Here is a 61,462-nt window from a genome sequence, read left to right on the forward strand (position 1 = left end):
GACTCGGGTGTGTGTGTGTGTGTGTGTGTGTGTGTGTGTGTGTGTGTGTGTGTTGGGGGGAATAATGACTGGACTGAGGGACTACCTCAGTTTACCTGAAAATGGTACCCATCGCCTGAATATTGTAAGGATTAGATGAGTTAATACATGGAAAACATTTAGAACAGTGCCTGACACATCAGTAATAGTTAATTATTACCATGGTTCCCCGAAAATAAGATTGGGTCTTATATTAAGTTTTGCTCCAAAAGGTGCATTAGGGCTTATGTTCAGGGGTGTCATCCTGAAAAATCATGCTAGGGCTTATTTTCCGGTTAGGTCTTATTTTCGGTATTATTATTACTCAAGGAGGCTATACCAGCAGAAAAAGGGGGAGGGAGCATTTTCCTAGCAGAGGGCCCTACAGCACCCTGTGCAGGGCACAGCCTGAAGAGTATATCCACCTGGCTTGGTAGAGAAGGGTCACTTGCTTTGGGGAGGTGTAACCTGGCACTTATCCAGGTGGCCAGGCTGCTGGGTGGGGTCCAGGATCTCAGACCACCCTGTTTGCTCACAAGGTATAAGGCAGGTAGGCCTCTGACAAAAAATCAGAGAGGGGAGAGGGGGGCTCCTACTCCTCTGAAGAGGGACAACTCCCTCTTACTCTCTGTGCTCTTTCCCCAAACCCGGAAAATACCACCATCCACTCTGTCTTCGCTCTGTAATTTTCCAGTTGACCTGGAACTCCCCCTGACTCCAGCCCTCTTTTCTGGGGCAGTGGGGAACATATGCTCAGGGACCCAGGACTCCACCCTAGTCTCTCTGTTCGCCACAAATGAGTATGCCAAAGGCTTTGGGAAGCCCCTGGGGCCCTAGAGGGTCACCTGCTGAAGGGGTATGTGCTCCCAGTTTTCAAGTTAAACTTGTTTAGTAACTCAGAAGGTAGATTCTTGATTTTTCTCTTCTCTGCTCTCTCCTGAACCCACTCTGTCTTCCCCAGGCCACCAGGGCTCCATTGTTGCCTTTCTTCTCTATTTCCCTTTCTTCTCTGTCTCCCAGCTGGAGGTGTCCTTAGAGATTATCCGGCCAATCCTTTTTACAGAGGCTCAGAATAGGGAAGGGACTTGTTCCACATCACACTTGGTGAGTGGCAGGGCCAGCATTGAAACCCAGTGCCCCAATGCGAGTCTAGGGCCACAGCCAATTAAGTCTTCCGTTCAAAGGTAACTTCTTGTGATTTTGTGGTAGTCAAGTGAACAATCCACAGCAAATGCAATTTCTTTCTACCCTAATAAAACTCCATGGAAGAAAAAAGACACAACTGGGTCCCCCACCCCAAGGCCAGCCTCCACCTCCTGTTCTCTGTCTCCTACCTGTAATGTTCCATTCTTGTCACAGGCATTCTGGAAACAGGTATCTATTGGGATCTTGTTCAACAGCTGACAAAGGGAACATCTTACTGGCAAGTATCACCCCTTCCTACCCATACACATCTTAAGGAGAAAAATAAATGGAATTTGGCTTTTAATTTCAGGAAAAGGGATTGAGTTCGCTATAAGGAAGCTCTTTCTGCCTCAGAGAATAGCAAACAGTAGGAAGAGTAACGGGGATGAATGTGACATCTTCTTTCAAGGGCTGGTCCTGGATGGGTGGGGTGCTGTTCTGCCCGGGGACAGGGGTATGACCAGAAGAGCACATACGGGTCATGGTCACAGACTGGCTCACAGACTGGGAGGTGCCCCGCGTTGCCGGGTCGCTTTTACCTAAATGTTTGGGTGGCGAGCGGCGAAGCGGCGGTGCACTGCCCTAGGTAATGACAGGGCACTCTGGGAGCCACGGGGGGGGGCTGCCCGTCGCGGTCGGGGCTACAAAGACAGCTTGGAGACTTGGCGCGTTCTTCTCTTGGGGACCAGCCCCACCCCTCCGGACCCCCTCCTGGCACCCCCCACCTCCGGCCTGTCTCGCCCCGCCCCCTCCTGGCAGCCCCAGCGCGCATGCTCTCTCCCCCCGCAGAGTAACCTGGAGATTTAAAAGCAGCCGGCTGGCGCGCGTGGGGGCAAGAGGGGGCCGAGCTCGCCCGCGCCGGCCCCAGTGACAGACGCTCGCCTGGGCCAGGTAGGAGCGCACCCCCTCTTCTCCCAGGGGACAGGGTCCCGGCGCGGGGAGGGGAGGGGCGCTGCGTGGCCGGGCCCCGTGGTGTCGCGTGCTTTGCGCCCCGCCGGCTGGGACCGCGCGGTGGCCGTCCGGGCGCCGCGCCCCCGCAAGTCCCAGAGGAGGTGACTCGGCAGCCGGGCTGCGAAGTGCGGGGCGCCAGCTCGGGTCCCCGTGGGGCTGTGCTTTCTTCTCGGAGGGCGGGCTGGGCTGTAGGCGCCCGGGCCCCGCTGTCCCAGGCAGAGCGGCGGGTGGGCAGCGGCGGGCGGACGGGCGCTGGCTCCTGTTGCACCTCCCGCGTCAGAGTTTTCTTTGGAAAGTTGCATGTATTTTCTTCCCTTGTCTCGGCTTCACCGGAAAGGGGCAGGATGAGTCACCGCGGTGCGCACAGCCCCGGACTTGGGAGCTGGGAAGGGGCCCGGCTGACAGGACGCCGCGGGAAAGGTGACTGAGCTTTTGGGATATTAGTCTTGGGGCCAGGCTCTGAGCAGGGAGTTGAGGCTGGAGTGCGTGCGTGTGTGCGTATGCGCGTGCGTGTGTGTTCCTCTGCCCCCTTCTCAGGGGAGGAGGGAAAAGAGGCCGCGCGTTCTCCTCACCTGCCTGTCAGGACTCAGGATGGTGAGGATTCTGAGATCAGCAACCAGATGTGATGAGGTGACACCTGGGCCCCCGCTAGAGCCCCTCAGGGCTCTAGGTTTAGGCAGAGTATGGACCTGCTGGAGAAGCCCCCAGGGACCTGCGGTTTCTCCAGGGGGAGAGTCATAGTCTCCCGTCCCCTATAGTCTCCCGTCCCCCTCAAGTGCCGGAGCCCAGTGAGCTGCTCTTGCCCTTGACCTCTGAATCAGCTTCCATCTTCCCAAGGAACACTTTTGACCTGCTCAGCTTTTCCCTCTCCCCAGGGCCACTCCCCTGTACTTCCTCTTTTCTCCAGGGGACAGAGTTGGGGGTAGGGAGGGGTTTGGCATGGTGGGTACCTGGGGAGGACTTGCCCTTTAGCTGTTACACAGACCTGATCCCAGTGGAGCGGAGACTAAGAATAGCCCAGTTGCTGTCTTGCTGCCCTGGAGTCTGCAGCTGGGCATAGCCTGTGGACCATGGCCCAGAGTGACTCTTGCTGGGCGCCTGGAAGCATTGCTCAGAGGTGGAAGTGCGGCCCTGGGGACTTTTGACTGCTTCTTCTGATGCACTTAGCAGATCTCCTTGCAGAGCCAGATAGCCTTGGTGTGGACTCACCTGCCTCAGGCCTGGGGAACAAACTGGCTTTTGGGGGTGGGGAAGGCAGGGCCCAGGAAGTGCAGACTGGATGGGAAGCCTGAGGAAACCCATAGAGCAACTTCTAGGGAGTGAGTGGGACAATATATGAGGTCACAGCCCTTTAGTTGGATGGGTCCCATCCCCTCATTCCTTTCTTATCTCCTCCCCCCAGGCCTGTCATGGAGCCAGGACTCTGTTGTTCTAAAAGTGCTCAGAAAAATGGAGCTTGAGTCAGCAGGATGAGTCTGAAGATAAAAATACAGCTGTGGATGAATGTGCAGCTGTGGACATACAGGCCCCAATTTAGTGGGAGGTAGGGTGGGGGGAAGTTTTCCTATGTACTCGTGGAGTGTGTGGTGCACTCGCCTGCCTCTCCTGGCTCTCTGAGTTACCCTGAAAGAGGGGGATGAGGGGAAGGAGCTGGGCAAGGATCTTTGGTGGTCCACTGAGGTCCTTCCAGGCCACTGAATTGTGGAGGGATGGTGTGAATTCCCCTTTCTCAGCCTGTCCAGGCCTCTGGGGAGAAAAGGCAGAAACGCGGGGGTGGTTGAGGACTCCAAAAGTGAAATTAAGCACTGTTATCCAGACCATTATTGTCTGATAGCGCAGCATTATGGATAAAAACCCAGACTGTCAGAAAGACAGGGTTTATATCTCGGCAGCTCTTGTAGCTGTAGAATGTTGGGCAAGTTACTTAACCTCTTCTCAGCCTTAGTATCCTGGCTGCAAAATGAGGATGAGGATGAGGCTGATGATGATGATACCTACTCTATAGCTTTATTTACTAAATGATAAGTATAACACATAAATATTTATAAATATATAATTATATGTAACATATAAAACATAAACAGTTAGAGCTTTATTAAATCATGCATATAGAGCACTGGACTGTGAGCTTGATAGGAAGTAAGTGCTGAATAAATTAGCTAGTATTAACCATATCCACTCTATTGCCTGCGACTGAATGGGCAGTAGTACCCAGCCTGGGACTCCATTCTTGGGTTCTGCTGCAGACCCTGTCTCTTTGGGAACAAGGTCTCCTGGACTTTGGGGTGTCAGTAGGACTAGGTAACTAGGTAAGTAAGTCAGTAGGTAAGAGGCTGAGCTCTAGCACCCAGCTGCCTGCGTTTGAACTCCATTTTCTCTTGTGGAAGTTTCTTCATCTCTTTGTGCTTCCACTTCCTCCTCTGTAAAATGAGGGTATTGGTAACTACCTGACAGTATTGCGAGGATTAAGCAAACTAATGTAGGTAAAGCTCTAAGTACAGTAGCTGCAGGTAAAAAGAGCTTGATAAATGTCAGCTGCTGTTATTTGGTGACAATGGAGGCAGTCACTGTGGCTTACACTTAGAGACCGGACTTTCTTAGCAAGGGAATTAGACCATATGTAGCTACTACATGTAAGCTGTGAACGACACATATGCAGTTGAATCTGTGGTCCAGTGCAAAGAACAGACCAGAACTGGATGTCCTGGTCTCTCCCTGTCAATATTGTGTATAACTTTTAAAAAATCTGTCCAGTAACCCCGGCCCACTTACCTCCTCAAGTTAATAGTGATGGAGGTGAATCATGAGGTGATGGAGATGAATGTCTATCCTGAAAGGTTAAGAGCCTTCTATGCAGAACATTTATTCATAGTGATTTTTAGGGAAACTGTATGATAGGGAGAGGATGCTCTGAATTTGGGTTCTACTCTGTCCTCCCTCCCTAACCCTTGGGATCCTTTGCACTGCTTTCCAGTGTCCAGAAGAAAAACCCAGCCTGGCTTTTCTTTGAACAGTCAGTGGTCCTGTTTGCTGGACAGTGAGGGTAGAGGCTGGACCAGTTGGTACCAGGCCCAGTGTCTCAAATGCTGATGCTACTTGACTCCCAGCATTAGAGCTGGAGTGTGGAGCTTTGTGCAGTGTATTAAGTGTCCCTGCTTGGGGGCAGGGGCTGGTGACGTAGCCATCACGGGATGGTCCTGATATCTAGCCAGAACTTCCTGTTTAATCCCTTTTTCTACTACATGGTCTGTTTCCTCCTCCACAAGAAGTGGCACTGACCTTGAATGACTTGTGGGGCCTCTTGTTTCTGATGCTGGAGATGGGCCTATCTCACCTGTTGGCCTTGGTTTCTGTGTCTGTAAAACAGAGATGATAATATTCACCCTGCAAGGCTACCGTGAGGATTACATGAGATAGGCATATTTAGCAAAATGCCTGCACAGACCAAGTGCACAATACATGTTTGTTCCCTTTCCCTTCCTTGTTACTTCTGCAGATCAGTCTCTCTGGGAAGCTGGGATGAGCCAGCAAGAAGGGGGTTGGAGACCAGCCCCTGGTCCAATAGTCCCACCGTCCCTCAGTCACAGAATTCAGGCCAGACCAAATGCTTCGCCAGATTGGCTGCTCCTGAGGGCATCCTGCCTGAGATAGCAGTCCCTGTATCCCCAGTGCCTTCTGGCGTGCCCCCTGCCTCTCTAATTTCAAGTGTACTTTGAGCAGACAAATACTGTCCAAACTGGCAGCACCTGGCCCATCCCTAGGGATGTGGCCATCTAGCTTTCCACTTCTGGCTCCGGTCGCTAGAGATTGCTGAGCACCCAGAAGCCTTGAATGTGGCCCTGCCATGAATCCCAGGCACACCGGTGAAATCACATCAGACAGGAATCCTGCTTCAGCCTCACCCGGGAGACCTTCTGTTGAGCAGCCCCCCGTCTCAGGGTCTGGGCAGGGCCTGTGCTTTCTGCTTTCCAGGAACTGAAGGGCTAGTGGGGTATGGGCAGGAAAGGACTGCAAGCCAGATCAGGAAAACCATGAGCTACGGATATTCAACCTTGAAGGCTGCTGGGTGAGTGCAGGTGACACTAGGGAGAAAAGGAGGAGCCTTGACAGCTTGGGTTCCAGGCAGCCCTGGAGGAGGCGTGGAACAAGAGCCGGACGGGGCTCAGGAGATGGAGAGGTAGTCCGGGGGAGGTGACTGGAGCACAGTGACTACTTTGGAAGCAAAAACGGGCCCAGTGCTGATGAATATCCCCATGTTAGAACGAGATCTGAGATCAAAACCCAGTGCCACGATTTTGGGTCTGGTAGCCTTTCCACCACAGCTCACTAGGGCGGGCCAAAGGAGAGGTGGGTGGGTGTGGAAGTCCCAGGTCTCCGTGGCTGTGTTTTGCAGACATCTCTCCTTTTCTGCATAGTTCCAAATCGCTCATCTTTCAAGGCTCAGCAACACAGCTACTTCCTTTAGGAAGCCCTAGAAGAACTGAACATGCCCCACTTGGGGAACTTGTGTCTTTGCACCTGTACCACTTCACTGTACTCTGATTGCCTTTTGTCTCTTCTGCCAAAGGGGAGGCGGTGGGGGGGGCGCTGCAGTCCATTGTTCTCAGCACCTTCACAGAGGGCTGCTGCAGAATGGGGCTCAGGAAGTGTTGGATGGGTGGGTGAGTTTTAATGCTCTTTGAGTTCCTTTGGAGGAGGTTTCTTTTCACACAGTGAAGCATACCAAGGGTGGGCAGACTAGGTCTCTTTAAAAAAAAAAAGTCCTTTTTGGAACCTGCTCACACCTTGCTCACCACTGAGTGACCTGTTTTTGAGAACACTTTTCCATAGTACTGAGTCCAGCTCAGAGTCCTCTGGTGATAAATGGGGCTGGTCCCAGACCCTACGATATCAGGGCTCATAGGTCCTTAAGAGACCATCGAATTTGAGAGCCTAGAGGTGAGACATGGCAAAGCTGGGACCAGCATCCTGGTTTGACGCCCAGCTCTGTTCTGCTCATCTGTGGGTCTGCCCAGACCCTCTATGCCCTGCTCTCTTTCCTGTATAGCTCACCTCTAAGGGAAGGCAGGCTGCAGGCAGGGGGCAAGGGTTGTCTGTGCACAGATGCGGGGAGAGCTGCCTGGTCTAGCTGACTGGTAAGGTTCAAGTTCACTAGGAGGTAGGCCAGTTCAGGTTTCACTTTGCGGGGGCTGTAGGAAGAGAAGGGAACAGGGGGAGGGAATTTCCCAGTGGCCTAGAGACTGCCCAACTCCCTGTTCTCCCACACTCCTCTTTCTCCACCCTGGACCAAGGGATTTCTTGGGACCACAACCCCACCTCATAGGGAAGCATTTATTGTGGCCCAAATAGAGAATGAATTTGGTTACTAATTTCTTCCAGGGACAGAGTCCAACTCTGGGCGGGAGTAGGGAAGAGGGCAATCTACCCCCAGATGTCTTGGTTTCTTGGCTCAGTTTCAGGTGACCGCTGACCCTTGGTACTCTGTTATATTTGAACAGTGTGAAGACAGGTGAAGGGTAGGCTAAGTACAGCTGAGTGTCCCCACCTTGTTCCCCTTATTGCTCATTGGTGCAGTGCTATAACCCCCACTCCCCTATGCCATGTGGTCTTGTCAGTGAGCACTCAGTGGGCACCTGTCCGTGGAGAGCCCCCTCCCTGGGCGAGATGGGGTGGGTTGGATGTGAGATCATATAGCTGTACAGTTGGAAAGAACCTGAGACAGCATCTACTAGCTCTCATTTTACAGGTATGGAAACGGAGTCCCAGAGAGGTAAAATGGCTTGTCCAGCTACACAGCTACAAAAGTTGCTGAAACTGGACTACACTGTCCTGGCCCCCAGTTCATAGCACTTTCCAGAATTTTCAAATGGTTTGAATTTTCCATTCAACCCTTTTTATCTGTGCCTCTTTGGGCATGTTAATGAATTTCTCAATTTTTATTCTTGTGAAATAGGAATATTAAATAGTACCTACTTTGTAGGGTTGTACAAATGGTATGAATTAGAAAGAAAAGGTATGTCAGAAACCCAGCAGATGCCAGACACTTTCTGGACAGTTAGCAGGTGTTGGCCACCGTGATTATTTCCCTTGTGGATGGGTGCCACCCTCTTTCATAACTTTGGGATGTGTATCCTGCCCTCCATCTCCCTTCACAGCCTGCCGACACCAGGCAGGTCTGCTGCAGCGACCTCTGCTCACCTGTTGGGGCCAGCACCTGGGGAGGCATTTACATTCTTGGCATTCCTCTCGCTTCTGGGGCTGAAAGAGGCATCCCTAGTGTGTGTGTGGGGGGGGCAGGGGGGACATGAGGGGAGGGGGTTCCAGGTTGAGAGGGGAATGGGAGAGGGAAGAAAGGGGTAGCTGGTCGCTCTCTGACCTCTGCTGTTCCTGTTTGGGAATGAGAAAGCCCTCTCCCAGTTTTCTCCACTGAGTTTTCTCCCAAACAACTGAAGGAGAGGCTGCCAGGAACTTCCACATACTTTCTTCAAACACACTTCGTGGCTGTGAGGTTGATGGTTTTGACCTAAGTTTCCTTGCCTGACAAATGGGTCTATTCATTATACCCACCTCATCGGGAGGTTGGAGAATTAAAACACTTGGAAGAGTGCCTGGCATGTAATAAACCTCAGTGTTAGCTGCTCTTAATAATTACAGACGAGGAAACTGAGGCTCAGGGAGGTCAGTTAACAAGGTCACACGTAATAAGTGGTGGAGTTGGCGTGCAAACGCAGGTCAGGCTGGTTGCCAAACCTAGGTTACACTGCAGAATCCTCCAGGTTCAGAGGCCTGTGGCCCCTGGGGTGGAAGAGCGCTCCAGGCTGAAGAGTACTGTGTGTCTTGGCTGGTCAAGGGCACTTGGTCAAGGTGACCCAGTGTGACCTTGGGTTGAAGCTGTTCTCAGAAAGGAAGTCTCATCGGGAGGCTCATTGCCTGGAGTCAGATATATGTCCGTATTGATTGTCACCATGGGATTGCCAGGTGACCCTTGGGAGGGGTGCTTCACCTCGGCTTTGGCTGGGACTGACTGGCCAAGGTGAGGGTCAGGCCTGTCACTGGATTGGAGAGGGATGGGGAGGGGGAGATCAGAGCACTCTAGGGACTGCCCGCTGTCCTTTCTCCTCCCCTCCCCAATCTCCTCCGGCATTTGTTTCCTTTCAAAAGCTGGCCTGGGGCTGTCAGACAGGGCAACAAAAGCAACTTTCCTCCAAGCCACTGCCACCTGTTGGGTTTTCACACGTTGAGGGTGAGTGGGGGAGGGAGCTGTTGCCCTTTTCCCGGTGTCTGCGGTGTGCCCCCTCAGGCCCCCCAGGGGCCTGGGATTCTTTGCTGCCCGATGTGACAGGGCTCGTGAGCCAAAGAGGGCGCCTCCCCCCCCCCCCAGCAGCTGGAAGGGAATTGAGTGGGAAGGGGTCGGGTCTTGGCAGCCGGGAGAGAGTTTGATGGATTACTCTGCAGGCCGAGAGGTTTCTCCCTAATCCCCCTTTGTGTCCTGGCCTGCAGCCCCCTCACTCTCTCTGACAAGCTGCTGAGCAGAAGGCTTCCAGTCCAAGTGAAGAAAAGGCAGCTCAGCAGGCGAACTCTAAATCCCTGGCCTCTGGGCCCTGGGGGAGGCTGGAGCCGGAGAGCAAGTCTGGAGAAAAGAGGGGGTGGATCTTCTTCCTTCTGTCTGGCCCTTATTCTTTCTTACAGTCCCTGAGGCCTGCGCCTCTGAGGTTGCATTCCGAGTGGGGTTTTCAGGTGTCTGTGGGAGCCATGGGAAGCTGTGGGCCTCGGCTATTTGTGCAAATCATTGCCTTTTTATAGGGTGGGATCAGGGAATAGCAGACCCTCCCTTCATTGGAAGTATTTGAACCCAGAAAATCAAAGACTAAATATGGCTTGGAAGGCACGAAGCCATGTACAGTCTAATCCTGTGTCCCCTCTTCCCAGCTGCCCGGGTAGGAGTTCCCATAGCACAGCACCCCTGACAAGGGGATCTGTAACGAAGCAGGGCTCATTACCCCCAAGGATGCTCATTTGCAGGCCTCCTGGCTGGCCAACACATCATCTTTCGGCGTGTCCTAGGGCCCCTCGTGGAGCTGCCATGAGGGTGGGGCTCACTTGGGGAGTGCAGTATGCTGCTGGGTTTTACTAGGTAAGGACAAGGACTTTGGTGGCTTGGGATTGAGGTGAGCGGGTGGGACAGGGAGGCTGGGCTGGTAAACCCCCAGACCTCTTCCCTGCCCCCAACCCAGAGGACCTGGGAGAACTTTACTCGGAACCAGATTCTGGGGTCCAGTCCTGTGTGAAGGAATCGGGGTCTTTCCTACCTCTCAGTCTTACAGCCTCCACCTGCTATTGCTCCCCACCCGCCTCGGGTAGAGAGTGAGTTGGGGCAATTGGCCTGGCGTGACCACACCCCCTTCTACCACTGAGTCATTACCCCTCTGGCTAGCCTACCCCCATCCCCAGTTTCCTCCTCTGGGAGGGGCTGCCCGGCTGTGCAGGGTTGAGGAGTGTGTTTCCCCTGGAGCTATGAGAAAGCAGCCGTCTTTGTGAGTGTGGAGGGAGGATTGCAGGGTCGCAGGCTCAGCAGGGTCAGGCTGGGGGCTGCAGCCGTTTGATGTGCCTGGGAGGGGTGTGGGGACGCTGGCCCGCATAAAGAGGCCATAGAATTGCCGCCTGACACTGGCCCGCGGCGGGGCTGCCTCAGCCCGGGCTCCCTCTGGCCTCTGTCTGTCAGCGGAGGGGCTCTGCTCCCCCCAGCTCCACCTCAGCCTTGAGGGGTGGCAGGAGCCCCTTTGAAAGCCCTCAAAGGCCCCTTTATACGTCCCTCTGACCCTCCCTTCCTGTGTAGGGAGCTACCGGCATGGGCTTCGTCCCCTTCCTCCCTCCTCCTCCACTCTGTCGTCTGAGTTTTGGAGAAGGTTCATGCCAAGTTTGTTCCTGTTGCAGTTTCATTTCCCCATACTCTCTGCTGGGGCGTCTGTAACCTGCAGGGGGCTGTGATGGAGCCCACTGTCTGCTCTGGGGGTGCCACATGGTGGGAAATGAGGCACATAGGTCTCCTGATTTCTGGAACTGGGCAGATTGAATACAGGTTCACTGACCCTGCCAAGGCCCTTGGCTCTCTGGGCTGGGGTTCTGCTCCCCCAGGGGTGAAGAAAGTGGGCCTGGGGCGGATCTCCAGGAAGGTTCCCAGAGGTCTTGGTTTCCTCCAGCTTTCTTACTGACCCATCATGAGGGGGCCCAGAGAGGAGGGGAGATGATTGGGACTTGAGAGAATCTTGTCCTAGAAGGCCACTGTTCTTTCTAGCAGGTCAGGCCAGACTCCCCCTTTCTGTACCTCCACTTCCCTCCTCTTCCTGCTCCCTTCCCACCAGGTGAGCTGGAGGCTGGCTCTTCAGGTTGATCTTCTGTTTGCCAGACAGAGTGCTCCAGGAGCAGGAGGGTCTGAGTCAGAAGCATCTCTGGGACTGGAGGGTATAGAGGAGATTTGGATCTTGTTTCTCTGAGGAGGACAGGGGAGCTTCCCAAACAGGGGGCCCAACAGGAATCCATCACTTTCATGTTTTGGTGAGAAGTGCGCTTGGGGCTGCAAGTAGGAGTGGGCGTAGGGGAGCCTGAGGGGAAGTGATGTTGAACTAGTTTTTGTCCTTTCACCTCACAGAGCCTGGAAGCTGGGCAGGGCCTGGGCTTCTGTATTTGTACCCCAGAGAAGAAGGCCTAGAGGGACAGCTGCTGACTGGAATTAGTGATGCGGGCCCTCTCTGTCATTTCCTCCACCCTGAAGGCCCTGGAATAGGAATGAAGAGGGGAAGACTCGGGCACTGGGACAGATGTAAGGAAAAAGAAAGGAGACTTCGGAAGGGAGACTATTCTTATGGGCTTGGAATTAATTTCTTAAGCACTTCTGGGCTGGAAAGAGTAAAGCCTGGGGGTGGTGAGTAGCCCCAGAGCACAGTAGAGATCAAAAGGGGGAGGACGGGCTCAGCAACCTAAGAAGAGAGAGTGTAAAACCGGGCTTCAGCCAGCCTACTTCCTACCCAACTCCTTTCAATGAATTCCTCACCTGGCCCAGCCCCTGGTTACCTGGTAAGGAGCCTCTTGGAAGCAGAGAGAGGCACTGGCGAGGGGGGTGGCAGCTAATAGGCTCTTTGGGTTGTAGGAGGATGAGGGGAAATTCCTCTTTTTACCCTTTTTTGCCTTTCTCCCTTCTGGGCTATGGAGCCAGATTAAGGGAGGGAGGGAGGCAGGTGAGGTGAGTAATAGTTGCTGGAGAGTTGCAATTTATTTTAAACAACGGGGAGCAACCAGGGCTTGGGAATGGGGCAGGTTGTGGGTGAGGTTGGGTTTGACTGGCTGTGTTTGCTCAGGGAGAGCCTGGTCTTTAAAATCCCAGGGCAGGTCAGTGTCTAGGGCCTGCCCAGGCCGAAGGCAGGGGGTGGAATGAGCTGGAAACCTTTTGACCCAGAACCCCTTCCTCCAGGCTGGAAAGCACCACCCCTTGGTGTCTGTACCATCTCTTGCTTTCCTTCTGGGGGTGCTTTGGCAGTGTGCCAGTGGAGAGGGCCTCAGCTCAGCTGAACCCACAATCGCCCAGCTAAGACTGATGTCTAGTACCCTTACCCCCCTTTTGGGATGGCATGGGTCAGTATTTTACACTTCTCCCCATGCCACCCCCAGAGGAGTCTGTGCGCCTTCCCAAAGTGGATAGTTTGGGTTTAAAGGGATCTGTGGAGAGGAGACCGGGGTTGCTCAGCCTTGGCTGACGCCCCTTCCTTCCTGGTCTACCAGCTATAAAGCCCCAGAGGCATTTATGGGATGGAAACCTCTTACCCAGGACTGATGGCCATCTGATTTCTCTGTGGCACAGCTCAGAGAGCACCTACAACACATGTTGTAACACGCAAAACCCTGTGGTGCTAAGTGTCACTTGAAAAGATAAAAGAGGTTGAAGTGCCAAATTATGAGATGCTGAGATTGGAAGAGGGAATGAATGAGGGCTGAGGGGTACTCCGGGTGGGGGTGGGGACTGGAGCCGGGCCCTGCTCCACTGTGGGCTTCGCACAGAAGTAGTGCCCTTGCACAGCATATATAGAATTGAATGGAGAGACAAGGGAAGGCTCTAGCTCTGTGCATTCCCCCTCCTTTGCAATGGGTGACAGGTTAGGGGACTCTCGCCTTTTCTCAGCAAGACCCGCCCTCTGTACCTTCTCTTTATGACTGACTTGATCTTCCCTTGTGGTCACTTGTAAACAGGGCAGACTGCAGTGGGTGCTTTGTCAGGAAGCAAGGCCTGGAACCAGCGTCACTGGGGGTGTGGGGCACAGGGTGGGTGTGCGGGGCACAGGGTCGGTGTGCGCCCAGGGCGATCTCTATGCACAAGATGCAGGAAGGGCTGTGGGGACTTCTTTGCTGAGCATGGAGCTGTTTGGGGAGCAGAGAAAGGCTGCCGGGAAGTGGTGGGGCATCCTGCCAGTCCGAGGGTCACTGCGTCATGGCAGTTGTTGCGGTTTTACGTCCCTGTGAGGCTGGGACCTGGGAACAGCCTGGCCTGATTGTGGCCCCACTGTCCCGTGACAGTTGGGCAGCACACGTGGGAATGTTTCTTCTCTATGAATATTGAGCATGGGGAGAAACTAAGGGAGAGGTTTTCAGGCCCAGGTTCTTCCAGAGAAGTGCTTTTTCAGTGGTGTCCATGACAGGTTCCAACCTGACCCAACAAACCACAGCCTCTCCTCCCTTCCCCCCTTGTCCTTGTCCTTGGGGGTGGGAGGTATGGTGCAACGTGGCTCATGGCCAGGCAGCGCAGAATAGGAAGTGCTGCTCTTAACAAAGGGGAATTGAACAGACCGGCTTTGGTAAATGGAGAGAGAAAAGCAAACAAACCTGGCCTGACAGAGTCTCCAGGGGCACCTTGATAACAGGGCCTGGAGATCTGGGAATTAAGTTGGTTTTATTTTATTTTATTTTATTTCATTTCCATTCTACCAAGCAAGGGCAATTGCAAAGATATTCCAAGACAGAGAATAACTGACATCTGTTTGGCTTTGGAATGTGCTGAGGTTTAAAAATCATATTTACCTTATTAATTATGTCAGCCTTAGGCTAATATTAACATGCATTTTCTGATTGGGCAGTATGGGGGTGGCACCTGTGTGGCAGGTCCACACCATCAGTCTGGGAGTGAACAGGATTCAGAGAATTCAGAGCAAATCCTAGAAATCTGGTTCCCAGCTCTCAACTAATACACAACGTTTGATTGCCCTTGTACTGTTTAGGACCTGAGTGGTATGTCCCCGCCCAGGCACCCCCGGAAACAGGCATTTAGCATGGGCTGAGAAGCTGGACTTGCACAGAGAGCTGGCAGAAATGGGCTCCTGGCTGAATCCTAGACAGCCGGTGGCAGCAAGGAGAGGCCTGGGTGTCTGGAGCGGGACTGCGACAGGGCAGTTCTGGAGTGAGTGACTCTGCTGGAGCCCTCCCTACCTGCCTGGCCCACCATGGTCCAGAGGCTGTGGGTAAGCCCCCTGCTACAGCATCGGAAAGCCCAGCTCCTGCTGGTGAACCTGCTGACTTTCGGCCTGGAGGTATGCCTGGCCGCAGGCATCACCTATGTGCCACCCCTGCTGCTGGAAGTGGGGGTGGAGGAGAAGTTCATGACCATGGTGCTGGGTGAGTCACCGCATCCTCCTGCCCTCCTATTCCACATGCATGCTGTCCGGAAGTAGGGCGACAGTGTCTCTGTCCAAAGAGCTGCTCAGAGGGACAGGTGGCTATGTACTGGGTTGATGTGGCTGGGGACAGGAGTGAGCCTGGGCTGAGGGGGGCCCAAGAGGGAAAACAGAGTACAGGGACATGACCTGGTCACCACTGTACCCCTGGACCCTGCACAATGATTGACCCATATACAACAATGGAGAAATGGCCCTTCTCCTTGGTCTAGCCCTCTATTATTTATATCTATTATCTCATTTAACGCTTGCAACAAGCCTCTGAGGTTATCCAGTCCACGGAGAAGATAATGGGGGTCTATGAGAGGTTAGGTGACTTAGCTGCACCAGGCTGTGCAGCTAGCTACTGATAAGTAGGGACAGGGTCTCCCAGCCAGGGCTCTTTCTTACCCGCAGGTCAGGGGCTGGGCCCCTGCAGATGAATTCTGCAAAAGCCGCAGAAAGCAGGCACCATCGCATAATTCCCTGGAAGAAGCAGCTCTGTCAGGATTATTGGCTCTGGAGTCAGACTCCCTGTTAAAGCCCTGCCTCCCACCCTCCCTAGCTCTATGCCTGACACAAGTATCACTTATCAATTGTTCCACGCCTCAGTTTCCCCATATTAAAATGGGGCATTAGTGATCCTAGCTGTGAGGAGTAGAGTCCCTGTGAAGTACTCAGCACAGTACCCAGGACAGGGTTGGTCCTCCCTGTGATAGGCAGTATCATGGTCATTTCCATCCTTCTCAAGGAGGTCGGTCCCCCCTGCCCTGCTCCTGAAGGGCTCCAGTCTCTGGCTCATACTACTTGCCCTTCTTGCAGGCATCGGTCCAGTGCTGGGCCTGGTCTCGGTCCCACTTCTAGGCTCAGCCAGTGATCACTGGCGTGGACGCTATGGACGCCGGAGGCCTTTTATCTGGGCCCTGTCCTTGGGCGTCCTGCTGAGCCTCTTCCTCATCCCAAGGGCTGGCTGGCTGGCTGGTCTGCTGTGCCCGGACACCAGGCCCCTGGAATTGGCACTGCTGATCCTGGGCGTGGGGCTGCTGGACTTCTGTGGCCAGGTGTGCTTCACTCCACTGGAGGCCCTGCTCTCTGACCTCTTCCGGGACCCAGATCACTGTCGCCAGGCCTTCTCTGTCTACGCCTTCATGATCAGTCTCGGGGGCTGCCTGGGTTACCTCCTGCCTGCCATTGACTGGGACGCCAGCGCCCTGGCCCCCTACCTAGGCACCCAGGAGGAGTGCCTCTTTGGCCTGCTCACTCTCATCTTCCTCACTTGCGTGGCAGCCACGCTGTTTGTGACTGAGGAGACAGCGCTGGGCCCAGCTGAGACAGCAGAAGGGCTGTCGATCCCCTCCAGGCCACCCCACTGCTGCCCATGCCGTACCCGCCTGGCTTTCCGGAACCTGGGCACGCTGGTTCCCCGGCTGCACCAGCTCTGCTGCCGTGTGCCGCGCACCCTGCGCCGACTCTTTGTGGCCGAGCTGTGCAGCTGGATGGCGTTCATGACCTTCACGCTGTTTTACACGGACTTCGTGGGCGAGGGGCTGTACCAGGGTGTGCCCAGGGCTGAGCCTGGCACTGAGGCCCGGAGACACTATGATGAAGGTAAGGCTTGGTGGCTGGGGGGCTGCTGTGGGAGCTCCCCTCCAGGGGAGGCTCAGCTGTAGGGAGATGCCTACCACCTGTGCCTGGGCTGGTAGCTGTGTGTCTCAGTGCCCTCGTTTCCTCAGCAGGGAAATGGGCCCTATCTGTGTGTGCGGCTCATCAGAATACAGAGCAGCTTGGCCTGCAGTCTCAGTAGAGCCTGGGACTGCCCTGAGAGTTTGATCAGAGTTCTTGCCCCAACCTGACAGAAGAAAAGGCTGAGCTGATTTAAGGTCTAAAGGGAGTGGGGGAGTCAAGGCTGGGTCTCAGGTCTCCCTGGCCCTAACTTCAGTGTGCCGGCTGCTCCCCCTGCTGACTTTCCAAATCCCCTCCCAGCACCTTGCAGCTCAGGCATTCCGGAACTCTGTCTTGGAGCCTCTGGCGAAACTGTCCTTCTGTTCCCTCTCACCCTCCTTAGCTAGCTGAGGCTCCCAGTCAACCCTCAGAACGTCTCCCTCTCCCTTAGCCAGCAGCTCTGGCCACATTCCCTGAGGTCAGTGGAAGAACCTAGACTCCTGTTGTTCTACAGGTAGTATGGGAGGGTGCTGGGGAGCAGGGCTGGTCTACAGCAGACCTTGCGCAGTAGTGCCTCTGGCCCCTTATTCTAAGTCTCCCCAGATTGTACTGGGCCTCTCCCCCATCCCTGTCTGACCACCTCTTTCCTGCCTCCCTGTCCAGGAGTCCGGATGGGCAGCCTGGGGCTGTTCCTGCAGTGTGCCATCTCCCTACTCTTCTCTCTGGTCATGGACCGGCTGGTGCAGCGGTTCGGCACCCGGGCAGTCTATCTGGCCAGCGTGGTGGCTTTCCCTGTGGCTGCTGGTGCCACATGCCTGTCCCGCAGTGTGGCCGTAGTGACCGCCTCAGCAGCTCTCACTGGGTTCACCTTCTCTGCCCTGCAGATCCTGCCCTACACACTAGCCTCCCTCTACCACCGCGAGAAGCAGGTACTCACTGGATGCTCCACTGGATACTGCTGATGTGAGGGGTGTGGGGGGAGCGGGGCTGACTAGCCCAGAACGAGTGTCAGGCAAGAGAAGCTGGAGAAGGCATTCTTTGATCAGAGAGGAAGCCCATGTAGCCCAAGGGCCAGAGACGTGGGCTGCGGAAAGAGGGTGTAGATTAGATCCTGGGAATGACTTCCTGGTGTCAGGACTATAAAGCACTTGTGTGGAAGATTGCAGGAAATGTGAAATCCTTCTCTGGGAATCCTGAAGAATCAGGCTAGCAGAAGCTCTCATCTGGGCTGGGTTGTTCTGTGCAGAGGCAGGGGGCTGGATCAGATGACCTCTGGGGCCTAGCTTCCGCAGACGGTGAGTGGGACTGGTCTGGTGTTGGCAACAGCTCTCCTTATTCAGGGATAGGCTGGAGGAGGCATTGTGACTGAGCCGTGCCTGCTTTGGTCTGCGAGATGGGGAAGCCTCCTTACTGCCCTCTCTCCTGGTTTAGCTTCCTTTTCTGTCTAATTCTCTCTTTTCTTTTCCTGTCTCACTCATTTGCCTCCATCCCCTTCCCCCGCCCTCACAGCGGATCTCTGAGTCTGGCGCCTGACACCGCTCACCTGGGCACTGTGTAAGTTGGGGGGCCTCACCTAAACCGGGCCCTCCAGGGTCCCCCTTCTGTGGGAAGCCTCCTGACCCAGGCTGTGTGGTTGCTTTTGGTCCCTCCGCTGGCCTCAGTGAGCTACAGCCCTGGGTGTAGAGCTCTGCCAGACAGGCAAGAAGTTGGGTTGTCCTAAGGGAGGAGATGCAAGCCTGTCCTCAGAACTTCCAGACTGTAGGGAAGACACAGCTCTGAGAAACATGGAGCTGGGAGGCTGGTTAACAGAATAGTAACTGCAGGGGTGGAAAGGGTGGAGGGAGGGGCCAGGGTCTGGGTTGGGGGAACCTGGTCCCTGACACCCCTATTAGCACACTGATAACCTTTATCAGCCTCCACTCTTCTGCTGCTCTGGCTGGGGCTTGGGGGCTGCTGTCCGGAGGCCAGGTTTGGGCATGATACTTGTGCCAGGGAGCCTGCTGGGGCTGGTCCTCCCCTCTAACTGAGGAGCACGTCTCTCTCTAGGGACCTCTCCAGCCTCCAGCCTGGTCCAGGGAGGCCCATTCCAGGAGCTCTGATGGGACACTTGGCTCTGCACACCCCCTGCGCCTGCCTTTACCCCTTTCCATGAGCTGTGAGCTCTCCTGGGGTCAGGTTTGGGCTCTGCCATGGCTCCTAGCCCTAACGTAGCCAACTCCGGAACTCTTCTGTGATAGGCACTCGGGGGCATGGGCACAGTCTAATAAGCTGTAGCCTCTGCAGGGCCGGGTGACTGATCTAAGGCAGGTAGTGAGGAGGTAGGGAGAAGGGCGCCATTAGCACAGCTGAGGTGTGGAGTCAGGAGGGGGTGATTCCTCTTGCTCCTCTCTTCCTAGAGGCTGGGTCTGCTGGACCCACACGCCTCAAGGCTGGGGCCACAGACCTTATAGCAGGGCAGCCACTCCAGCCAGGGCCAGGGCCCCAGTGGGAGCAGAGCTTTTCTCTGAGGACGGTGATGAGGAATTCCCAATGGCCAAGTGGTGGGGTACAGGAAGGAAGAGAAGAGAGCCACTGTTTGGGGGGGGTTGGGCCACCAGGTGCCCCAGCCTTGGTTTTTGCTCCTCTGTTTCCCCCCTCCCCCGTTTAAGCTGTTGTTTCTCAGTCTAGTTGTGTAGGACAGTTCCCTGGCCCACGCGAGTGTTATGAGCCTTGCCCCTCCCCCGCCCTGGCTGAGGCAGTCGGCTGCTGACCTCCGGCTGCTCACGGCAGCCCAGCTCCAGGGAGAGCCGTTGTTCACAATCTTAGCTGTAGAGGGCGCAACTCACTGGCCCATGTGGGAATCGAACAAGCGAACTTCACCAACCACCTGAGCCACCAGGCTGGCCCTGCTCCTCTGTTCTTACATGTCTCTTTTTCCTTGTCTTCCTTCATTCTGCTAGTCTTTCCCTTTACCTTGGGGTTCTGTTCTCTTCCCGACCTGCAGTACTGCATTTGTCTGCCACCCACCTGTTCTAGGAGAGACTAGAGGAGACCTAGACTTCTGGTTTTATTTGTCCCATCCTGCCTCTCACTCCCACTCCTGAGGAGGGTCCTGACTAGACCCAGACCAAGCAGGGTCTCTCAGTTTTCTGACCCGCTGCCTGATTCTCATTACGGCCTATTTCCTGGGTTCTTCCAGCCCCTGGGATAAAAGGCCAGGGTTTGTGCTCAGAGCTAGGGGATCCCATGCCTGGCTATACACCGTGGGTCCTTGTCCCCTATTACTTCCTCTGTTTCCCGCCTCCCCAGGTCTTTCTGCCCAAATACCGAGGAGACACTGCTGGTGGGACCAGTGAGGACAGCCTGCTGACCAGCTTTTCACCAGGCCCCAAGGCTGGATCCCCCTTCGCCAATGGACACATGGGTGCTGGAGGCAGTGGTCTGCTCCCATCTCCACCCACACTCTGTGGGGCCTCTGCTTGCGATGTCTCCGTGCGTGTGGTTGTGGGTGAGCTGCCAGAGGCCAAGGTTATTCCAGGCAGGGGTATTTGCCTGGACCTTGCCATCCTGGACAGTGCCTTCCTGCTGTCCCAGGTGGCCCCGTCACTGTTTATGGGCTCTATCGTCCAACTCAGCCAGTCTGTCACTGCCTATATGGTATCAGCTGCAGGCCTGGGTCTGGTTGCCATTTACTTTGCTACACGGGTAGTATTTGACAAGAGTGACTTGGCCAAATACTCAGTGTAGAGTACTTCCTACCCACTGAGGGAGGGCCTGCCTCACTGGGACCCAGCTCCGCCTATTCTGTGCTCCAGTCAGCCGCATGGGGCTGTGGGGCTGGCCTCCCAGTGTCTATTGCTGCCAAAGTGGTGTGGCTCTCTTCTGCCACCCCGTGGCGTTGAGGTGCATAGCTGCACAGATGGGGCACCCCGGCTTCCCTCTCACCTCTGCCTAATCTTTAGGGCTGGCTGACTGGTAGCTCTCCAAATGGGCGTCAGTCTGGACTTCTATAGGGAGAGAAGGGCGGGGCATTTGATTAGCACCCTGCACTGGAATGCAGAATTCTTAGGGGGATTATCCCGGCTCAGGGTTCACAGTGTCCTGGTCAAAACATACCTAAAGAATGGATTTGGGGAGCTGAGTAAACTCAGCCACACCGCAGATCTCCCATCTCCAGGCCCCCATATCCTGTAGTTCCCCAGTGTTGCTCTTGCGTGGGAGTTTCTAGTGTGAAACTCTCCTCAGGATTTGAAAGTATGAAAGTTACTTGGGGGCTGAGTCTTGAGAGAAGTGATGCTGCCTGGCCCCACAGTACTGCCTTCCCACTAATCCCCCCAGTACATGGCTTGTTGGCCCCTGTGTCACCATCATAGGGACACACGCCTTTAAATATTTAACTTATTTATTTAAGTAGAGGGGTGGTGACATCCCCAACAACTGGGTCCCCTGAGATGGCTGGTTATTGGACTAAGTGTTGCTAGACTCTCCTTCTCCTGGAGTGACTGGTCTGGCCCCAAAACTGCCTAACCCAGGGGCTTGGAAGCTCTGCTCACCCCAACTGATATCCCAGCTCCTCTTGCCCAAGGCTAAGGTTGCTTCAGGTCTCAGCAACCACCCTAGTCTCCCTCCTCTCTTGGCCTAGCCTGCCCCTACCCCACTTCCCTGTGCTCCCTCAAGGACGGGGCTGATGCAGGAGCTGCCCACCCCCTACCTTTCCCACTGGCTCCACAGCCCTCTCTTTGGGGCTGTTCTGGAACCAGAAGCACCCAGTGTGGCTCCTCGAACCTTTATCCGTCTCAGCCCCCAGGGCATATCTGTGCTTGGTGACTCTTGCACAGAATCTCAGGAGCACCCCCTGCGCGGGCTTAGGAGGTCTTATCTCTGGGGGGTGGTTTAAGTGCCGTTTGCAATAATGTCATGTCTTATTTATTTAGTGGAATAAATATTTTATACTGTATATGAGCAATCAGAGTATAATGTTTATGGTGATGAAATTAAAGGCTTCTTATATGTTTAATTGGTCTGTTTATCTTTCTTTCCGGGAAAGGGCCAGATCTCAAAAATTATTCGCTCTCTTCTCACTGGACCCTGTCTTGGCAGCCTCAGTTCCAAGCACTACCAATAGATGGAGCCATAGACCGGCACTCTGTTATCTTTGGTGATTGGGTGTGGCTGTGCTACCCGCTGGATTGGAGAGTTCATTGGGGAATATGGGGGTTCTCAAAGAGCTCATAGTGTGTCCAAAGAGATGGAACAAGCACCCCTTATCAAGCATAGGAATGCACACCACCTAGCATGTGCGGGGGAGGATTTGAGCCCACTCTACCTTGCTTCCCACCCTTTCCCATCTCCTTCACAACTTCTGCCGGGCTCAGCTCAAATTCAGAGTCTTCCCTGCCTTGTCACCTCCCTCACCCCTCCAAACTTGACAGGCCTTCCTGTCCCTTAAATTCAAGTTGTCAGCAGCAAGATCTAGATCATTTTTTAAATGATCTATATTTTATTTAACTTTTTATTATGGAAAATTTCAAACAGAATTGAGTAATGAGCTTGGTATAATGAACCCAACTTCAACAATTAACATTCTGCCATTTTTGTTTCATCCCCCAACCCCCTGCCTTTTTCTTTCTAGGTTATTTTTAAAGCATATAGCAGACATAATTCATTCAACTTGTAAATACTTCAGTGCATAGCTTTAAGGAGTAGGACTTTTTTTTTTTTAATTAAGATTTTATTGGGGAAGGACTTTATTGGGGAGCTTTGTATTCCTAGGACTTTTTATTGGGAAACAGTAGTGTGTGTTTCCCAGGACTCATCAGCTCCATCGAAGTCGAGTTGTTGTCCATTTCAATCTTAGTTGTGAAGGGAGCAGCTCAGCTCCAGGTCCAGTTGCTGTTGTTAGTTGCAGGGGGCACAGCCCATCATCCCTTGTGGGAGTCAAACCGGCGACCTTGTGGTTGAGAGGACGCACTCCAACCAACTGAGCCATCTGACCACCCAGGAGCTGAGCAGCAGTTCATTGACTTCATTCTAATTGTGGAGGGCACAGTTCGATTCCCCGTGTGGGAATCGAACCGGCAGCCCTGTTGCCCAGAGCTCAGGTTCTAACCAACTGAACCACCCATCTGCCCCAGGAATAGGACTTTTTAACAACTCAATCACAATACCATAAACATATCCAACCATCAGTAATTCCATATTACCGTTGATTAACCAGTCCATATACAACTTTTCCCGATTGCCTGGAAAATGTCTTTTATAGTTGGTTTGTTAAAATTAAGATCCAACTAAATTAAACAACTAAGATAAATTGCATTTAGTAGTATATCTTCTAAGGTTTCACTTAATCTCAACAGTTCCTCTTTCTTTTTTTTAATGCCATTCATTTGTGAAGAAACAGTCATTTTTTTCCCTCAGAATTGCCCACTTTCCATATTTGGCTGACTGTGTTCTCAGTGTTAAGATGGTCCTCTTTCCTGCCTTTTCTCCCATTAGCTGATAATAAAATCTAGAGACTGGATTAGATTCATATTTGATTATCCTATCATAGGGACACAGGCCTTTAAATATTTAACTGATTTAGCAATACCTTCATACATTCCTCCGACATAATTTTGAAGCAAATTTCAGACATCATATTTCATTCCTAAATATTTCAGAATATATTTCTAAAAGATAAGGACTTATTAAAAAAAAGCATATAGCCACATTACTATTATCAGACTAAAAAATAATTCCTTAGTGTAATCAAACAGCCAGTGTTCACGTTTTCCTGTCTCATAAATTATTTTGCATAGCTTTTGCTCAAATTGGAATCTAAATAAGTTTCCATATGTTGCAATTGATTGATGTGTCCCTTAAATTCTTGTAATCCATAGGTATCTCCTCAATTTTTGTTTTTTTCCTTGCAATTTATTTGTTAAAGAAACTGGGTTGTTTGTCCTATAGATCATCTGGATTTTGCTGATTGCATTTCCATGGTTATACCATATATATTTCTCATGTTTTTAGTGCCCCTGTATTTTCTGTTAAATTGGTAATTAAAGTCAGAGACCATATCAGATTTGGGATTTCTTTTGTCTGATTTTGCAATACTTAATATATTTGTGTACTTCCATAGAAGGGAGCATGTATTGGCTAGTTGTCTTTCTTTTTTTCTTTTTTAAAGATCTTTATTGAGATAGAATTCACATACCATTAAATTCATCTTTTTAAAATGTACAATTCAATTGTTTTTAGTGAAGAAAAAAATGATTTAGTGAAAAAGAAATGATATTGACAATGGACCATGATTTGGAGCATTTTTTTTTTTTATGGAATCATGGAGTTTTGTTGTTCTCTTTTTTCCTTTTTAAAAATTAAATGTGTTGGGGGTGACATTGGTTAGTAAAATTATATAGGTTGCAAGTGTACAATTCTATAATATGTCATCTATATATTGCATTGTGTGTTCACTACCCAGAGTCAATTTTTCTTCTGTCACCATATATTGGACCCCTTTTACCCTATTCTACCACCCCGGCATCTTTCTCTTTTGATGTTAGTAGTCATTGATGCCTTTACTTAGACTCATTATTTCATAGGCATTGGAAATAATATTCTTTTATTTCTTCAACAAGTGCTTGGCCTCTTCCTTGTATTTACCAGTTTTCAAAATAATGAATTGGTTCTCTAGCATTCCCCAATGATGACAGAGAGGTTTTTTCCCTTAGTGGCATTATATATTCAAGAACTTAAATATATCTGATGTGTTTCAGTCCTTCGCAGTTGTTCTTCATGTTCAAATTGTCCCCATCTTTGGCCAGTGGGGGCCTCTTCAAGTTGATTTCTGAATCCTTTTGACATAATGCTAAATGGTCTTTGAAAGTTTCTTTGCTTTCTGGCATGACTGGGTGTCCAGACTTATCATGTATATTTCCTGCCACAGAACCTGGAATGAGCTATTTCCTGTAAGGGTCTCTGATTGCTTTTTTTTCCCAGAAAAGGTATTTAGACACCATAATGTTTGCATCAGGAGTACTTGTTACTGGGTTGGTCATTGGTTTTAGGCCTTTTGATGGACAAAGCTAGGGGAAAAATTTTTAATGTAAATATACTGTGAGTTTATATTGATACTTCCAATTCATATTCAGGACTGTATACACCTGTATACACACCCCACCAACACACGCAAGTATTTTACTTCTCTAATTCCTCCCACACTGAAACAGGCCTGGCCCAGAGACTTTGTGTGTGTGTGTGTGTGTGTGTGTGTGTGTGTGTGTGAGAGAGAGAGAGAGAGAGAGAGAGAGAGAGAGAGATGAGCAGAAGCAAAAAGAACCACCAGCCAGCCATCAGCCTGTCTGTGCCACCAGAACATAGAACCTAGCCCACCAGTGTGTTCATTCTTTCTCCCTTGGACAAGTAGCCTCCTCATCACTGTGCCAGCTGTTTCAGAGTACACAAAAGGAGACTGTAAATCCTGAGGGAACAGGAGGCTTGGGCTCAGAGGGCTTTCTAACACAAGTTTTCAATATTTGGGACCAGCTAAAACAGCTCACAGGCAATTAAGACCTTGTGTTAGTATTTCCTCAGATTTTAAAATACATCCCTCACAGAAACATCAATTTGCTAACAAGTACAGATGGGGGAGGAGAGAAGCAGGAAGGAAGGGACTCTGGAAAGGAGCAAGAAACTGCAAGTAGTCTCAAAGACATCACAAATGAATCTTTACTGAGTCCTTTCCACATGGGGTCTCAGACAAATGCAATCTGACCCTTAAGGTACAAGTAAGTACGTATGAATCAAACGTGCATACACGTATATTAGGCAGCTGACAATGGAAAATGCAGAACACGGACTAAAGATACTAATAGAGTTTAGAGGAGGGAAAATATGATTGAGGTGGAGAAAGAAAGGATCAGGATATTCCACAGCCCTCTTCACCCCCATTGGGCTGGATCCTGCCTGTCTCCCAGAGGGGGATGGAGCTCTGGGTCCTGGCCTATGGTTTGAGCCCAGGAATTGGAGAAAGGGGCTCTGGGGTGGGGTTAGGTGGGTGGTGCCCATCCTTGTACAATCATGAGGCTTCCTTTCTGGCCTGGAGTACCCCTTCTGCAGAGCCAGTTACAGTGGGATGGGGGAGCAGGAAGGGTGGGGGTGGGGAACGTCCAGTCCCTCGGGCAGCTTGGATCTCAGGTTACTTCTTGTACTGCTGGAAAAAAGTCCTTGGTTTCCAGAGTCGGATTTGATTACAGCAGCCTGGCAGTTTTGTCACTGTTGGCTAGAGGGCTGTTCAGAGCTGGGACTTTCTGACACCCAACACCGTCACTAGATCTCCACACACAGTAGGAGGTAGCTTGCCACTTGACCCCAGTCTACCCCTTACTAGCATTTGACCTTCAACAAGTCATTCTACTGTGTATACTGTGAGGAGGTTAGTTCAACACAGGCACAACGCTAGCATTTCATGGCTCCATGATTCTGTGCTGTTCCCCACTCCAAATAAACTGTTTAGCGCTTTAGAGTCCCTATGAACGCTCTCGCCTTCCCTCCTTTTCTTTTTTTTTTTTTAATTTATTGGGGTGACAATTGTTAGTAAAATTAAATAGATTTCAGGTGTACAATTCTGTAGCCTTCCCTCCTTTTCATCCAATGATAGTTATCTACCTTCCTGTATGCTGGACCCTATGTTAGCCCTGGACAGTGGCAACGAAAGACACAATCACCACAGCTCCGATGAGGCTGTGAGGAGGGTGGCTTGGAGCGACCCCCTGACTGCTTAGCGGACCCAGGGCCTGGAGAGGAAGAGGGCTACAGGGAAAACAAGGTGTGGGTTGGCCGGAGGGCAGCAGGCTGGAGGATGGCCATCCAGACCCAGACAGCACTCCACAGGCTGGCCTCTTCTCAGTGACTTTATTACAGTGACATGGGAATGGCATAGAGGCAGGGAGACACTTATCCTTTTTTCACCAGTGACAAAACTAAGGCCTGCTAGGATGATGTGACTTTTCCCAGGCCACACTGATGCAGGGCTATTTTTGTTCAGCCATCACCAGTGTTAAAAGGTAGAGGTGAGGGGCATCTAAGAAGTCTCTGCATTATCTCTGCAGCTTTTCTGTAAATCTAATATTATTCCAAAGTAAAAGCGTTATTTTTTTTTAATGTGGAAAACTTTGACCTGTGTCATCACTGTCTGATATGCACAAACCAATCGATTAATCAACCATTACTGTTCACTTGATACCTGATAGGAAAAGGAACCAAGAGGTATGAACACGTATAAAACGCAGTCCTTGCTGTCTGAGTTCTCAGATTTCCCTGTGGGAAAAGAAGACATGTTCAAGTGAAACGTTATTTCTAACAGTACAAGGCAGTGTGACAAGCGCCAACAATACGTAAAAGTACAAAGGAGGAGGGGAGAAACCACCACTAGGAGGGTGTTTTTTAAATAGGGATAAAGACTATTTCCTTCTACGGAACAAGTTCACAGTGTTTTTGACTTAATGAACACTTTCGAAATACATGAGTACTTCCATCGATTGGACATACATTCTCTCAGTCTTCATGCATTAGTCATAAAGAAAACCACCAACCCTTATTGATTCTACACCCTAAATATCCCTCACATTGATCACCTCATTGCTAACCTCACTGTCACTGTCATGTCATCTCGCTCTGGACTAAATCATTAACCTTATCGATCTCCCTGTCTTTAGTCTCGAGCCAGCTCTGCTGTGGACTGCCGGCCGTTAGGTCCCCGCCTGCACTGCAGCCTGAGTTATCTTCCGAAGACACTGAGCTGACTGCCGCACGGTTGGGTGGCCTAGGAACCTCAGGGGACTCACCTGCACGCAGCAAGCAAGCGCCTTCACAGGTGGCTCCATTTATCTCTTTATCCTCTTTGCCTGCCACCCTCCTGTTCCCTCAGGCCCCCAAACCCTGCTTCAGCCCCAGTGAGCTTCTTCTCACTGTTCAACCAAACTTGGCTCTGTTGAGCCTCAGTGCGTGTGCACTTGATGCGGTCTCTTCATGGAAGCCTTTTCTCTACCTACTGAAATTGTATTTATTCTTCAACTCTCAGCTTAAACATTTCCTTTGCTAGGTCGCCAAAGTTAATCACGTCCTCCTCGGTCTTCCCATAGCATACTGCTACTGTGGACCTGTGGACACTGGGCAAAAATGCATTTGATTTATTCATCTACTAATTCTTTTCACAAACATTTGTTAAGCAACCGCCACGTACCAGGGCTGTGACAGGGTGAAAAGATAGGAACTGTCTCTACCCTCTTGGAGGCCCCTAACCAGTGAGGAGTTCAGACATACACAGAAGCAATTACAGAACATGTGACAGTGCTATGATGAGAAGTACAGGGCTAGGGGAGTGCATGGACAGGCCGTAGCCCAGTCCGGGATGAGGCGTGATGGGGCGGACCCGAGAGGGCTTCCTAGGAGAAGTGATGCTAATGTGAGCTGGGAAGCCCCAGCGGGAATTCAGTGTGTTCACCTACCAAGTTCTTCAAAGGCAAAAACTGCATTTTATTCATTTTTGTGTTGCTCCAAATCTAGATCTGTATCGACACATAATAGGTGCTCAATAAGTTTGCTTGCTGGATTAAATGAATTATTGAGCAAACAAAAGAAAATGGTCACATGAAAACCATCTGACTTTTGAGCAAGTGGACAGCCTCAGCTTAACACTCCTACTTCTAACACCAGGTGGCTGTGCTGAAGTGAAGGTTGGGTTTTGCCTTTGCAGATCACATGGTTTATCCCAGTACTTATTTTTTTTTTTTTTTGACCTTTAGATTCGGTTTAGTAATACTTTGTGAGTGACAAGTAGTTTCACATATTTTGAATGAGTGTGTGGTTTTTGTTTCAGTATGCTATAGAAAGAAGTATTTCATTTAATTTATTAATGTCTATGAATTTTATGGATAATGTTTTTCTTAAAATGCTTTAAAATTTTGTTAACGTAAAATAAGAAAAAAATTAAATTTGAGAAGTAAGAGTGGAAAGAGACTGTGAGGGTGACTGGCAGGAGGCAGGGAAAAGAGGTGGAGTCAGATACCAAAGATGGCCTGGCCTTTACGCCCAGGAGTTCAAAGAACTTTCTTATCTGGTGTCTCTCGTGTTCACAACCAGGGCCAGTCCTTTTTTTTAAAATGATTTTCACTTTTTAAAAATTAATTGTTTTAAATTTTTTATTGGGGAACAGTGTGTTTTACCAAGGTCCATCAGCTCCAAGTCATTGTTCTCTAATCTAGTTGTAAAGGGCGCAGCTCTGCTCCAAGTCCAGTCGCCGTTTTCAATCTTTAGTTGCTGGGGGTACAGCCACCATCCCATGTGGGAATCGAACCTGCAACCTTGTTGTTGAGAGCTGACGCTCTAACCATCTGAGCCATCATGACTGAGCCATCCGGCCACCCTGCTGGCAGCTCAGCGGCAGCTCATTGTCTTCAACCTAGTTGTGGAGGGTGCAGCTCACTGGCCCATGTCGGAATCAAACTGGCAACCCTGTTGCTCAGAGCTTGTGCTCTAACTAACTGAGCCATCTGGCTGCCCCAGCGCTAATCCTTTTGAATGACCATCACCCACTTCTACCAGTGTGATGGTTAATTTTATGTGTCAACTTGACTGGGCCATAGGTGAGCAGATATTTGGTCAAACATTATTCTGACTGTGTCTGTGAGGGTGTTTTTTGATGAGATTAACATTTAAATCGGCAGACTGAGTAAAGCAAAGGTAGGTGGGCCTCGTCAAATCAATTGAAGGCCAGAAGAGAACAAAAAAGCTGACCTTCCTCTAAGACAGAATTCCACCTTCTTGACTGCCTTCAAATAGGGACATCAACTTTTTCCTGTCTTCAGCCTCGAACTGAAACATCGTCTCTTCCTGGGCCTCAAGCCTGGAGTTATCAGGCCTTCGAACTTGGACTGGAACTGCACCCCGGCTCTCCTGGGTCTCCAGCTTGACGACTGACCCTACAGATCTTGGGACTTGCCGTCTCCATGATTATGTGAGCCAATTCCTTATAATAAATCGTGCTCTCTATATAAAGAAACCAATAGGAAATCATCCTATTTGTTCTGTTTCTCTGGGGAACCATGACTTACTACTTTTACTAACACCAGGTAAATCACTGACTCTAGATGTCAAAGCTGGAGACCAAACACCCCCCTCAGTTTACAGGTGATGAAGCTAAAGCCCGAGAAGGAAGTCTTCCTATGGCACAGTCCACCAACCATGTCGATTTCTTAGTTGATGTTTGGAATCTTAACTGGAGACCATAAGTAGAAATAAGGCTTAAAATACAAATACCCCTGGGAAAATAATATACTGATATGAATTCATAAAAGTATATAAATGACTCAATAAAATGTTTTTTGAAGAGCAGTTTTTGATGGGGGAAGGTAGGGGTACAGGAAGAAAAGACAGACATAGTTCCTACCCTCTTGGAGGTCCTTGCTCAATGACAGTTTCAGAGATGTGCAGAAACAAACTACACACAATTGGCATAGTTTGGTTCTTGAAAGTGAGAGGAGGAAGGATTCAGGATACTGGGAGATGGTACAGGAAGGGCAGAGCAGGCCCACGGACCTCACCTCCCTATGACTGTCGAGAGCTGACCAGCCCACTGTCATCTGTGTTACAGTGAGAAGCTGAGATGGCACATCTGGGGGTGGGGGATGAATGGTGGGAGCTGGCCCAATCCTTAATTTCGGTGAGCTCCCAGAAAATTTATGAAGATACAGACTTCTAGCAGTAGCACTTGCATCATTTTAAACATGATATTTTTCATGCAATGGTGTCTGCCTTCTTGGTTACATTGAGATGCATTGTGGGTTGAGTGGGTGACGGAGTGTTTGGAGCAGTGAGGCAATCAGCAGCCTATTTTCAAACCTAATGTATAACGTTTTTGGTTTTTGCTTGTGTGAAGCTTATGATTGACTTTTCTCTCTGGGTCAGTAGCTTGAAAGAGAAAGCCATGTTCTACCCAGTCTGGTCAGTATCATAATTGTCCATCCTACTGAGAGCAAGGGCAATGGGGGAGATGGTGAAGACACTTGAAATTCCATTATGGGAGGAAGGGGTGACGGAAATGGAGCTATGTTAAGCTTGGCAAAGTAACTCCTTGAGAGACTGAAGAGCAGTTCTCAGCTATTTAAAGGGCAGCTTTAAAGGAAGGAATGATGGGCAGCTGGTTAGCTTGGTTGGTTACAGCACAGTGCTCTTAACAATGAGGTCGCTGGTTCGATCCCGACATGGGCCAATGTGAGCTGCGCCCTCCACAGCTAGATTGAAACAACTACTTGACTTGGAGCTGATGGGTCCTGGAAAACACACTTAAATAAACAAAAAAAGTGTAATATATATATATATATATGGAAGGAATGGCATTTTTCTGTGTTCTCCAGAGAGCAGGGGACTGGACAAAGTTATGGAAATACAGATTTTGATAGTCAAAGCGTAAATGGAGGTAGGAGGTTCCAAGTGCTTTGTGCAGGATCATGGAGAAAATTCAAGCATTAAGGGATGGATGGTCTACATTATTTTAAAGTACATTCTAACCTTGAGATTCTCTGATATGAGGCTGTGAATAATGGTCAGTGGCCATGAATAAAGTGACGAGGTTGAAGTATGACCATTCATCCAACCAAATGTGTTGGTCTGTGGTGTATAAATCACTTTGTCAGGAGAAACAGATCCCCATCCCAAGGACAGAAATGGCTATACTACAAAAGGGAATGTTACATAGGCTATGAAGAGGTGTATGCTTTTCTCCCTTTTCTGTTAGCACAACGTGGCCGAGTTTGGCTAGAACCTAGGAGACTTTTTTAAGATAGCTAAGGACAACATGTCAGCAGAAGGGAGATGGTCAGTAAGAAACAGAAAGAGGAGACTAGATGAGGAGGGCATTGGGAATGACTGCCCCCGCGTTGTTCAGGGGAAGCGGCTCTCTTGCCTGTAGCCCTGTTGTGCCGCTGGCACATCTAGTTATCACATGCTGTGGTCTGAATGTTGGTGTCCCCCCCAAAATTTGTATGTTGAAATCCTAACCTCCGAAGATGATGGTATTAAGAGGTAAGAGGTGCTTATGTCAAGAGGATGGAACCTCCATTAATGTGATTACCACACAGAGCTCCCTCGTGAGGACACCGAGAGAAGCCTCAGCTATGAACCAGGAAGCAGGCTCCCACCACAATGCAGCCTTGTTTGTGCCTTGATCCTGGACTTCCCAGCTTTCAGAACTGTGAGAAATAAATAAATGTCTGTTGTTTACAAGCTATGCAGTCTGTGGTATTTTGTTATAGCAGCCCAAACAGACTAAAACATTATGGACCATTTGACTTATCCAACCCACTCTCTTTGCCTAGATACCATGCTCACCAATTAGCATGATGGTCATGATTTGGCTTATCATGTTAATTTCTCTACAAGAAAGCTTTTTTAATTTAATTTTATTTTTTTAGGAGAGAGCTCTGGTGTGGAGGTGTCAATTAGGAGTCATCTGCTTTTATTTTATTTTTCCCATTTTTCCACCTACCCCCCCCCCCCCCCCAGTTCAAGCTGTTGTTTCTCAGTCCAGTTGTGTAGGACAGAGCTGCCTGGGCTGAGGCAGTTGGTCGCCTGTCGTCGGTCGGCTGCTCGCAACAGCTCACGGCAGCTCTTGCCAGCTGCCAGCCGCTCACGCTGGCTGCCGGCCACTCATGCTGGCCGCCAGCCGCTCCTGGCAGCACACTGTAGCCCACGGCAGCACACAGCGGCAGCTTACGCCAACCTCCGTCTGCTCACAGCGGCCCAGCTCCAGGGAGAGCCATTGTTCACAATCTTAGCTATAGAGGGTGCAGCTCACTGGCCCATGTGGGAATCGAACCAGCGACCTCGGCGTTCCAACCACCTGGAGCGTTCCAACCACCTGGAAACCGGGCTGGTCCGGTTTCCACCGGACCAGCCCCGAGGAAAGGTTTTTGACAGAAGCACAAAACCCCTATCACAGCACTTATCTCCAGGTTATAATTGTTTGTCTGTCAGTCTATTACCCTAGACTAACTTTTCTTGTAGCACTCTCTTAGCACAGTGCCCGGGGTACTTAGCAGAAACTCATGAAATATTTGTTAAATGAATGAAGGCTGGATGGAACAATCACGTCTAATTGGGCTGAAAGTGGGCAGTGGTCAGGAGAAGCAGAGAAGTAACATTTGAGGGCTGGACCTTCCTGAAAGTGGCAGTCCTCCATTGAATATTTACTAAGTCCCTCTTATGGGCCAGGCCTAGCCTAGAAGATACTGGTGTACAAAGATGACTAACATAGTATTTGTTTTTAAGGAGACATTCCAGGCTGAGGGAGCTACATAAACAAAAGGCTGGATTCCTGGAAGTGCTTGATGTGTTTGGGGGGCTACAGTGTGTGGGGCTGGAGATTAGGTTGAAAACGGGCTAAACTGTAAAGGCTCACTAATCAAAATAGGGAACACTAAAGTGTGATAAAGCCTTTAAACCTTGCCCTTCACAGGACTGTCAAGCTAGAATTTGGACTTTATTCTGGAAGCAGCAGAGAAACCAATCATTGGACACTTTAAAACAGATGAGCGACACAATCAAATGTGTGTTTCAGAAAGTCTCCTTGTGGTAATGTGGTGTGGAGGATGCGCTGGAATGCCTGGATTCTGGGAGAGAAGTCAGAAGGCTATTGCAATAGTCCTAGCAAGACACGGTGAGAGCCATGGGGACAGACATGAGGAGGGGACAGATGTGAGATTTTCTAGAGATTAGACACACTACACCATGGTGACCAATTGTCTGTGGAGGGTGAGGAGGAAGGAATTGCTAGAGATGACAGATGTCTGGGTAATGCTTTCAAGTAAAATTTGGGAAGGAGGATTTGGTTAGGTGTGGCAGGTATAAGTAACGAGTCCAAGTGGTATATTCTGAGATGGAGGGGTCATGAGGACATCCAGGTGCAAAAATCCTGTAGGAAATTGGAAACATGGATCCAGAGCTCAAGGGAGAAGTGAGGGTCAGAGATAAAGGTTGAGGGTCATTAGCATTTGGGGGTGAAGATAGCCTCGTGGTGTGTGCGTTGAAGCACAGTAGTGCAAAGACAGAGTCCTGGGGCGATGATAGAGCCCATTCCTTAGAGCTGGTGGAAGCCCCCAAAGAGACAAAAACTGGCCAGAGAGCTGGGAAAAGAATCATGGAAGCCAAGAGAGGACTGTGTTTCAAGGAAGTTGCCAGGAAGGTACATCTAAGCCTGCTTTGGAGGTCAGGTGATGTCTGCTGAAGGACGTGATGTCTAAACTGTTCTTGAGGATGAGGAGAAGATGGCCAACAGGATAATGCCTAAAAAGGGGGTGTCAGACCTGGCAATTTGGACAGCTGTAACCTCCTTCAGGGAAGAGTCCATGGTGGCGACAGCAGACATACGTAGTCAGTAGATTGAAGAGTGACTGGAAGGTGAGAAAGTATAGGTGGCACATAGAGCCATCCTTTTTTGAAGTCTGACACTGAAGGTAAGGAAAGAGAGGAAGAGAGGCTGAGAGTTAAAGGGGAAGTCTTCTGAGGATGGGCGAGGCGCGAACACACAGCACTTTTCTCCGTGTCAGGCATGTTTGTGCCTCTGAGCTTTGCTATGTATGTCAGCCCTTCGCCTAGATGATCTAGTGTTTCCATACGCCTTTACTGAGCAGCTCCCGGGGTAGGGACTATGCTGGGTGCTGGGCTGCAACAGTGAAGAAGACCTCTTGAGGACCCAGTCCGAAGGATTGAAGAGACAAATAAGAAACTTCAGGTCAGTGTGGTGCCACAAACAGGGTCAGTACTGGGCACAAATGGGAGACACTGGAGGTCACATCCCCAGTGTAGGGGTTTGGGGGGACTCCCTAGAACACGTGACATCTGAGCTGAGACCTAAAGTCAGAGATAGCCAGGAGGGGCAGAGCAGTGAAGGCACTGAAGCAGAATGTGTCCCTGCAAACTAAACTCCCTTCCCAACTTTCTCTAAATCCTAGACCTGTCAGGCCCTGGCATGCCCAGGTGATGTCCTCTGGTGAGAACATGAGGTTTCTCCTCACCCTGCTCCCAGCACCTAGTTTTTACCCTTATTTACCCCTTCCTGTCCCGTAGTGGTTTTTACTCCCTTGTCTACCAGAAACTTCTAAAGACACTGGTTTTAGCCATCTTTACATCTCCTAAAGTTATCTAGTGCAGCACTCAACACATGGCTAATGCACAAAAATATTTAGTGCTAAGAAGCATTCTCAGGTGCAGGACCACTATCTTGGCTAATCAATTCTCAAGGGGGCCACTGGCAGGGTTACAGCACAGAGGTAAAAAGGGAAAGAAAGAGTTGGCATAGGAAGAAAAATAAGGCTGAGAGGGCTGGGGTAGGGGACGAGGAGGAAGCACAGAAACAAAGATAAAGTGTACACGCGGTGGGGGAGGGGTACAATTCCAAACAAAATCTCCCCAAGGCTCCTGCTTCACGGAGCCTTGGCTTTGGTTTCTTTTCCATCATGGGAGGGTCCCTATTCCCTCAACTTTTGGGCTCTCTAGAATCTGATTTCTAGACATACTCTATCAGTTACATGCATCACAGCTGCATTTTCTGAGAAGCAGGAAGAAGCTGAGAGAAAGAAGGAAGGGGAAAAAAAAGCCCTACAAAGCCAACAATTTCCCCACTTTACAGGGTAAGCTTAGACAGAATTCAAATTTCCTTCCCTTGAGAGTCTGAGGGAAGGAAGCTGGCGGCAGTGTCACACTTCTGAATTGCGTATACAACTCACAACCTAAGTCCTCGAGCAGAGCAAAACTAATTTTGTTTTGCAGCTGGATAAAGTAAGGAAGAAACAAACTGGCATGACACATTTTTGAATTAGCACCAAGTCTCTGAAACTCCACCTCCCTCAGGAAATGTTTCTTATGCAGTAGGAGGTGGTAATTTCACTCCCTCTCCAATCCGTCCTCACCACGTGAAACCCTGTTTAGAGCTGCACTTATCTCTTTGTCAGCCTGATTTGTCTTCACCATCATCTCTGGTTCCTTAGCTGAATTCTTTGTTTATGTCAATAGGATCAAAAGAGATAATGCAAGAGAACCCTAAAATTGACGGAAGTAGTGGATAGTAAGGATGGTTTCTGAGGGTCACTGGTCTAAGAGGGAAAATTCCTAGAAAAAGGAACAAAACCTTTTGGAGTTTATTCTACAATAAACATCAGAGTATAAACAACACAGTATATAGTAAACAGAATAGTATTATACATTGGTGGTTCCTAAATTGCAATTGAAAAAAAAAACATTTCCAGTCGGTTATAAAAATATACAAAAGAGGAAAACAAACTTCTGGCTTAAAATTCAGAGCAATACGTATCCTGTAAGGACGTGGGTGGTGTCAAACCACCTAGAGTCTTACACAGTTACACACAAGGTGGGTTTCATGAGCTTTTGTCAATTAAGCTACATCTTTTCCAAAGGGCGGTTAGGAATAAAGTGATCAGTACATATTCCATATCAATTTCATAAGCCTAGAAAGAGTACATTCATCAAAGACCAATCAAATTATTTTAGGTTAAAAATATTAGGGGAGGAAAGAAGCCTGGGTGGAGATTCCAAAGATTAAAATTATATGAAGTTATTCCCGAGGTGTGTTTGTGACAGGTCATTAAACGTATTAGTTCGTATGCCACGGGCACATAACTGCAATAACGCAAGTCTTGTCAGGTCCTCTCTGGGAAAACAATGTGTTCTGTGAAGATTACAACTAGGGCTGAAAGATATTGTCATGAGGTTTCCTCATAGTCTTGAGGCCCTAAGTACCTTGTTCAAGGACCTTTTCAGGAGTTTTTCACCGGAACTTGAATACTCTGATTATAAATCTTATTATTGGGGATGAAACTTCTTTGCACAGAATAATAGCCTTGGTGAAGATTATTTCTAAAATCAATTCATTGGTTGTCTTTGGTGAATTTTAGGGCCTTGATAGGTAGTGGGGTCAGTAAATACTGCCAAATTCAATATACAGATAGCCTGCATTTTATTTTCAAAGATACTTTTTCCTCTATCTAAGAATCAATCCCCAAAATACAATAATTATAGGGTCATTTAACGAGAACTCAAAGCAACTTTGATTTGAGATAGCTCTCAGTTGCTAAGGCTAAGATTGGGAATCCATGTATCTGGTGGGAAAATGACCAAACAAGATAACAAAAAAGCACAATCTTTTTGGTTGACCAACATAACCACCATGGAGTTTGCAAAAACAGGACCATCTGTTGTGTGAGGAACCATGGAGAGAGATTCTGTATTTATAGAATCCTGAGTAGGAAAACCAGACACACGAATAAACTTTTTTCCCCATAGTTCACTAATCTGAAATCTACTTTTCTTCTAGTTTCTCTGCTGTCAACATGTACGGTGTTTAAAGAAAACAAAACAAAACAAAAACAAGAATCAAGTTAAAGGCAGACAGACTTGCTATGACTAATTTAAGAACTCCCAAAGTAGGTTGTTTTCCAAAAATACATTGTGATTGACAGTATGTCAGCTCAGTCTAAAGGGGTTATGATACAATGATGGACCGGAAGGCTGAATCAGATTATTACTGCTGCTTGGGGCAGAGCAGGGTAGAAGAGCTCCACCACCCTTAACTGTTCTTGGTGTGGGGCTTTCAAATGAAACCTTTCTATAAACAAATGTTTTCAATGGGGGTATCTTAAACAGCCTACCTGAATAATGCATCCTTTTTTCCTCCTGGTTTCTAAAACGGAAGTTGTTACAAGGAAAAAATTTATGTCAGGGGCCAAGAGTGCAAGGGCATTTCAGATATTGCATGTTCCTTTTAAAACACATATTTCTTACATCCTTTGGTAAAATTATTTTAGAAAAGCTAACATCTTTTTGGTAGAATTGCTTTTACAAAAATACCTGTTTATTATAATTTCTTGTATTATTGTGGAGGAGGTTGGAAATCAAAGGAAGTGATGATTCTCTTCCAAAAGCCTACAAAGGGATGATAGGATCACATTTTACTCAGTGAATTCTATTAATTTTACCTTGAATTCAATTGTGGGGGTAGGGGAGGAATAAATGACATCACCACTTACTGGGTGTCTACTATATGCCAGGTAATGCACGAAGCACATCACAGCATTTATCTTATTTAATCTTCTCAGCAACTCTTCTCATTATCATTTTCATTTTATGTGAAGCACTGAGGTTCAGAGAGGTTAAGCAACTCACTGCAGGTCACAGAGCTAGTAAATGACCAGGAACAAGAAACTCAAGACACTGACCTGTCTTTGGTTTCCTGTTAAATAGGATATGCAATCTATTTCTTGGAGGTTTTCTTCAGCAGTCCACCTTCTTAGTGACTCTGCATGCCTTTTGCTGCTAAATTATTCAGTCTCGTGTACCAAGTGTGACCTGGTTCCTTAAGAATTACACTGAATGAGAATCAATGGGCTAGAAACTGAGAGGTGACTTATGCGCCTTAACTCCTTTCATTCAAGAACTCTAAGAGGTTAGGTTCTCTCCATTTTATAGATGACAAACTGTTTGGGGTTAAGAAAATTGCTAAGATCGCCGAGTTACTGAGGGGTAGAGCCCCGACTGGATTGATTCCAGGTCCGACTCCAACGCCAGAATGAGCTTCCTCACGACACCAGTGTTTCCACTTGGCTAGAGAGCCACGGTGCTGATTTAATATTTATCAAGTGTTTGTAGTGTCCTGGGATCTGGCACTTCGATGAGAAAGCTGGGGCGGCCCCCAACTTCTCCGTACAGGCAGCCAGGGAGAAGGCTGCACGTGCGGCACAGAAGGGAGAAGCCCTCACACTTCAGCTAAGCAGCAAGAGACGTAGTCGCTTGGGAGGCCCCAGGGCGCGCGCCACCTATTCCCTGCGACGGGGAGATACCGAGGGTCCCAGGCCACCCGAAGTCCCAACACTGGTGGCAGCATTGGCGCTACGGGTTCGGGTCGCGTGCCTCACAAACAGGTAACCGGTTAGTAGTCGGGCGAAGAGTGGCGAGTGAAGGGCTCCAGGGGGCGCCCTGCCTGCAGCAACGCCAGTACCCTTTGCCCCCCGAACCCGGGCTTGGGGGTAGCTGCAGTTTTCAGCTCCCCTCTGCCGGGCGGCTCCGCCCTCCCCGCCCCCGGAAGTGACGCGCAGCGACTACGGCGTCCGGGCGGGGCTTCGAGGCATCTGGGGGGTTCGGGAGGGGCGGCGGTTGCGGGGCGATAGGCAGGCCGGCCGCGGCCAGGAACGCTGGAGCGCGCGCTCGCGGGTAGCGGCCCGACGACCGCGTGCGGGGGCGGCAGGGCGGGGCAAGGAGCCGCAGCGGGGGCGGTGGCGGCGGGAGATGCGGGTGGCTGCGGGCACCCGGCGGGCTAGGCTCGGCCGCCGCCGCCTTCTCCGGCTCCGCCGCGGGGGTCGTCGTGGCTGCCGCGCCATCCCGGAGGTCCCGGCGTGAGGAGGCGGCGGGTGAAGAGGAGCATCGTGTTCGAGGCGGAGACCCAGAGGGAGCCCCGCGCGCGGCCTCGGTGAGCGGCGCGCCCCGTCGGGGTCTCGTGGCCGCCGCCCCCCCATGGTGGGGTACGGGGTTTGGGGGCTCGCGGCCCAACAGGAAGCGGACGCGCGGCGGGGGCGGGGGCGGGCCGGCAGGGGGCTGCGGGCGCGCTCCCCTGGGGCCCGCCCCCGACGCTGTCTCGCCGGGTCCCGCCCTGTCCCGCGGCCCCAGCCCCGCGCGCGCAGGTGGACCCAGGTTCACCCGCGCTCCCCTCCCTTCGCCCTTTAGGTCTCCCCTGCGAAAAGTGGCGGGGTTTTTTTTTGTTTTCTGTTGTTTGCTGGGGCGGCGAAGAGGGGAGCAATTCTGACTGTAGTGACAGGAAGTTGGAAAATGAAAGTATAGTAATTCGGTGCCTACTAAGGCTCGTGAGGCTGCGGCGCTTCTCCCCGCCCCGAACTTTGATCTCTGCCGCACACGGTCACCAGTGTTTCTTCCTCTCCCCAAGCTCGCTGTTCATCCGGTGTCAAGTTTCATTCTTTTCTGTTTCTCGCCAGTAAATCTCCCCCTTGACTTTCCGCTTCACGTGCAGCTGTAGCAAGGCCGGTAGCTTCTTCATTCCTAGGAAGATCAATTGGAATCATCTTTTGGGGGTGGAGGACGGAATATTAGCCTGCCTTGGTAGGAAATAAGGGCTGTTGTTGATAGAAGTAGTCAGAAGATAAATGCACAGTTGGGGATTTCCCAGACCATTGGCTATTTGAAGTTTTCGGCATTTAAATAGACTGAGTTTTATTCATCAGAACGGTTCACCCATCTCATAGGTTGGTGGGTCAGATCTTACCCCCTGCTGCCCACCCGCCATGCGGTCTCCCACCCACCACCCCATTTGATGCTTCAATATTTAGGACTGTCAGTGGTGTTTTCCTTAAAACTTGGTATGATTCAATTCTGTCCCCCCAGGAACTAGCTCCCTTTTTATTTTATTTGAACAGTAAAACTGCGTAAGTGGAATCATTACATTCTTAGAGAAATATTGTCTTCAAGTTTTATTGTAACATAGCAGTACACTTTTAATATTCGCTTAGTATAGGCTACGGTACAATTAGACACCAGACGCCTGGTTACTTTTTGACAAAGACGATTTTAATTGACGACTAGTCTTGATGCTAGTGTTAAGCATCAAGCTACTGTTACTGAAAAATAGTCGGGCCATGGGTCACCACAGCAACTGGACTAATGTGTATTATAAACATATTTAGGGTGGAAAAGCTTTCATTTAATAGAGACTTCCTTTCCCCAATAAGTTATTTCAACATCCTCCTTCTTTCAGTTTAGCACAAGGATTAGTTTCCCATCTTGGAAGTGTAAAGATAGAATCACTTGTGTTTTCACCATTTTACCCCTCAAAAACCAGATTCCTTCATTTGGATCAGGTATTTCCCTCCCTCATTATACATCTAGTAAAAAAACGCCTAAAACTGCAATTGTAGATAACTTGAGGTTTTTCGTGAGAAGGAAAATAAAGGGTTTTTTTTTTTTTACTGGTAGCAAGAATAAAAGTACACCTTTGTAATTTTTACTAACTTCCAGAGTATTTTTCCTTTAGTTCTCTTATGGCTGAGGAAATCATTGAATTTCATATTAATAGCACACTTTTAGAAACTAAAATGAAGAGGTTCAACTTAACTACATACCTGGAGGTTCCTCAACTTTTCAAAAAATAACCTGATATAAAAATTGAGTGAATAAAATACTCCTTTAAAGTACCCTCTGAAGATGTCCATTTTATGTCTTTGTTAGTTTTTTGCAAAAGAAAATTCTTTTCCAGTACTTCAGTCCAAAACCACAATGCCCTTTTTCTTTGCCTCTCAACAACCTTCTGTCCCAGACGCACTGTGAGGTATTAAAGAAGCATCAGTGTTTTCCACAACAGCTTGGTTCTGCCCTAAAATATCAAACAGCTCACCAGCATTTGATGTAATACAGAAGCTCTGCTAATAACCAAAGGGGAAGATGAAGTTAAATCCCGCAGCACCTTGAGAACACCCATGCTTTTGGGAACCTCCCCATTTGCTCAAGATGGCATTTGTGTGCTCACTATGGAGGTGATGTTATTTTGTGTTTTTGTATGTATAGCTTAGCCATTATAAACCTGTAGGGCTCAAGCATTATCTACACGGTAGGTATTAAGACTAGGATTTGGTTTTGGGAATTTTTCCAAAAACAAATTGAATTATAGGCACCAAATTTGTAGTAGTCTTGAGATTCCAGTTTTTTGCCCTCTTGTTTTCCCTCCTCCTCCTCCCCCTCCCCCTCCTCCCCCCTCCGCCCCCTCCGCCCCCTCCTTCCCCCCTCCTCCCCCCTCCTCCCCCCTCCTCCCCCTCCTCCCCTTCCTCCCCTTCCTCCCCTCCTCCCATCATCATTGCCTCTCTCACACGTTCACACCCCTACCCTTCCCTATAGAGCATTTTTTTAAAATAAGTACATTTTTTTTTTTATTGGGGAAGGGGAACAGGACTTTATTGGGGAACAGTGTGTACTTCCAGGACTTTTTTCCAGTCAAGTTGTTGTCCTTTCAATCTTACTTGTGGAGGGCGCAGCTCAGCTCCAGGTCCTGTTGCCGTTGTTATTTGCAGGGGGCGCAGCCCACCATCCCTTGCGGGAGTCGAACCGGCAGCCTTCTGGTTGATAGGACACTGGCCCATGTGGGAATCGAACCGGCAGCCTTCGGAGTTAGGAGCACGGAGCTCCAACTGCCTGAGCCACTGGGCTGGCCCCCTATAAAGCATTTTTGATATAGAGGTGATGTTTAGAAATGTGGAGCCTTAGTTTTTTGATTAAAATTTACTAGGGAGTAGTTTTAATAGGTTTAGACTAACCAATAGTTTAGATGGGAAACACACGTAGTTAAAAAGTATCTTGCCATGAATGGGCACTATCAGAAGAAAGGCCTTTTTGGTAAACTCAGAAAAATGACAGGGAGCTTCTCCCCCCCCCCCCCAAACTTGATGGATATAATATAAACCACTATTTTAACCCAGCTTAAAGAAAGGCTATGGGAAACTGATTTCTAGTTATTTAGCTATTTAGTATTAAAGTAGCACTTCATCTTTGTAGGTTATTATCACTGAGTTTCTAATATGTAATACTTTACAAGTGGCTGGTGATGTGAATGCTTCTGTCCGTCAAGGGGCGTGGTTTCCCTAATGAACAGAGTAGGTGACTGTGATGAAAGAGTTGGGTTCATGGCCTCAGCTTCTCCATTCACTCTGGGAGGTATCTCCCCCTTTCTGTTCTTTATTGTTTTCCCATCTCTACTTTTGGAGGACAGTACCTCTGTAGAACCAACTTCAAAGTGATAACTGAGGATAGTTGGAGGACATTCTGTGTTTCTCAGAAAAACTATAGAAACCCAAATATTTTCCACTTCAGTTCCTCATCTTTGCCCTTTTGGAAGCAGACATAGTAACTCTTAAGGACCTCGTCCTCTGTGAGTTACACCTTGTTAGAATGAAGCTTTTCAGGCCTAACTTTTGTAATGTTTGTTTGTTTTTAACATCTTGAGGTATAATTCACATACCATAACATTCACCTACTTAAAGTGTACGAGTAAATGGTTTTAGTTTATTCAGAGAGTAGTGTAACTACCACATCTACATTTAGAATATTTTCCCCACCCCGTTATCAGTCACTCTCCATTCTTCGCCCGCATCCCTAAGCAACTGCTGACTCCTTTATATGTCTAATAGATTTGCCTATTCTGCACATTTCATATAAATGGAATCATACATAATCTGTGGCCGTTTGTGTCTGGCTTCTTTCACTTAGCATAGTGTTTTCAAGGTTCATCTATGTTTTAGCATGTTTCAGTACTTCATTCCTTTTTCTGGATGAATAATACTGCACTGTATGGTTATACCACATTTTGCTTGTCCATTCATCTGTTGATGGACATTTGGGTTGTTTCTGCTTTTTGGATATTACGAATAATGGTGCTGTGGACATTCCTGTACAAGTGTCTGTGTAGACATGTATTTTTGTTTTTCTTGGGTGTGTACTTAGGAGTGGAATTGCTGTGTCATGTGGTAACTATATTTAGCATTTTAAGGAACTGTCTAACTTTTCCAAAGTGGCTATACCATTTTACATTCCCACTAGCAATATGTGAGGGTTTCACTTTCTCTACATCATCCTCAACACTTGTTATTATTGTCTATGTTTTTGATTACAGCCATCCTCATAGGTGTAAAGTGCTGGCTGAGGTAGCTGTAATTCTAATTTTCCTAGTAACTAATGGTGTTGAGCATCTTTTCATGTGTTTATTGGCCATTTGTATATCTTCTTTGGAGATACGTTTTTTAAAATCCGAGATGTGTCTTTTCAAATTCTTTGCCTATTTTTAAATTAAAAAAATTTTTTTTAATTGGGGAATATTGGGGAACAGTGTGTTTCTCTAGGGCCCATCAGCTCCAAGTCGTTGTCCTCCAGTCTAGCTGGGGAGGGCGCAGCTCAGCTCCAAGTCCAGTTGCCAGTTTTCAATCTTAGTTTCAGGGGGCACAGCCCACCATCCTATGCGGGAATTGAACCAGCAACCTTGTTGTTGAGAGCTCGTGCTCTAACCAACTGAGCCATCCGGCTGCCTTTTAATTGTAAAAGTTCTTTGATTTTTTTTTTTTGCTACAAGTCCCTTAAGATTTGAAAATTTTTTTTTTCCCAGTCTAAGGATTGTCTTCTCAGTTGATGGTATTGTTTGCAGCACAAAAGTTTTAAATTTTGATGTAGCCCAATTTACCTGTTTTTGTAGTATTTTAATGGAATTGACTTACTGTTTTCAAGTCCTATTCTGATCCATTGAGATCTCATTGCTAGATTTTGAAAAAAGGAAGTTTTCTTGTTTGTTTTTGTGTGGATATAGTTCAGTTATAGGCTTTTTAGGATGTGCTTATATGTATTTGGCTGGAGTTTCTGTACTAAGGAATTCTTCCTATTAAACAAGTTCTGAAGTTTTATGGGGAAAATAACTTTGTGAGAGCATTTCCTCGCAGCTTCATTGCCTAAACCAGTGGTTATCAACTGGGATGATTTTGTCCTCCAGGAGAACATTTGGCAATGTCTGGAGACATTTTTGATTGTTGCACTTGGGCAGAAGGTGCTACTGGCACCTAGTAGGTACAGGCTAGGATGCTGTTAAACAAACTACAATGCACAGGACGGCCTCCAGGAACAAAGAATTAGATGTGGCCCCAAATACCAGTAGTTGAGAAACTCTTGTCTGAACAAGGAGATTCTAAAACTTGGGATGTTGAAGGATTTTTCATTTCTTAGCTTGATAGTCAAATAAAGGTTTCTATCAAATAAAAGGAGGATCTATGCAGATGGAATCCCTGTGGGCAGAATGGTGACAGAACTTGTAAATGAAATCAGGGAACATTTTGCCAAATTTTTAGTGCTGCCAATTTATATGTAAATTATATTTATGATAATGGAACTACTTGAAGGAGAAATACCAGTGGAGCAAAAGTAGATTATTCCCTGCACCCCTGGGCCACACTGAGATACACATACACATCCTGGCAAATAAACCAACTGGGTTGATTAAGATAGATGCTGAAATAGTGGTCTCCTCAGAGAATATAACAATGAGTTTGTAAGATAAATTTAATAACAGTGATATTCTAGTGACTGGCGATCACCAGGCTGCTCATATAATTTATGGAACTAGCTTTATCTCCCAGCAAGACTTTTCTTAAGCAGTGTGGCATGATTGAGAGTTTGGACTCGGGATCCTATTGCTTGGGTTTAAATCTTAGCTCCACCATTTACTTGTGTGACCTTAGACAAATATTTAACTCTTAGGAATTCGTTTTTTTGTATATAAAATGAGGCTGCAGTAGTGTATGTCTTACAGGATTGGTGTTGGGATGAAATGAAGTAATACATTTAGAGCACTTAAAACAGTGTCTGACAGAGTGTTCTAGAAGTATTGGCTGTTAATATTATTGTATCTCATATCTATATGCCTCTTTCAGCTCATTGCTATGGACAGTGCTATCACCCTGTGGCAGTTCCTCCTTCAGCTCCTACAGGAACCTCAGAACAAACACATGATCTGCTGGACCTCTAACAATGGGGAGTTCAAGCTTTTGCAGGCAGAAGAGGTGGCTCGTCTCTGGGGAATTCGAAAGAACAAGCCTAATATGAATTATGACAAACTCAGCCGAGCCCTCAGATACTATTATGTAAAGGTAATGCACATCCACCTCAGAACAAGAAGTGTTCCTTCTATTCAGGTTATAGGTGCTAATGTCTTGGTTTAGTTATTTAACTTTTTAATTGAGGTAAAGTTAAAATATAACATTATATTAGTTTCAGGTATACAACATAATGATTCAATATTTGCTTAAATTATGCGATTATCACTGTCCTGCTTTATTTTAATCCAATTTTTTATAGCTTCAGCAGTTTGGAATTAGGATGGAAGATGGAAATGTTCCAGCTGTATTTCTGCAAACTCATTATCAGTACTCCATTCCTATTACACATATTTTATTCCAAATTGCAATTGTCTTTAAAGAAAAAGTGAGTATAAGGTTGGAATAAGCAGGAAATATGAGATTCTTGAGGATAAATATGTATATCATAATTTACTTTAGAAATTGTCATATGTACTTGTTTTTTAGCTTTACTTAATTTTTTACTTTAACCCAGAGAACACAAATTAATGCCTTAAAGCATACCTATTAATGCATAAAGCTGATTTCTTAATTTAAAAATTTTAATTTCTTTGGACACTGAGGTAAAATAAATAGCTCAAATGGATAGAATTGGAATGAGAAATGGCGATCTTAATTTCTTTCACCTTTTAGTGGTTGATCTTATCAACTTTCCTGTGTGGAGACATGAAGTAAGCAACAAGTGGAATTTCTGAAGGAAGTAGGAACCTTGGTAGAAGCAATGTTCTAAATTCCTTTTTGCTTACTCAGGATATGTGTGACTTGTACCTTTGGAATTAAGAGATTTCAGGTCAGCAATGTTTGACTTAGTACAGATATTTGGTTGAGAGTGTTAAGCAATGAAAATCTTTCAGCTTTTATGTAATTTATTAGTTCAGTTACGAATAAGACATTTAAATGTTCTTAACTCATGCTCCGTAATAGTAGGAACTGTGTTGAGTATGGCTAGATAATTTAGATGATTTTAAAGCTTAAAGTAAACTGCTTGTCAAACAGAGAACTTCTTTAGGTCAGCTTTTTCATGAGTTATGGGAAGTAAGATTATAGCAAAGTGTAAGAATGCTTATTTTATTTATCTACAGAATATCATTAAAAAAGTGAATGGTCAGAAGTTTGTGTACAAGTTTGTCTCTTACCCAAAGATTCTGAACATGGATCCAATGACGGTGGGCAGGATTGAGGGAGACTGTGAAGCCTTAAGCTTCGGGAAAGTCAGCAGCAGCTCCAGAGATGTGGAGAATGGAGGGAAAGAGAAACCACCTCAGCCTGGTGCCAAGACCTCTAGCCGCAATGATTACATACACTCAGGCTTATATTCTTCATTTACTCTCAACTCTTTGAACTCTTCCAGTAGGAAGCATTTCAAATCTATAAAGATTGAGAATCCTGCTGAGAAATTAGCAGAGAAAAAATCTCCTAAGGAGCCAACACCTTCTGTCATCAAATTTGTAACAACGCCTTCCAAAAAACCACCAGTTGAACCTGTTGCTGCCACCATTTCAACTGGCCCAAGTATTTCACCATCTTCAGAAGAAACTATTCAAGCACTGGAGACTTTGGCTTCCCCCAAACCGCCTCCACTGGAAGCCTCCACCTCTGCCTCCAATGTAACTCCCACTTTTACCGCCGTGCCTGTTTCGTCCATGTCCCCTTCCTTGAAGGAGGAGCCTCCTAGAACACCTTCACCACCGCTGAGTTGCAACCCAGACGTTGACACACACGTCGATTCTGTGGCTTCTCAGCCAATGGAACTGCCAGAGAACTTGTCACTGGAGCCGAAGGACCAGGACTCGGCTTTGCCAGAAAAGGACAAAACGAATAATTCATCAAGATCCAAGAAACCCAAAGGGTTAGAGCTGGCACCCACCCTCGTGATCACAGGCAGTGACCCGAGCCCACTGGGAATATTGAGCCCGTCTCTCCCTACAGCTTCTCTTACGCCAGCACTTTTTTCACAGGTAACTTTCTGTTGTTTGCATTTACTCACCTTTTAAACAAATCCAGAATTTATAACCTCAAGTTCTCATTCTGCTACTTAAGTTTGTCTTAGAAAGGTTATATATGACCTTGTGAAAGTAATCCAGTTCTCTACCTCAATTAGGATCGCCAAAAGAAAAGGTCTGGAGTTGCGTTAAAAAATTGTTCTGCAAGTCAATAAATATTTTGGTTTTTCCACTTCTAAAGAAAATAAATATTCTCTCTCTCTCTTTTTGGTCTTATAAAACTGGTTGATATCTTACACTAAAAAAACAGTGATAATCTCAAGTGAGAAAGCATTTGATCCTGAGAACCTTAAAAAGAAGGAATGTTTGATGTTGGGTAACAAGTTTTCTACAGTTACCTTATATTTCTTAACTTGCTTAAATGTAACATTTAAATAGATTACTCACAAACCTTCTCATTATTGAGGAAAAGATGTTTGTGACTCAGTTATCCATTATTTTTCTGTACCTGAATTCAGATTGGTTTTTCTATGTGGGAAAGACCCTGCAAGAGACAGGTTGGAAAATATTTTGAACTTTTTGTTTCTTTAGTTTTAATGAAGCATTTATTGTAATACTAGTTGAACAAACCTTTATCTTTTTTTTTTTTTTAAGAGGATAGTTTATTGAAAGCAGAGTCAGAGCTCCCAAGCGGGAGGGGGTCCCAAATGGGGGTGCCCCGTGACTGAGGCAAAAGCTCTTACTTTTATACCTTCCCTTTCCTGCTTGGGGAAGGGGAGCTGTTTGAAGAAAGGAACTGTTTGAAGAAGGGAACTGACGCCTTCTAATGAAGTTGTCTACCAGGTTTGTTCTGCTTGCCCATCCTGAAGGAATTAGCAAAATGACCCACTCTTATCTATCAGATCTGTTCCTTTTGTGAGGCCAAAAGGAATTTTATAATTAACCTCAAGGCCTTGTTACATTATGTCCTGGAGTTTTAGGATATGGCTGTCTTTGTTTATTCCATCAGGGACCTCCCTGTCTATCTAGGGACATGCTAGCTAACCTGTCTCAATCTCCGCTCTGAAGACGAAACCCTAACTGCTGTTAGGGGATAGGGGCGACGACTGCTCTGGCTGCTTCAGGCTGAGGAGAGGCGTAGTAGAGAGAGACCAGCAGCTAGGGCTTGTCCAGAGGTCTATCTCAGGATTCCCAGTAGGTGAACAAGTCCAGGTGAGCCTGTTGTTGTCTTGTAGGCCAGTGGATAATCTGTAAGCTGAGACACATGGTAGGCAACAACATGAGGTGATATCTATAATAATGAATAAAAGAAATGAGAAAAGTTGCCTTACGTCCTGTTAAACTGGGAAGCTAGGAAGTAAGGCAGGAAAAATCGAGGCTGAATAATCTTGTTTTTAGTTTAATATTGGAAATTATATTATGAATTTGTTGAACTTTAGCTTTAATTAACTGAATTATCAGAGAGATTGAAACAGCATAAGCCTTTAAACTTTTTACATCCTTGATTGTGCTTGAGAAGTAGATAATCTATGGCAGCTCTGTTTGAGAACTGTTTCTCTGACCTATCCTAAATCTTGTCTCATGAACAACCTTTATCTTAAGTTTTTAAAATAATTTGAGTTTTTCCTCATGAAATTTCAGACTTGGAGAGATTTGGAGTAGAGAACAGGACAATATTTGGGGCAGGGCTAGGGTTTCCAGGCGGGAATTTCTGCCCATTCTCAGGAATGTTTTTTTGCTTTTCTGTTTCCGAATCCCGAGATATAAACTGTTTTCTGTTCTCCACGATGAATCTTTCCACAAAGTGACTGCTGATACTACCAATTACCTGGATTCAAGGAGCCGATTTTCCCGATTTTCCAACCAACTTTTCTCGGGATTCGGGAACAGAAAAGTGAAAAAAATTCCCAAGAACAGGCGGGAATTCCCTCCTGGAAACCCTAGTCAGGGCAATCTGTGTATTATTACAAGGAGAAAACAGAATCCTGATGTGTCATTAGTGAATGTTTTGCCTTGTGTGTTGCAGACGCCCATCTTACTGACTCCGAGCCCTTTGCTCTCCAGTATCCACTTCTGGAGCACTCTGAGCCCCGTTGCCCCCCTCAGTCCGGCCAGACTGCAAGGTGCTAACACACTTTTCCAGGTAAATGACGTAACAGCCTGTCTTTTGTAAGAGGGACATGGTAAATGAAGAAAGAAGCAAAAAGGCAATGTCCCACTCTTAGTTGAAACATTATAAAACTTCTGTTTAATAAATACTCTTTCGTTTTGTTTTTGAATTCCTAAGTATTAATTTCCTAACCAGCAGACAGCTCAGATAAATATTCACAGCAGTTTCCTTTTCATTGTTGACATGCATTGGAGTTAAACCAAGAATTGTTCGATACCATAGTAAATTTTGATCCCACCCAATTTTTTTTGTCTTTTTAAACTTGAGGAATCCTCTTTTTTTTAGGAAAAAAATATGCACGTATCTGTTTATACAAACATATATACGTGTGTGTATACATGTATGTAGATTTCTGCACATAGTTTTCCCCTTTTTACTGGGGATTGGAAAAATAGAGAAAACTCTTGAGAATAGTGTGTTATATACTCCCATTTACCTCTCATTCAGAAGCGATATTTGTCAACATTTTAAATACATATTTTAAAAAATGAATATTGTATCACGTCTTAACCAAGAAATTAGGAAAAGTCTTAACAGCTTTTAACTATTATTTTGCCACAGACATCTAGACTTTATAACTTGTAGGCTTTCTTATGGTTGATTCATTCACTTACTTAGGAGTAACTCCCTGGAAGATTTCCTTACATTTTTGTAATTTAATTTTTTATTTGTTCTTTTGGAAATGAAATGGTCAGGAAAAGAAGAAAATTAATAATCTTTCTACTTTCTGCATTTTTTTTTTTGCAAAATTTTCCGTATTTCATTTTTACATTTTTCTTGGCCTCTCGCAACCGGTAATTAAGTTACAGAATGATCTGAGACTGTAAGCAATGTCTTAGTGTTCAGGTAGCTTCAGCCTGGACTCTTCCTATGGAATTAGTCTCAGAATACATGATGGGGAACCCTTTTCTGGGATGCACACCCTGTAATTATTTGCACCAGTTATAAAGTTAATAGATGGGTATCTCTCTCTGGACCTTTCTGGACCTCTTTGACAGTGTGTGATTTGCTTTATAATTGAATATACTCTAGTGCATGTTGTTATTTACTGAACTTTCTAAAACCTTAATTTGAAGCTAAATGTAATCCTGTGTACCTGAGGATTTAAGGAAAGGTATAGACTTCTTCACATTCCATCAAGGTAGAATGGAGAATGTTAATATTTAACATTCTTTAAAGTTTTTGTTATGACATCATATTCTTTCATGATAAACAGTTACTGTCTTTGTCCTGTGAGCCACTGCACGCAGCTGTCATGTTCTGCCTCGGGGAATGTAGTAGGGACAGAAAGGGAACATTTGGTTTGAGTAAAAGGATAATAATATGTTTTATTTCCTTTCTCAGTTTCCTTCTGTTTTGAACAGTCATGGGCCATTCACTTTGTCTGGCCTGGATGGACCTTCTACCCCTGGCCCATTTTCCCCAGATCTACAAAAAACATAACCTATGTACTTGTGGAATGAAAGAACCAAGGAATAAAGAAACAGCAAGACACTCAACGTGATCACATTTGAAGTGAGCAATTGATAGTTCTACAATGCTGATAATAGACTTTTGTGATTTTTGCCATTCCCCATTGAATGCCTTTTTAGGATTCTCTTTGACTAAGACTCAAATTGGACTGTGTATAAAAATGCCTTAATTGGAGTCCAAACTCCACCTCCCTGTTTCTTTCCTTTTAAAAAAATATTTTGAGCTTTGTGTTAAAGTAATTTTGGGTGGGTTTTAGCAGCTAGCTGTGCTTTGCAAGAGCAGTTAAGAACAAAGTTACTCCTTCTGCCTTATTGGGATCCTTTGGCCAGAAAAAAAATATATGCTTTGACTATATTATTTAAAGAAATATTAGTTAAATGAAATTGGCCATATCTTTGGGACTAACTGTACTCTTTTGAATAACTAAAAGTGAGCTGTGCATAAGCAATAGAGGAAAAAAGACTCATTCCTATTCACATAAAGGAAAATTGAGCAGTACTGTTGGGGAGATTCTGTTTTGCTGTGAATTTTAACATATGTAAGCAACCGTGCAAAAAGGCATCTTACATTTATTCAGGATTGGTCTCTCAGCCCTATCTTATCTAAACCTGTCAACAGAGCATGGAGCTGGTCTATTTTAACGTAGGAAGATGTTTAAACCTGGGGTTTAAGACAGTGTTTGGACCAGCCAGAGAGAATAGGGGACCCTATATCTAGTACAGAAATGTTGGCTACTCTGTGTGGTATGATTATACACCTATGGAATATGATGGCATGGTAAATGATGGCTTTTAGGAGGATGAACCTGGGTATTGAAATTTTGAGGTATCTCTAAAAGATTTGATTGAATAACTTGAAACAACATGTGGGGCTTTTCTCAGTTGGAAGATAACCGTGTTTCCCCGAAAATAAGTCCTAGCCAGACCATCAGGTCTAATGCATCTTTTGCAGCAAAAAGACGCATTAGAGCTGATGGTCTGGCTAGGTCTTATTTTCGGGAAACACGGTACCATGGTGAAGGATTCTCTCTCTCTTTTCTGTTCATTTGACTCCCTTTTCTACTGTATGTTTATCTTCCTTTAAATTTAAGGTTGTGAAAGATCACAGTAGTTTTAAAGATGTAATTAGGAGGATGAAAAATGAAGTGAAGCCTCCAAATCTGTAGTGAGGTAAAGATGTGCTTATTTCTTCGAATTTTTCTTTTTAAATTAGGGAGGAGCAGTGTTCATTTGGAAATGGTCAAGCATAGGGATTAGATTGTTGATATTAGTAGTGAAAAATTTAGGCCTTTTCCTCAACATTACCAAATTTATAAAATATTACCATATGGTAATCAATGCCAGCTGCAGACAGCTTTGTGATCCCCCAAACTGAATTGATACCAGCATTGCGGTGGAATCTTTTGAAAAACTTAGTTTTAAAATCCAGGATTAGATTATGTATGGCCACTACCCCCACTACTACCCTGATCATTAAACTAGGTTTTTATCCCTAGAAATAGTTCCTATAATCAAATCACATGAACTAAAATGGAACGAGGGAGTAAAGACTCAAGGGCTCAAAATGAAACTGATACAAACCAGCATCTTCCAGGTGTATAATACTCACTTGAAATGTGTTTATATACAATGTGGAGAAGCTCTAGCGTAAGACATCTGTGCTAGGTCAGTAATAGCAGAGGGACAATATTCAGGGAGCTGCCTTTGAACTTGGAGTGTTGGAGACCTGTTACTGCTTCATCTGTGGTTCTCAGCTGAAAGGTCTGTTCCTGAGATGTGCAATAATAGTGTTGAAAGGTGTTCAGTAATGATGTGGAACAGACTTACTGGACTTTTTTTCCATATTGAACCGTTTAGTTTGCATGCTTGTTTGAAATTAGATGTCTCAGCAGCACTTTGGAATAGTTTTATTAGGTTAATTAACATTTTGTATATTAAGTAAATATTGATGGCTTGATTTAATTAGATACTTAAAATTTTGAAAGCACAAAACTTTTATTTTTTGGAATTAAAGGAGACAAAGCCATTGGTTTGTTTTCCCCGATGTTATCATTGGTAATTAACTGCCTCAGCACAGGGGAACCTGGGAAGCAAGGACACCACTAAAACTCAGTCAAAGCAACTTCATAGGAATGAGTTTTAGTGAATCTGTCTATAAACCGATCCTGGAAGCCTCTGAGAGGTGTGGGCCATAGCGAGGTGATGATCTGCTTTCTCTTTGAGCTCAGTTAACCTGGGAAGAGTGTGTGTGTGTGTGTGTGTGTGTGTGTGTGTGTGTGTGTGTATGTCCTTTTTAAAATGAAAGTTTACAACCTTAGCTCAACTGTATGAGGCAGACCGTTCTTTTTGTAAACTACCTCCTTCCTGGAAAAGTCTCAGTTTCATACTTTTTGAATATCCACAGAGTTCTTAACATCCAAAAGTGATACACCACTTAAGATCAGTGTTCACTGGAGAGACTTATATTTGATAGTGATAGCAGGTATCCATCACTAGTCACTTGGCCAGGTGGGCAAAAGTAGCCTAAGACAGGGGAGCAGGTTGAATGAGTTTTTGAGACATCTGCTGAGATTATTTTAGCTTTCCATCTACTGTGGTCTGTATCTCCTTAGTCGTATGCTGGAAAATGTTTTAACTACCAGGCTCTCTGAAGGGGAAAAAGGCCCTTACATCCTAGCATTTGCTGATTTCCATAATGTAAATTACTTCCCCATTGCTGGTTTTAAGCCACCGCTTTGGTGTTGAGAAGGGATACACACGGTTGGCACACAGCTGCACCCTCAGTCATCAGACCACTGCATTTATTCCACCCTAGCATGGATTGCCACATCATTTCTAAAGTAATGTTTTTCTTGTTCATATGCTGATTTTTAAAAATACAAAATTAAAATCATACATCTGACTTCAGTAATCTTTTTTTTCCTGGTTTGTCACAGCTTTTGTGATGTTACAATTCCTCATGACGTTTTGTGTGTTCAAACAAAGGAGGAAATTTCCATTGATTTAAAAAGTTTATACATAGGGAAGAATCCAGAAACCCTCACTCAACCCTATGCTTCTTAGAGTTAAAATGTAGATTTAATTTTTCCACATTTTGATGGTTAAAAAAATACATGTACATTTTCTTCAAATTTTGATGGGGAAATAAAGCCCGTGAACCTTACAGTAAAAGGGTATTGGGTTTTTCTTTTTAAACTGGAAGAATTTCTTGAAGATTTCCATGTCATATTAGAGATCAAAAAGACAGGACTGACTGTTGAATCTATTTACCTGGCACAATTTCTAGTTTTCTCCATGCTCTGTATCACTTAGGCTTAGAGGGGAAAAGAAATCAGAGGCTTGGAGTTCTGGGGCTGTAACTGCAGGCTGTTGTTAGTATCACTTCATTTCCATTCACACCTGGCATTGCATGATGATGGCCAGTCTAATGACACTGTTTCATCCTGGTCACAGAATCTGTGTTATGATTCTAAAGTTCTAAAAGGCAGTTCTGGATGTTTCTAGTGAGTGTAAGCACATTAGAGGCACTCATTGGCATTTCAGAAAAGTAGTCTCCAGCCTTTTCAAACACACACTTGATCAGTAAGTTTTTTAGTACAAATCCCTATTTGCAAATTCGTATGTATGTTAAGTTAATATGTACATTAATAAGACATACAGAAAAATAGAAATAGGATGACATAAAAAGTAAATCTTGAGTAGAAGTTTTAACATTTTCTTACTGCACCCAGTAGGTTGTCTCGTGCACTGTCTGGCACCATGCACTCTACTTTGAAGACGCTTACTCAAGATAATGTTTCTCAACCTAATCTTGAAAAAAAAAAGTAGATGCTTTTGTTGTGACATATGGAGAAATCCTTTATATATTTGATCTGATTTTCATGTAAAATCTTTAGAAGAGATTTGGAATTTTTCAGGAGAGCTTGTCATTAACTTTCTGAAATTTCATATTCTTTTTCATAAGTTGCCAAGTCACCCATTACCAAATGTTTTCCAGAGCTTCATGCATATTATTTTTGACAGCCTGTTGGCTCTTTCCTCTTCATATTATAGGTATGACTTCATAATGTACTTTAGTCTGCTTACAAACTTCTTTTGGCCTTAACTAATGTTATATGTTACCAACAAATTCAGAATTACTTCAAGTTGCTTTATGTTAAAATACATAATAACCTCCATTTTCTTGCTGCATTAGTAAGTTTTTTATTTTTTTATTCGTAACATTTCAGCATCCGAAGAAATGCTTTTCTTGATGGATCTGTTCTATTTATCACTTCATTTACTATATATATTTTATTTATCCATGCCAGAAATCTAGAATTGTGTTGAGGTATGTAAATGAGTATGGAGACAAGTGCAGGGCTCTTTGTGCAGAAACCTGGAGCTCTGAAGAATTACCAAACCAACAGGAAAGTTAAAAAGATTACTCATGATGTATGTTATGAGGGTATGACAGAATATATTACTGCTAAAAAGAAATTGGGAAGTTAATTGTTTAATCCACAGTAATGAAGTGGAGGTCCACTATAGTTGTATTTCTTTAACAGGTACTCTGACTAGAGAATGGGTTCTATAGAAAGTATTTTGTTAATTACCTTCTTGGTTTTAGGTCAACAGGTAAATGTTTTGTTATTGTTTTTCATGCTGCTGGCATAGCTTGAAACAAGGTGTCCTGTTATTCCTCTTAGGTCATCAGAACTCTGCTTACTGAAGTCAATGTTTTAATCTTAGGATCTAGAATTCTTGTGGGTGGTAGTATATTAAGCAAGAAAAGAAGGCGGTTTGATTTCATTTCTCGTATTTGGTGGAACCTGTTAGCATAAGTCATGTTTTGACCTGTAAACAGCAAATCTGAAAGGTGAGTTGTTGATGTAGTATAAATGTTCCATTTGAAACTGCCAGTTTCTTCAAGCTACTTTTCTGGGGGGAAAAAATTGTGATAGATTGACAGCCTGCCAGAAAATAGCAATTTGTAGGGTGCTGCCATTCACACTTAGCCATTGTGAAAGATGGTAATCCAGAGTGGTTCGCGTAAGAGGGCAAATGTTGGCTTTAAGCTTTCTACAGAACTAGGAAATTGAAGCTGTTCTTAACATCATTTAAAATGAAACCTTTAACAAGAAAATTCATGAGGGATGCAATCAAACATAATACATCTCTTGAACTCCAATCTTTTGAGTATAATACACATCAATAAGCTTTATATAAGGTTTAAATTTTTTTCTTTCTTTCTTTCTTTTATTTTATTGGCGAATATTGGGAAACAGTGTGTTTCTCCAGGGCCCATCAGCTCCAAGTCGTCCTTCAGTCTAGTTGTGGAGGGCGCAGCTCAGCTCCAAGTCCAGTTGCCGTTTTCAATCTTAGTTGGCAGGGGGCACAGCCCACCATCCCACAGAGGAATTAAACCAGCAACCAACCAACTGAGCCATCCGGCTGCCCTATAAGGTTTAAATTTTTCTTTTTAAATATTTAATTGGAAGACTAGAGCATTTCTTTCCAAGTCATTCTGATTTATTGGCTGAGTATATGTATGTGTATATTTATATATACTGATGTATTGATTGAGTGTGTGTGTGTATGTGTGTAAATAAATTTGTTTTTCAGAGGGAACATATATTATCCTCTAGGATGACTCCTAGACTATTTTATACTAAAAAAAAAAAAAAAAGTTGGCTGCACTTTGCAATTGCCACTTTTTAAAAATTAATGCCTTGCACATTTCAGTTTTTTAAAATACATGGAATGATAAGCCTTAAAGACTAATTAATTGCTTGCCAACATTTAGAACTACAATGCTATATGTGACATATGAAACAAAGTCGTCTTAAACTGCTCTCTTACATTCACGTATTATTGAGGAAATAAGGGTGTCATTTCTTAAAATTTCTACACTTGCTTTTGTGTAAAAACCCTTACTATGTTGTGTTCTAAGTTTCTCAAAGAGGTTAATACTAGAAGTAGTATTTCTGAAATACAGGTTTGACCATGGATTGATATAATAATGGAGGAATTCTGGCATTGTAGCCTAATTTATCCTTTTAAACTGTACATAGTTAGCATTAGCAGAAACCTCAGAGTATCTTGGGCCAAATGTTCTTCTCAGCTTTGCTTTATTTCCCATCTTGTAAGGGCCCATTCTGGTTCTTGGCCCTTCCAAGGATTATGAGCCATTCTAGGACAGGCCTGGGATCTTCTGGATGGGGTGGAGGAGGGTACCCTGTGGCTGGGCCACTTCTAGCCAATGGAATCATTCAAGTATGCCTAGAGTTCAGGGGTGGGAATGCCATATATTGGTATTAAATCACTTGGCACTTTTTGGGGCACCATTATTAGCACTGTTTTGTTTTTAATAACTGGAAGCACTTAATGATTACGTTTTTTTTTCAGTTTCAACTTATGGATATTGAGGGTCAGGGATAAGGTTTATTTCTCATTTATGTTTTCTGGAACTTAAGGCTGTTTGGAGAAGCGGTAAATGAGCCCTTCTAGGCTCTGTAAGGTATGTTGTATAAGGCTAGGATGTTTTAAAATAATTTACAAGTTTTTAATATTCTGCTTCATAGAAATTATGACTTTTTAATCATTTGCAATTGATGGATTGCACTCAACTCTGTAAACTATCTACTTTTAAGTTTCTTTTCTGTTTAATCATTGTCGCTTATTGTCTGTTATGTAGGGGACACAGGCCCTTCTAAGACATTTCCGATTTTTTGGTTTTGAGGGCAGTATTACTAATGGCCTTTATATGTACATTACACTCATTGCTTATGTGATAAAGTAGCATATTTGAAGAACTTCCCTGCTCAGTATCAGTGAAAGATGCATACATATAAAGATAGACATCAGTATGATTAATTTTTGATTACTCGAGGCCTATTTATTTGGTTTGGCCATGCAGTCTTCTTTAATCACAGTCATATCTGGTTTCTTCACTTTTGCCTTCTAGCAGTTTCATTTATCTTTGTGGGTAGGGAAGATCAAATATGAAACTCAGCCCAGTCATTTTGCTACTGGTTAGCTTTGGTTTGAGGCAAATAAAATTTTTGACTGAAATTCATTTTTTAGAATTATGCCCTCTGTTCACTAAATAATCAAGTTGGCTAAAAATAAAAAGTGTATAACTTGCATTTTGAAGAACAAACCAATAATTTTCGGAGCCTTACTGGATCTTCAAGTGTGGCTATCACTTGGAAATTGAATGATGTTAAATAATAAACTTTTTATTTTCATCCATCCAACTGCTGTTGTGTTAACACAGGAGAGGTACTCTTTTACGTCAGTGTCTTAGTTTGGAATATGTGGTAATAAGAACTTGTCACGTTGCTTTCCTTAAACCTAGATCAACTCAACTGAGAAGACAGTTACTTCATTTTTTTATTTTCTCCCTTGTTTATTTTATTGAAAGCTATCTCTCGTAATACCCGGTATCCACCACTTTTGTATAAATACTTCTATATAAAATGCAAGTGCATACCTACCCAAAAGAATGAATAACTGTTAAAGTGTCATTAATAACTTGTAATTTAATAACAGTGTAATTTAAACATTAGGGAGACTTTCAAAGTATTAAAATCACTTTTTTTCTTTTCCTAAAAAAAGCAATTAAAATGATGTAAACATTTTATGATGCTAAAAATTAAAATGATGCTAACATTTACTAAAATCACATTAATTGTTGATGCAACTGAGAGAAACTGCCATATCTTCTAGCTAAGCAGTCTGATTTAACCTGTTGGGAAACAAAGCGATGTTGTTTGAAGGTTGATGAGGGTGACTTTAGCTAGACTCTTGCATTCTCTTATATTTGGCAAAGAAACTTTACAGTGAATTTAGACAGCACTTTGAGGGCTTTAAAATACACTGCTTTTCAGAGAAAAAAAATGTAGTTGATCCTCAGTGCATCCACAGACATGGGTAAGGGGTTGTTCTGAATAACCAGTCAGGTGATCATTTTTTCTGTTGCTTCTAGTTTTGTGCAAAAATGTTAAATTCTGTAATGGTGATATACATCTTATTAGAAAGATGATACATTTAAAAAAACTATTTTCTGTAAGAACTGACAGGAATTTGTATAATGGCAAGCTGGCTTTAAAAAAGCACTGTAGCAAATTTACTAAAGTCCAAAAATTACATAGATATATTAATAGATATATGTGCAACTAGATAACGGTCAACAATTGTATTTTTTTAAATAAATATTTTTAACAAAATGAATTTGAATCACTTATTGATTTCTCTCCTCTCACATCTATTGAGATAGTCCTTGTGTATTATATTTTCATCCATGCTAAATGTGGGTAAGGAAAGAGTTCAGTTTTCCCAATGGTTATCATTAAAACCTGGCCTTAAACTATTTGATGTGTATCTATGTTAAAATATTTAAAGCCCGAGTTGGGATAGGTAGTGAAAAGGGGAGGCTGTAAAATGATTATTGCTATTAAAAGGAATTAAAAGAGAACTGACTGGCTAGAAAAAGTATTCGCCATGTGAAATTTCTTTTTATTTTACTTTTAAAATTTATATTTTAAAAAAGTTTTTAAAAATTTAATTAGATTCCTTCATTCTAGCCTTTGTACAAAGCAACTTTTGCTTATTTCTACTCTAGGCCCTGCTTCTTCATGTAATTTTTGAGATAAGAACCTAGAGACTTCACTTGATTTAGCAAATGAAATTAGGCCTTTCCAGAACTGAGTTGATATATGGGGCGGGGGAAGTGGGGTTAATAGATGGCAAAACTACATGAGAGGTCTGTTTCATATCTTTAGGTGAAAATAACACAATAGAGTAACAAATTGTTCTGTAGGGGACAACAGTTTACTGTTGAAACTGCCCTAGTCACTTCAGGTGGTGGAGTCACTAAGCAGTGTTCTGTGGAGGACTGCTGGGTTCTCCTAAACCACTGTTTCAAAATATATTACCTAAAGCTGTAGTCTCATGAGGTCAAATAAGTTTGGGAAATGGGGTTGTCACCTCACAGAGATTCAAAATGCATATTAGGTTATTAAAAGCTCTAAGAAGTCCTTCAGTGAAAAAAGCCTGTATATCCACCATTTTCTAACCTTTCTGACTGTTGACATGTCCTCTTGAGAGGCATGTGTCTATTTTGCAATCACTTTCTGTGTATTATAGCTGCATCTAATGACAAACTAATGCCCTAAACATTGGGTAATTTTCCAGGGTTGGCATTATCAGGTAGGAGATAATCATTAACAGTTATAAGATTTCACGTTGTTACTACATAGCGTACTCATATTGGAATATGCCCTGTAACTGAAGGGAGTCCGTGAGGTGGCTTCATTTGGAGTAACCTTAAACTAAGGATGGTGTATAATGAAAAGGGAAACAGGAAAGGTAATTTCTAATAGGCAGGAATCATTGGTGTCAATCATTGCCAGAACATCAGAGTTGATTTGATGATTTCCAAGTGTTTTAAACACATCATCGTTGACAGAAACCCCTCTCTAGTCAAGGTCACCTTTCATATTGCCAAATCCAGTGGTTGATGTTTAGTCCTCAGTGGTGGCAGCACTGATTACTTCCTCCTTAGATGCTCTTCACTCTTCTTCCATGAAACCCATATTCTCTCCTGAACTTCCTCCTACTTCTCTGGCTTCTCTCATTTGCTCTCTTGGACCCTATTCTTTTCTCTCAGTGTTGGAAGAACCTCAGGGTTCTTCCCGTCTCTCTACATTCACTCCCTCGATGGTCTCATTCAGTCGCGCAGCTCTAAACGCTGTATTTATGTGACCATGAAATCTATATCTCCAGGCAAATCTTTTAAGCTCTAGACTTGTATATCCACTAGCCTTGACACCCAAGCATCATAAAATGAGCATCATAAAATGAGCACGTCTGAAATAGAACTCTTGAGCGTCCCCATTGTCTTCCAGTGTTAAAAGGCCTCATCATATACCCGGTTACTCAAGTCAAGTGCCTTGGGGTCAGCCTCGATTCCCATCTTTATCTGCACCCCACACCCAACTCATCAGCAAATTTTGTGAGTTTGAGTTTCAAAATACATCTTTAATCCAACACTGTCCAAGCCACCGTCTCCTCCATAGTTTATTGCAATTATACCCTTACTTGTGTCCCCAATTTCATTCTGGCCCCATGTTTTCTCCACACACCAACCTGAGGATCACTTTTAAGCATGTATGTCAGATGTCCCTTGCCTGTTCACAACTCGCCTAATCTTACATAACTCAAAAAAACAAACAAATCCACATTCCTACCATGGCTCATGCTCTGGTCCCCAGCTTCTCCTCCAGCCTATTTCCTGCCACTCCCTGTCCCTCACCTCATTGCACTGAAGCCACACTGGCCAGCTTGCTGGTCCTCAGATGCTACAAGCATATTCAGTTTCAGGCTTTGGACTTGCTGTGTCCCCTGACTGATACAATCTTTCCCGGGTACTTACTCCTGCTTATCACTTAGGTTTCTGCACAAATGGACATCCTTAGAAACGTCTTCCAGATCATCTCTTGACATTTCCCTATTCCTACCCCCTGCTGTTTTTCTTTCACTCAGTTACCCCTCATCCACATGTTATCTCTGTTTACTGTCTCTGTCTTCAACTGCAGTGTAATTTCTGAGGCAGGGACCTCCATCTCATTTTCTGTGTCTGCACCTAGATCCGTGCCTTGAGCATAGCAAGTGCTCAGTCGATCGTGTT

At 45.8% G+C, this 61,462-nt stretch overlaps 2 protein-coding genes across 8 annotated transcripts; both read left to right on the forward strand.

Moving 5' to 3' along the window:
• The first annotated feature begins 1,766 nt into the window (after positions 1–1,766).
• On the forward strand, positions 1,767–21,507 carry SLC45A3 (solute carrier family 45 member 3). Of its 7 annotated transcripts, XM_033092896.1 has the most exons (6): positions 1,981–2,094; positions 2,492–2,574; positions 14,418–14,811; positions 15,672–16,457; positions 17,175–17,440; positions 19,800–21,507. In XM_033092896.1, the coding sequence occupies exons 3-6, from the start codon at positions 14,640–14,642 to the stop codon at positions 20,235–20,237; spliced, it is 1,662 nt and encodes a 553-aa protein (XP_032948787.1). In that variant the 5' UTR covers positions 1,981–2,094; positions 2,492–2,574; positions 14,418–14,639; the 3' UTR covers positions 20,238–21,507. The 7 variants fall into 7 exon arrangements, with proteins under 7 accessions (XP_032948792.1, XP_032948786.1, XP_032948787.1 ...); XM_033092901.1 differs by lacking the exons at positions 1,981–2,094; positions 2,492–2,574 and adding an exon at positions 1,767–1,789; XM_033092895.1 differs by lacking the exon at positions 2,492–2,574 and having other exon boundaries at positions 1,951–2,094.
• Positions 21,508–38,774: 17,267 nt separating this feature from the next.
• On the forward strand, positions 38,775–51,273 carry ELK4 (ETS transcription factor ELK4). Its single transcript, XM_033092902.1, has 5 exons — positions 38,775–39,006; positions 45,002–45,217; positions 46,288–47,163; positions 49,175–49,291; positions 50,663–51,273. The coding sequence occupies exons 2-5, from the start codon at positions 45,011–45,013 to the stop codon at positions 50,759–50,761; spliced, it is 1,299 nt and encodes a 432-aa protein (XP_032948793.1). The 5' UTR covers positions 38,775–39,006; positions 45,002–45,010; the 3' UTR covers positions 50,762–51,273.
• Positions 51,274–61,462: the final 10,189 nt, after the last annotated feature.

The sequence above is a fragment of the Rhinolophus ferrumequinum genome, chromosome 22 (assembly GCF_004115265.2).
Source record: "Rhinolophus ferrumequinum isolate MPI-CBG mRhiFer1 chromosome 22, mRhiFer1_v1.p, whole genome shotgun sequence".
NCBI lineage: Eukaryota > Metazoa > Chordata > Mammalia > Chiroptera > Rhinolophidae > Rhinolophus > Rhinolophus ferrumequinum.

Excerpts from the sequence above, each read along its gene's own strand:
- SLC45A3 (XM_033092901.1), top strand. The coding sequence starts at position 14,640 with ATGGTCCAGAGGCTGTGGGTAAGCCCCCTGCTACAGCATCGGAAAGCC. Across the intron at positions 14,812-15,671 it reads GTTCATGACCATGGTGCTGG|GCATCGGTCCAGTGCTGGGC; the intron begins GTGAGTCACCGC and ends CCCTTCTTGCAG. Across the intron at positions 16,458-17,174 it reads CCGGAGACACTATGATGAAG|GAGTCCGGATGGGCAGCCTG; the intron begins GTAAGGCTTGGT and ends CTCCCTGTCCAG.
- ELK4 (XM_033092902.1), top strand. The coding sequence starts at position 45,011 with ATGGACAGTGCTATCACCCTGTGGCAGTTCCTCCTTCAGCTCCTACAG. Across the intron at positions 45,218-46,287 it reads TCAGATACTATTATGTAAAG|AATATCATTAAAAAAGTGAA; the intron begins GTAATGCACATC and ends ATTTATCTACAG. Across the intron at positions 47,164-49,174 it reads CGCCAGCACTTTTTTCACAG|ACGCCCATCTTACTGACTCC; the intron begins GTAACTTTCTGT and ends TGTGTGTTGCAG.